This window comes from Marmota marmota, unplaced genomic scaffold, assembly GCF_001458135.2.
Source record: "Marmota marmota marmota unplaced genomic scaffold, marMar, whole genome shotgun sequence".
In the NCBI taxonomy this organism is placed as follows: Eukaryota; Metazoa; Chordata; class Mammalia; order Rodentia; family Sciuridae; genus Marmota; species Marmota marmota.
In genome coordinates, this window is record NW_026000196.1 from 13,516,138 (window position 1) to 13,588,226 (window position 72,089).

The following is a 72,089-nucleotide window of genomic DNA, read 5'->3' on the forward strand; positions in this document are numbered from 1 at the left end:
TCATTCTCTCCTCCTCTCCATAGGGCTTCTGCTGTCCATCCCTATAACCGCACAGGATTCTGTAGGTCCCCCCAAGAGGACCAAGGAAGAATGTGGAAACCCACTGGATGTGTCACAGCTAACAGTTCATCTGAAGCCAACTGGGCTTTCCATAGAAATTATAGCTCTCAATTCCTGATCTGTGTTTTTAAAAACAATGTAGAAAGTTATCTGATCTGAAGACTAATGGGAAAACTCAGGCTGATGGAATCTTTGGCTGGTATCATTTAAGTCCCAGCAAGTTGACCGATCTATAAAATTCAGCCACATATTCTCTTTCTCCATGGTATGCATTTTATCAGGTTGAAATATATGCCCCTTATGGGAGTGGCACTATGTATACAAAGGATACACAGTGTACCTGACAGAATAAAGGCTTTACAGCATGTAAAGCCTGAGCTACTGTCTACCACTTCATGTTATGTGCCTTTGGATATGTTCTTTCACCTCATTGCATCTTAGCATCATTTCTATAAAGTTATTCATTTAATTTCAGCATGTTGTAAGGAAGACATTAGTACATATAACACATCTACAAAATGTTAGCACCTTTATTCTGTTTCAGACATTTTTGCTATGGATGCTTGGGGAGTTGATTCTTTAGCTTTGGCATTCCAGATGTAGCCCTGTCCTATGACCAAGTTAATTATGCTGTGATTTGCAAGAGTAGAAGGGTGCAAACTTGGATGATTCTGTGAAACAAGTTTCCCAAGAGATCTGACCACCCAAGGATGGGTGGTGGGAAGGGTGTAATGGAGAGGGCCAGAGGTATATATGTGGAGCAAGCTCTACAAAACTCTTTAAATACACTATTTCATTTAATACTCTACAACCTGGAGTGGAGAATTAAGCAATTATATAATTACACAGCAAATAGATCAACTTAGATAGCCAAACTGAGTAATTAGGACTGAAAACATTATTAACTGAGTTTGTAAATGAATCCTTCAGGTATTTATCTTAACTCTCTCTGTCTCTTTGTTTGCTGCAAATTATCAGCCCTAGGATAATTTATTCAGTTAACTTAATTGGCACTAAGGCCCAACCAGATAATTCAGGTCTGAATTATTCACATTGTCTTTCAAATTATCCCAACATTAAAAGAAGATTCCCACTTTTTTTTTCCTTTTTGCAGGAGAGTTCCTTTATTGCAGAACAATCTATGACAGGATACCAGAAAATCATGAGTAAGGCCTCTGCGTGGCATGTCCCATCTTGGAGTTGGAAATGAAGTGAAACACAGGTTCTAGTTTCTCCTGGATCAGTGGTTTTGTGAGAATGATACACATTATCAGATACAAACAGTATTCCTCATCCAAAATTCTTGGGACGAGAATTGGGGATGTTTTAGATTTGGGGAATATTTGCCTATACATAAAGAGATATCCTGGGCTTGAGACCCATATCTAAATATGAAATTCATTAAGTTTTCACATAAATCTTATACACATGCCCAAAGATAATTTTAAATGATTTTTTTTAACTGGGCCTGCATTTTGACAATAACCTGTCACATGAAATCATGTGTGGGAATATCCACACGTGACATTATGTCAGTACTGAAAAAGTTTCAAATTTTGGAGCATTTCAGATTTTCAAATATCAGATGCCCAACTGGTTAACCTCTTCAGATAACAGGGTCCTATTCTGCAGGACTAAACTCTGTAGGTTTAGAGTACTATTTTTAGGATAAATTTAGACAGCACATATAATATGTCCACAAAATGTTAGCACCCTTTGTTCTAGTCTGTTTCAGACAGTTTCTCTCACTGCATCTTGGGAAGTTCATTCTTTAGCCTTAACTTTCTAGATGTAGCCTCCACCAAATTCTATTCTCCCCCAACAATTCCTTTCATTACTTGTTTTGATAAAGTTTTTATGCTTGATATATGCTAGATTTAAGACAAAAGTAATGCAAACATGGCTACTAGTACTTCCGTGAACTCTGGAGACAATGTGGTAAAAGATGGAGATACATTGGTAAATACGATGAGGATTTCAGGTGTGCATATATGCGTGTGTATATGGTATCCTTCAAGAAATGAGTAGAAATGTTATCAGAATTGTTTGGCATAAAAACCTATGTTTTATGCCAAACAAAACTTCATACAATCTTAGAAAACATTACTTAATTTTTGAGTTATAGGTACTTAAGACTTGAGTCAATGCTTTGCCATTTCAAGGTTCTGGTTGTATTTCCACTTCCCACTTCCTGTATCGACTCAACTTGCCATATGGCTTAAGTGTTCATTTAATCTGATGTTTGTTTTAGAAGCAGGCAAATATATGAGGAATCCGAAAACTTGTGAGGTACGTGCCACAAGGTGGTAGAAAGTGGGTCTAAAATTCAAAAATGGAATGCCCACATTTTCTTTTCTTCCTCTAATTACATTTTTCTTACACACCAAACCACCAAATGTGAGGGTGAAGGGATCTAAATCTACCCATTTTAATTTGTTGCAATGGATCGGTAGAGCCAAATTTTCTTACAAGAACATATGGTATTGTATTTGACCATAAAATGACTTTTCCTTTACTTAATGTTAAAAAAGAAAAGAAAAAAAAAGAAAGAAAAATCCAGCCTAAACGGTAGTATATTTTTCACAGACCTGTGGCCTGTTGCAATCAGCTTCCTGGTCTAATTTGTGGTGGAGTATGGCATCTTTTGTGTCTGTGTCTGAAGATGGACAAGACGAAAAAGATCTATTACAAACAGAATTTTTTTTTCCTTCTATTTACACAATATATGAGGGTTTAAGAAGAAGGAAAAATAGTTTACCCACATTTGTAAGCAAAGTTCCAATTGTTCTGGTAATGGACTCCCTACTTTAAACGTCGGCAATTCTCCTTTCACTTCAAAATTAATTATGGAACATACTTAAATGTGTACACTCTGCCTGTGTGTGTACACAGAGTGAGCATTTGAAGAAATCACTTGACTATTTCAGGCAGAAAAAATACTTTATTTAAAACATACAATTGATTAAGGGAAAGTAGAGAATTTTGTTTGAATTATTAAGAGAATTGTGGGCTGTTAATTTCATTTTTGTGTGAGTAGAGCCAAATGTTAAATAATTCATGTCTCCTTGTGATCAAGTTTTCTTCCTTTGCTCATATGTACTTTGGAGATGATAATAGAATCTAAACCTGCAACACGTTACCAGGAAGATTTAAGACTTGTTCAATGAATTTCAGAATATCCCAATATTTTTATGCTTCCTTCTCTCAGTAAGTTATGTTTCTCCCTCAGCCTATACAAAATTCTAACCATCAGACTGAAAGAGTTCAAAGAAATTCAGATTTGGAGGCTGTGTGTGTGAGTGTATTTCTTGTTCCCCTTCAGAGAGATGGAGAATGTAGTTTCTGTTTCTGTTCAAATCTCATTTACCTTGGAAGGGACTGGAAGCTGTTACCATCTGAAAGTTTCAACTCCAAATGGTAAAGTGAAGTCGAATGGAGATATTCATTTAGCACGAATCCCTTTACAACTTGTGCTAATTGGCAATTGTAGGTGGTCTTGGTAGACAGACTAATAATTGAACAGGAAAGAAGTCACAATTCCCCAAGTGAACCTGCTGGTCCCCACACAGTGTCACAGTAACAAGGATGTACTAGGTTGTTCGGCTAATTTTCTCCAAAGACCTGCTGCTAAGGTAAAGAGGGAATTTGAGCCTTGCTTTATTGGGGTGCTGTCACCAGCTCTGAATTCAGTCACAAGAAACCGAAAGGAAACTATGTCAGGCCCATCTTCAAGCATCTTTCTGATTCACAGCCAATTCACAATGTCCCATGAAGGGTTTGCAATAAAAAGTAATATGTTGGGGAAATTAAATCATGAATTGGAGCTGTTAATTACACACACATTGGTTTAAAGCTGAAGCAAATACTTCTATCTGCCCTTTGTTGCACATTTTGCATGCCTGCCTGTTCTTCTACTGCTGTTGCGCGGTCTGTTTCTCTCTAATCTACCGCCCCTAACACTTCCACTACCCAATTCCAGGAGCTCACACAAATGTAAAATGTAAATTGTGGCCTAGATTGCTGCTACTGGAGTGTGGAGAGAGATGCCAGATTCCGTAATAGCCTAGATGTATCAGGGATCAACTTCCATGTCCTCGCATCTTGACAGGCACTTCTTGTATCCATCGCTTTGCCCTTGGGTTTCCTATTCGCTTTTGTTCTTTAGCCAATCGTGTGCATTTCCCATGCTAATTTACATGGTTTTTTCTTGGCATCAAAGAGAACTCCTCTATGCTTGAGACCTCCAAACCAACTTACTTTGCATTGAAATTTCCTTCTTTGTCACTTCCCCATTACAAAGCCTGAAGGGTAGTTCTGCCAACATTTTCTCCCAGCAATGATCATCTATGTTACTGCCTTGTGTCATCCCTGAAGTATTAAGTGATAGTTTACAAGCTAACTTCCATTCGTGTCCTCCAACAGCAGGAGTGGGCTGTTTTTTTTTTTTCAAAACTATAAGACAACAGTCTAGTCCAAGAGAAAAGAAGAACACAGATGGACAGGTCCAGTGTGCTTGCAGGAGGGGGATGATGAAAAAGTCATCTTGGTCAATGATGGTGAAGGATAGGAATGGCCAGATATATGGACTGATAATAAAGATTATGTTTCAATCATGATGAGTCTTAGGCAGTAAGAACCTGAATCCAGCAGGAAAGAATCAATGAATATTTTTGTCCAGAGACATTATCCACTTTTTTTGGGGGGGTGGGGTGGGGAGCTGGGAGTAAAAAGTTAATAAGATTAACATAGAAAGAAAAATGAGTGAGAAATAAGCTGTTGCAACCACAGAGCAAGAGATGATGTGACTTACCAAGTCTAGGGCAGGGGAAAGCATGTGAATGAAAAGAGAAGCCTTCCTTTGATAAGAGTTCTGAGGCAATACCCATGATGGCCATTGTTCTACTGCTGTGATGAGAGAGAGAGAGGAGGGGACAAAGGAAGAGGCAAAAAGAGGGCAGGGAACAGAAGTGATGTTGCCAAATAGTATCAAAATGCCAAATAGTATCCATTTTAGTTGCCATGAATCTGAGACACCTGAGTATCTTCCAAGACAAGATGCTCCCAAATGAAAACACAAGCCTGGTTTGCAGTGGAGTCAGAAAAGGTAGGTGATGATCAAAGCCAGGAGAGATACTGGAATCTCCTAGGAAGAGAATGTAAAGTGAACAGAACTGGAAACAGAATCATTGAAACTAGCAACATGCAAGGAACAGACAGTGGGGTGAGCCAATGGTTGAATCTGAGAAGAAACTAACTGAATAGAAAATCAATGAATGATTCTTATTCTCATACCCTAAGATCACTCTTAAGTGCAGGTGAGTTTCAAGTTGAATTTTGGCTACATTTTATGCCTGAGGAATCAAGACTGTTAAAGAATAGAAGGGATATAACAAACACCAGTGGGCAAGGACGATTCTGAAAAGCACAACAGTCATCAGTAAGCACCCTCTGACCTCCGCTGCTTTGGGACCCTTGCTAATCCTAGACTTCGCATGAGTGTGTTGACCCCCTGCTAAATGACAAACTGGGCATTGTCCCTCTTGGCAGTTTTTCCTCTCTGAAAGCTTGTAACCCAAAGCATGCTTTATCCATGCTTTATCTTAGAGCCAGTATCTAAGAGTTCCCATTTTAATTTTAAGAGACAGTTGATGCTTTGAATTAAACAAAGTAAAATAAAGATTTTTCCAGACTCTTCATTTTATTCAGACCATGAAAATGCACTCAGCAATGAATCAAAGCAAAAGTTTTCTTCGCTTAAATAATAAATAGAATTGTATTGGTTTTGTGTTTCATTTAATAAAAATCAACCTGACCTAAGTTGTCGTTGTTATTTTCCTTACTGATGTATATTTCTAATTTATTTATTTTTATTAGCTTGGGAATCCTGAGACTATTTGCTGTGGCTGATGAACATCAAGTCACAAAATCATTACTTAGGGCTGTTCTGAAAAGTACCATGTTATATCTATAGTGGCTACTTCTGTTCTCAAACTAATGCTTTATTTATTTAGCTGTTCATTTTAGGAACATGAAAAGCATGTTTTAAAAACCCCAAAATTAGCCTTGGGAACAGATGAATAAATATGAAAACAATTTATCCCTTTAACAGCCTCATAAAATATGTTTTCATTATGCTAACTGACCCTGATAAATTCAATAGCCATCAGTTAAATATATCCATCATCCTTGAGAAGTATATCCAAATGTTTGCTCATTTTCTGATCCTCACTGTGCCTTGGTTACATGATGATCATTAATCGTGACATCTATAACATAATGCATTTTGGCTTTTATTCTTTTTAATGGTAAGATGTCTTTTTACTTTAAAAAGAAAGCTTAAAATCACATTTCAAGTCGTTTGAGAAGGCAAAGTTTTGATTTAAGCTCATTTGAAGTTCTACTTTGGTTCTTTGAGATTTTTTTCAATAGCCACTTGCCACTTTAATTACCTCTTTCTGTTACAGAGTTAATAGTATCAGTTTTTTGTTTGTTTTGTTTTGTTTTTCCTAAGCAGTAGACACCAGGTATTGATTTGACTCTTATGTGGTAGGGACTGCAGTTGTGAGTCTAGCCTCTGGTTGGTAGTGTGGCAAACACAGTTTTCTAAGGATGAACAATGGAAGGTGTACAGTGTAGAATGTCAGTCGATGCCCCCCATTCTGCACTTCAAGAAGAGTGACTAATACTTGGGGTAAATGAGGGAAAGAGGAACCTCTCAAGTTGCCTGATGACGCAGTGAGTTAGGTTGCCTCTAAAAGTGAGCACACCAATCAGGACCCTGACAAGTGGCTAATCTAAGGTAGAAGGAGCCTTCTGATAGCTAGACCAGAGCTGTTGTACCAATAAGCCAATCTGGGAGACTTGGAGGGACATGGCATTGAATATCTTCACAGGTAACAATCCACAGTAAACAGATAGGAATACCTGGACCTGTGTGATATCCCAGACAACCCAAGAGAAACTTTCTAGCCATTTCTTGTTCTTTATTTGATGGCCTGTCACATAGTTTTATCTTCCTCCCCTCCCCCATGGGGCACTGCTCTTCCAATCCCTAAAACCAAGAACACGTGCTCTTGTTTGCACATCTGGCCAGGGCAAGCCTGGCTCCAATTTAAAAACCTACATGTTGGTCCAATTCCATTATTGGACAAGGAAATTCTGTTAACTGGTGGGCTCATTTGCATGTCATTACCCAGAATGCCTCCCCAGCTCACAGATGTTTCCCAGACGTGGCCTGGAGGAGGGCGGGGAAAGGTGACACTTTGGAAACAAATAGAGAGATTTGTGTATACGTTACTTGAAATTCTTTTCCCTCTGTTTTTTATCAAGAAATAAAATGCAATACAAAATTATGATTTTTTGCTAAACTTTGAGAGATATTCTCCAACTTATTTTCATAAAATTTAAACAAGTGAAAAGCAGAAAAATTCATATTCTATTCATTCATGAGGATAAAATAAATCATCACAGATTTCCATTCTATGCTTTCAACTCCTGTCACATAATTTCTTTTCCTCAAGGATCAAAACATTTTTTTAGTGATGTTAAATTAATAAAAGTATGGAGGGTCTCAGTGGGACTAAATTTTGATAAAAGCCACAGTCTGGAAGATTTTCAGTTGGATAAGTGACAGTCACACCACTCAGCCTTCAAACCAGAATTCATTTAACCACAACATAAACTTCTCTGAGGAGATTCTTGCTATTGTTTTCCAAAATATATCTAAAGGGTCTGGGTAACAGCTGTACAACTGGGCTCTGGGCATAAAAAACAAGACAACATAGAATGCCTTCAGTTAAAATTTTCAGGATTGATTTCATTTACTTACACTTTACAAAAGAAAGAAATGTTTCATTCACAACAGACAGACCTAGAAAATAAATGGAATAGAATAGAATGGAATAGAATAGAACAGAATAGAATAAATACAATAAAATAAAATCTATAATTGCTTCGGGGACTGAAGTTAAAACGCAGGTGTTTTGAGGGGAACATAAACATTTTTTTCCTAAATGAGGCGTTGAGGGCTGGGAGAAGGGCAGTAAAATTAGTGGAATTACTGCCTGATTTTAACCAGATGATTGCTCCAGTTGGACACCAGCGAGTTTTCATTAGGGACTCTAATTTACAAGTCATTCAACACATTCCAGTGGAACACAACAACTCCCCCAGGTCCTAAAGAATGCCAGCTCTCCCACTTTATGGCAGAGAGGCTGAGCTGCAGGACTTTTAAAGGCCAGCATGACTATAGAATGGAGCTCAATCTCCGTGAACTAGAGATGGTTGCATTGTCTCCCCAATGAGATGGTCCTGGGGAACCCACTTCTGACACGCACGTCTCCTTCAGTTTACGTACATGTGGTCACTCCACGCTGAACTTGCCGAAATGTTATGTCAGGAGATGTTTATGTGATGATGTTCAAGGAATGTTATTTGCTTGCACATACCAGTGACAGAGTTGCTTCTGATTGGCATCTGTAAAATAATGTCTGACTTTGTTTCCTTTACCACTTCCGATTGTTGGTAGGCAAACATGTTTGATTAAAAAAAAAAAAAAATCCCCATGTTCCAAAGCATTTACATTCCTGTTTGGAGTTAGGATTTCTGTGGCCTATACCGCATGTGTTACGACTTAGCCAGAATGTGTCTAAAAAAAAAAAAAAAATTAGAAAAAGAAAAAGAAGTGAAGATGTAGCTCAGTGATAATAATCCAGTGTATTTCTATTGTAACGTGGGTACATGGGACAGAAACACAATATCAATAGGTCAGGAGTTCAAGTTGCATTCAGAGTCTCAGACCTGCTCTAACTCAAGGTCAGCAAGGTGAGAAATTGTATGAAATTGTCCCCCAAACTCCTGATAATGAAAAGAGAGTTCTTGATTTTTAAGAACATCATTATGCAACTCCAAAACCAGATAAGGCAGGCCTACAGCAGCGTAGATCCAGAAGTCTTTAGGATGCAAGCCTGCTCTTTTAAAGCATTAGAATACCTTGGGCCAAATTAGCTCAACACCAACTGAAGAATGACTAAAATCAAACCTTTTAAAAATCTAGAGTCACAAATTCTCTACAACTCTAAGAACTACACTAAATTTTAATCTACTGCTGAATACTGGTTAGAACATTGAGAAAAGTTGACACAATCCATTGACCAAATCACATTTTACGTGTTATACCTAAAAAATAACAATTTGGGGATGTCTTGCAGATATTATTTAAATGTATCATGATCACCTGGACTTTAACCATTCTAATTTTTTGTGATTGCTGGTGGTAGTGACAAAGAGTCTGATCCAGCAAGTATTTCCGCTTGTGTGTGTATCTTTTCTGCATGGGATTCTACACAGTGTATGAAATTTAAAGGCTGTTCTTCGTACCCAACAACATCATAATAAACAACCAAAAAAGAAAACTCTGGCCTGATAACACCTCAGAACCTAATTTTTATATTCTATATCTAAATACCAATTTCTAAAAGAAATTAAAATGTAGCCAATATCTAGAAAGGCTATGTGACTAAACCACTTCCTATGATCAGTGGCTAAAGTGATTTCATTTTTATCATGTGATATTGGAGTGAGAGAGGTTGAAAGTTTTCCATTTCTTGGTTTCTCTAATTCTGTACTGAAACCCAATAATTTCCAATCATTGCTTTTCTAATCAATTAATATCAAATGAAGTGAACATCTCATGATTTTCTCAAGTTAATGGTATTTGTTATCTAGAGTGAGTGAATGATACTCCTTCATTTTCTGGAATTTTTTTTGGCAAAATTAATGAAGAATTTTATCAACCAATATCAAAATCACAATAGCGTGGATTTTTTTTACCAGATTTAGAAAAATTTATGAAAGATAATGATTCATTACTTGCAAATGTATTTAACTATTCACATCACTGGAAATATTTTTTAATATACTAAGAGTTTATCATTATTGAGTGAGGCCTCTTTTTGATGTTTTACCTAGCTGAAATTTAAATCCAAGATGATTATTACAAAAAAATAGAGCTTTATAACAATTACTATTTTGTCATTTTTGAGCTGAGCACCATGGCACATACCTGCAATCCCAGTAACTCAGGAGACTAAGGCAGCAGAAAGCAAGTTCAAGGCCAGCCTCAACAATTTATCAGGGCCCTAAGCAACTTATCCAGACCTTGTCTCAAAAACATAAAATATAAAAGAACTGGGGATGTAGCTCAATGAAAACAAATCCCTGAGTTCAATTCCCAGTATCAAACAATACAAAACAATTATACTTTTGAATTAGGTAACCAGACTGTGGGACATCTGAATTTTTACATATTTTTAGATTTTAGCATATTAAAAACTGTCCAGTCAGTGACTTCCATCATTTTGGTTTGTCTACATGGTGTGGAAAATACCTTTGGGTTGCTTTTTGTTAAAGTTTGTGTGTGTGTGTGTGTGTCTAAAATATATATATTTCAGGATTTTCAAACGTTGTTCTCATTGAGTATGTGCTGCTCTCTTACCATTTTTGTTCCTTAACAGTATATTAAAATGCTTTATCATGAAAGATACCTCTGAGCAAAGATTGCAAATAGCTATAAAGCTATTAAATCCCATCATATCATGTTGGGCTTTGTTTTTTTGAATTTTCACTGTTACAAATAATACTTAAACATAGCAGGAAATTATATTATAATTAATATTTAACATTTACTCTTGGTTTATGTTTCTGATTATTCCCTCAGGGTAGAAATTCAAATTTGAATTTTTAGGGAAAGTATATGCATTTGCTCAGAGCTTTTTGATTTGTATTGACAAACTTCCCTCTAGAAATGTGCTACACTAGGGTCTACAGATATCAGCAATGTCTAGGAGAACACTCTGGTCTACACAGGTATTTTTAAAAATCTTAATTATTCAATAAGAAACCTATAAACCCTTCAGAAATACATTGTCAGCAGGATGGGCAATCAATTCTGCTTGATTCAGTTACTTGTATACTTTGAATACTTACTCTTTGCTAAACTTTGTTTTATCCACTTAGCTCACATATGCCCTTGTATGTGATGTTTATGAGAACCCCATGAGATATGCCCTGACCCACCCCATGGTATGAGATGTGAGAAGAACAACAACCTACCCAACGTTGCACATCAGACATGCTTCAGTGCCAGATGGTGAATCATGGTCAGTTTTACTTTAAACCTCAGGCCTTTAACTACTAAACCACCTGATTGTTTCTTGTACTAGTAACTATCAGTTAACCAAATCCCAAACATTTTCTTTCACCCCGGTCTTTGAATTCTCCAGGCACAGCTAATCACCCAGATAGAGAAGGAGATGCTCTTCCTGAAAGGAATGTCAAAGGCTAATCTCCCCAATCTCTAGACTCATGTTTTCACACCTTTAAAATTTTTGCTCCAGCCAGGGTACAGCCTGGGTCTGCGTTCTGTTCACACTTAGAAGGGCGTGCTGAGCACATTTAACCACAGGAGAAACAAACACATCCAAGAGGCTTCTGCCAACAGCACTCTCTGGCCTGCTGAAAGAAAAACACACCACCAAAGTCAAAGGAATGTTCAGCCCTGACTCAGAAATGGAACTTTCCTTTCCTCTCCTGCTTTGGAAGTTGTTAGCCCAGAGTCGTGGTTGATATTTAAACTTTACCCAAATGTATGTGCAGCCAGATGGACTATGAGATTATTGGGATTTGGTTTTCACATAGACCACAAACCTGGATGAGCTTATTTTATTCCAGATGCATTATCTACTAATCTTCAGGAAGAGGCTCCTTCAGTGAGAAGGAGCATGGAAGAATCTTCCCTGAAAGAAAAGAAATAGCAACGTCTAATCCCTGCTGTACGTGGGAAGGAAAAAAGCTCACCAACCTCCCATGTCAGGGCAAGAATCAGAATTCCTCTTAAATTCTTAAAACCCTGAAAAGTAAAGACAGATAGTAACCCTAAATATGATTCATTGTTGAGTTACTAAAAAATGGATTCCATTGCACCAGAAGAAAATTATGAGCAATTTTAAATTCCAAAGGGGAGGGAATGTTTTTGGTTTAATAACCAAAAGAGAGTATGGCTTCTGACGAGAGCTTAGAGAATATGTCTACCATAATGGAATCTAATTAATATAATCATCTGAGTAACCAAGTAGTTAATGAAATAAACTACATAATCAATCCCAAAAGCAATTGGTCAGTTAGCAGAAAGAGGTTGTAATATATGTGCAAATATTTTTTCAAACTGCAAAAGTTCAGTGGTTTAATGTATAAACAATCCTTATCATTGTTTCATTTAAGACTTTTCATCTATAAAGTAAAAAAACAAAAACAAAAACATAACATTCATTCATTCAGCAAAAACTTACTGCAAATAGCATAGTGCTTACCAGGGTACACATCAGTTCTTTCCTGATATTAAGAACAAAATAAGATGGAACCATAAAGTGCTAAAAGTCTCTTGGCAATTGTTAAAAGATTCCTCAAGTAGATGACTCCTGGTCATTCTTAGAGCAGTAAAAACCCCCTAAGTCTCATGGAAAAGTCAAGTTGTATTCTTATAAATACAACTTTCCCAATTTTGATGATTTGGGCAATCTCATAAAATCTTTCTGCTATTATTTTACTCTTTTCCATTTGTGGACAATTTCTCAGTGTGTACAATCATTATATTTTTCTGATAACTCGCCTTTCTGTTATTTTTGTTGTTGTTATTTTAAAAGCTACCTTTGAGATGAAATGAGGATATGTACTTGAAGCATTGCTGAGTTCACAATGATTGAATTTGGTTGTGGTCCACATGGCTCATTCATTTATTCAACAGGGGGGTTCTGAACATTTACCATCTTGTCAGCTCAGCCCATACGTTAGACAGCCAAGTAGAGGAACTACAGTTTTCAGGGCATAAAATAGATACTTATTAGTTAAGTTAGTGACTCCTAGTTGAACTACTTTGATCCAATTCAAGTTCTTACAGCCAGATGTGGTGGTACACACCTGTAATTCCAGTGGCTAGGGAGGCTGAGGCAGGAGGATTGAGAGTTCAAAGCCAGCCTTAACAAAAGCAAGGCCCTAAGCAACTCAGTGAGACCCTGTCTCAAAATCAAAACAAAATAGGTCTGGGGATGTGGCTCAGTGGTCCAGTGCCCCTGAGTTAAATCTCCAGTAAAACAAAACAAAACAAATTTAGATTTCTGTCACTATGAAAAACACTTGACATAATCAACTTATAAAAAGAAAACACTTATTTTGGCTCATCAATTTGGAGGTTTTGTTCCATAGCTGATTGGCACTGTTGCCTTTGAGCCCCTGGCAGGGGAGCAAATTGTGGTGAGAGTGTGCTGCAGAACAAAATCACCCCCATTACGGCTTGAAAGCCAAAGAGAACAAAAGAAGAAGGTGCCAAAGTTGCACAGTCACATTTGAAGGCACAGCCCCATGACCCAAGAGCCTCCTAGGAGACCCCAACTCTTCAAGTTTCCATCACCTCCCAAATAATTCCACACTGGGGAACAAGCTGTTTTTACACATGGACTTTGGAAAACTTAAGTTACAACCCAAAACTCCATTGTCACTTCTTATGCATCTCTCATTGCTCTCTTGTTTAATTTCTTTTGCATTCACTCTTTCTTCCTTCTGTTTTCAATTTCTGCCTTTCAATGATGTTTTCTTAAGCTCAGCTGTCATATATGAGTAATAATACACAGTATGGATCATATTATTCTGATACTCAGAATTCCCAGACCACTTTATCCCAAGATGAAAATACCTAGAGATAGACCAAAAAGTTCAAGACCCTTTGTGATCTAAGACTACTCAAGAGTCCAACCATACTTGAAAATACTTTCCTCCAGCTGTGTTGTCCAAGTCTCCTTGCTTTCTCCTGAATATGTTACATAAAGTTCCACCTCCATAATTTCATCCACTACGGCCCTTCACCAAACATACCACCTTCCTTCCCTGTATGGTCTTCTAAACTTGGTAGACCTCTAATCCAAAATATCAGAGCTGATCTCTGTCAGTCCATCAGTGATTAATTCATCTTCTGTATTTGCAGGATATTTCATTTTTATTTTTTATGGGATATTAACTCATATAATTTCTTGTATCATGGCCTTTTTATGTCTACTTATTTTAACCAACCAAGTGTATTTTTCCCAATCATCCATCTAGTAATTGGCAAAGTCGAGATTCAAATACTCATGAGACTGATTGAAAAGCCTAAGATTTTTTTTCCATGTTTTATTAAGAGAAAATACAAAAGAAGACTCACGAGAATTTAAAAGCTAATTTTAAATGGTCAGAAATGGAGAAAATAAGGACCATTAATAAAAAGTCAGAAAGACTTTTCATTAGTGTAAGGGTTGAGATCATTCTTAGAACAGTTGTGTTTACAGCTGACCCCCCAAGCAGACAAATGTATTGAAAATGTGTGATCAGAGAGCAGGGAAACAGAATGTATAGATATGGAAGTCCTAAAAATAGTCATGAGTTTTTAATTTTGAAAGCGGCCTTCAAAAGTAACCATTCAACTGCTTTGTTTTCTAGATGATATAACTATAGAGGTCAAATATGAGAAAAGAGTCATTGCAATAAAAAGGGGTCGCAAAGAATTTGACTTTTTAAGAAAATCCATAATTTGAGAGCAGAAGGAGAAAAAAAACAGGGGGAAAAATAGGTAATTAAGATAGCTTGAGGTAAACTAACAGCAACAGTTACTGATTTTAATATGGATTCTGTCACCTTGACCCCTAATTCTAAACCCCAAGGATCTTGTGTCAACAGGTCAAGATAATTACCACTAGATGGCACTATAGGTTTCAGAGGCCCCATAAAAGTTATATTTAGAAACTGATGAGAATTCCTCTGACAATCATTTAAAAGCCAACAGTACTTCTGTAGATACAGGTAATTTATTGCAATATTAGCATAAATATTGATAAACTTTTATAGATGATAAAAAGACAAATGGTTTTAGAGTTTTTATTTAATATAAGAATAAATGAAATGAAAATCTATTCCAAATTGGACTTTAGGGATGCTATTTTCATTATTTAAATGCCTTTTAAGAAACATCCTAAATTGTTTTCAGCCATGATGGTATTATTGTTTTTTTTCCCCTTGAATCAAATGTGACTGAGAATTTACACATTTCTACATATTTTCCCACCAATATTATCTTTCCCAACAGTTGAGGCCAAAACATTTTTGGTGCCTGCAAATCCAGAAATAGATTTCTGTGATCCTTGACAATCTCAACTAAAGATCAGTGGTTCTGGTTGCTTCTTACGGACGTGAAGTTTTAACTGAGTGCTTATCCAAATTCTCTCATCTGAGACAGCCTTCTGCACTGCCCATGGCAAATTAAAGGGCATACTCTAGTAATGACTCTTAGTTATCTACTCAATTACCCATTCTCCCCTTCTTCCTTAAAAGAGACCCAGATTTGTGTCTATTAAAGAAACTACACTCCTCAGGCTTCCTTACAGAGGTTGCCAGGGGATCAAGTCCTTGCCAACAAAATAGCAGCATAAATTTTAAGGCTTTGTGATGGAATCCAACTCAACAGCCAAGCTCCTTCTTTACCATTTCTTCCTTTTCCTTCTTCCTGCCTGTGATGCAGATGTGATACCTGCTACGTGATAAGTCATTTTGCAACCATGAGGTGATCCTGTGCAAAAGATTCAGAGCGGACAGATAGAGTCATGTTCTTTCTGATTTTATGAAAACACTATTTTATGAGGGAAAAAATATATATAAAATCATTTAAGTCACTTTGTTTTTGATATCTTTGTTATTTAAGCCAAGTACAAATCCTCAGTGGTACAACCAGTTTGTGTGTGTGTGTGTGAGAGAGAGAGAGAGAAGGGGGGGAGAGAGAGAGAGAGAGAGAGAGAGAGAGAGAGAGAGAGAAACATGACATTTGAATATATATCTGAAAGCATGTATTCATCTATATGGAGGTAGCTAGAGATAGCATCTTCAAGGTCTTTTTTATCTAATGTCATACACACTCACACACACACACACACACACACAAACACATGCGCAGCATTGTGAGGTCTTCTTGAAATTTATTTACCTGAATAATCAATCATTTAAAAAAAAAAAACACATAACTCTAAGGAATCTAAGTTTTATTTTCCTGATACCTTTAATGAAATACCATCCCTTGATTACTAGTCTTGCTATAGTTTCTTCAAAATATAAATGGACACTTCAGGATTTAAGGCTCATGGTGTCCATTAAAGTCTTAGAAAAAAACATGTTTAGCTTTGTCTTTTCCTCACTTATCAGGTTAAAAAACACTGAAAAAAAAAATGAATCCCCAAACATCCCTCAAAGCAAGCGAGCAGCAAAACATTATTTGGGGAGGTGTTTGGATCTCTTAGAATGTCTAACAGAAAAGCACCAGTGAGTGGTCACTAAGTAATTGTATTCTGGAATTTTCCACAGAAACCAAAGGAGGGGACACATTGGAGGAAGACAGGGTCCTGGTGGTGAGAACAGTGTCAAAACCCACTTCAGGCTGAGAAAAGCCCAAGGGTACAGCTGATTGCTTGCTTGTAGCATAGTGGACTCTCCCCTGAGTGTAAGCTGATTTAAGCCTCAAATAGCCTTTAGCTAGTCTCTCCAAAAATCATTCCTAATGTCTCCTTTGGAAAAAGGAATTTTAATAATTAGCCTCTTGGATCCTGTCATTTGCAACTTTCCCATACATATGAGTCACTGGAAAATGGCCGAGCAGTTGCTCTGTCTTTCAGATGCCCCAGTTTGTACTTGGAGTGCTAGTTAACCTCAGCAAAAAATTATTGTCAGCAATAAATATTTACTTTTCAAAAATATCCTGAGGAGACTGGAAACAATACGGGCAAATCTCTCTGGTACTGTTTTTTCATTTAAAGATGACAAAAAGTCTAGGGAAAAAGTGACAGTTTTAAGGGCTTTAAAAATATCTAATGCTTTAGGTTTGAAATTGGCAGTGAGCCAGGCCCTGTCTTAAAGGGACAGGCACTTTATTATACTTTCTAATTCTTCCAAAGTCTGTCTTTAGGATATATGAGCTGCCTCTAATATGACTACTCTATTCTCATCCTCTAGTGGTATACTCTGGTCTCAGCTCATAAATTGAAAATTGAGGATCTGTAAATCAGGGCAGACTATTTCAGAGAGCCATTGTGAATTTCCAGTCAAATCTTCCAGTTTATCTTAAATATTTCATCTTAATGTCACCTTAAGAAAAGTCTTTCATTCAAGTAAGTTACAACATCGAGTTCCAAACTGATTACACTTCTCCACTGACCTTCTGCTAGGAGACTGCTTTGTGGCATTAATGTCATTTCTACTGGCTATTATTGGACTAAAGGCAGATTTCCACCTCTCCCCAAAAAAAAGTATTTGACTATAAACATAAAAAAAGAGTGAACCAAATTTTAAAAGTCTATTAGCTGTTTTTTGGGGAAAAAAAAGCAATTGAAACAGGCACTTTCTGCTTATTATTTGCTATTTATATTTTTATTACCATTTTGTTTTAAACATCCAGAGTAATATTAAGAGTATGCTAAGGTCTGAGGTGACTGACTTGGGTTACACACTAAGGCATCTATTCCTAATTAGTTGCCAAACATCTGTTGTAAAAATTAAATTTATACCTTCTCAGTATATTCATAAGTACATGAACTTCTGCCAACTCTGATTGCCCTTGGATGGCTTTTAAAAAATTGCTTCACTTGTTTTTCCTTCCCTGAAACTCCTGTTCAACAGGTTAAATGGAGTTGAAGATATTTCCATGTCTATTTGTTTATACAGGAATCAACATATTCCACCCTTAACTCACTCACTAACAAGTCTGATATTGAATTTTCTTGTCAAATGATCTAGCATTTAATAACCTGTCAGTTGAAAGGACGTTAAATAAACATTTTCATACAATATTTAATACAATTCCAGGGTATGGGCCCCGAGGCCAAAGATGAGTAGACATAAGTAACAGACTTCCTCCTTAGCAAGACATATATATATTTTTCTACACATCCTAATCCTTTAGTCCTTGAGACTTAGAGGCAACAGTCTTGAATCCACAAGAATCCAAGAATAAATAAAGTAGTAATATACTTTTGATTTAACTTCCTGTACAAGAGCCTCTTAATTGCTGTCCTCAATTCTCTCTGGTTGCTTCCCATCTACAGTCAACAGAGAAGCAAGGAGCAAGGATAGTCTATTTTTTACCAAACTTTTTTGAGATTAACTTGACATTGAACTTTAATAGTTGTCAGCCATCTACTTTTCCCTGAAATAAGAATCCCAACTGGGTCAAGGTTGGAATTGGGGGGTTTGCTAATTAGTCCACTCTCAGACCAGCTTGACAATATGCATCAAGGCATGAAATCTCAAGGGAGTAATGTTGGGTGCCACCATCACAGGGAACCAGTCCAGGTATAAGATAATAAAGAAGGCAGATTGGAATGTTCATACTAATATCTCTTAAAACACATTCTTCAAACTAAAATAACTGTGCCAACCAAATTAAAGACAACAGAAGACAGAATTTGTGTGCCAATCCGAGGCCCTCATCTTACTGAGGAATGTGAACTAGACTAAGAATTAGAAAATGTCACCTTCCTGGCCTAATAACAGATGTTAATAGTAAAAACAACAGATACTAAAAGTGAGTTATTCAGAGAACATCATGAGCCATAATTTCAGACAGTTGATTCACTGTTTTTCTGTGATCATAACATATCTTAGATATACAATTAAAAAAAAAGGAGCCCAGTCCAGATTTAGACTTTAGTCTAATTCTAAAGCTGAGCTGCCTGATCATTGCTTTTCTGTTAGAGTCTGTAAACAAGTCTGGATGGCGCCTGGCATTTTGCCAGCGGGAATGGTTTGTGAAGTAACACCAGCAAGCCATTAAGTGTGGAGATTCCTTATTGGTTGACTGCTGTATCTAGTTTATGCTAATTAAGATAAGCTGTGTGAATGTATATATACCCCTCCTGTCCTACAAAAAATGGCTCCCACTCCTGCTGTATCAATGTATACAAGTTGCTCATCATCCCCCGGTTATTTTGCTGCAGCCGGACTGCGGCAGATGGTGGCCCGTTACGGGGAGCCCCAGGACACTCGGGGGTAAGTGACGAAAAAAAAAGCTGCCCGTCCAAAGATAGGACTGGAGCAAATCTGCTCATCCCTAGATAAGGCGAGAGGAAAAATGGCCATTTCAAGAAAATGGAGAAGATTGATACAGTATGTTTGTGTCTTGTTTTGTCTAAGTATATTGTATTTGTGATGAAAATATGGAAGGGGTGTTAAGTAAATTGATAAGGGAAAGAGGCACCCCAGTGGAACCAAGAATAGTTAGGGCATGTGTTGACGGAAGCCCAGGAACTCTAGTCAGAAAGAAGAAAGTTCAGAGGAGGAAGGATTATCAGGAAAAAAGTTGCAGCAAAAGGCTATTACTGAATACTTTTCGTTACCGGAGGGTGTGTGAATTGGCGTTGTGGCTGCCACGTGCGCGAGCTGGTCATGGCGCAGCAGCGGCAGCCAGCTCTTCCCCGCCCCCTGCCCAGGGAGCAGGATGTCACTGCGAGAGCCCAAATCCAAACCTGTGCCCGGAAGCAGTTTGAGTCCGGAACTCTCCCTGGGGCCATCTGGGGCTGCCCGGGACACTGCAGGCGGAAGACAGCCCTGTGTCCCTGAAGTTTGATCATTTCCAAGGCCAGTAACTACAATGGTTCTCCCACACCTGGAAGCTAATAAGTAATGATCACTATTAAGGCTTATTTCAAATGTAAAAAACCTTGAGATAATGTACTAAATTGTTCAAAAGGTTGTTTTCTTAGTGCCTGCTGGAATACTACAGTATTTTCTTTAGCCATCCGGAGTTCCTGCCTTCGTCCCAGTGCTGGTGAAGACGAAGGTGGAAGAATTTCCAGTGTTGCTGAGAATCGGACGAGACTTTAGATCAAGCTAGCTGCCTGCAGAACTTACCTGGACTGTGAGTTAATCTATTGAGACACTGCTTTACCTGGACTGAGACAACAAACTATAATCTACAACAAATTGTAACTTGGTATCTTTGCTAACGGTGTCATTGCTGGTATAATTTTTCCAAGGGCTTCTTGCATGGAGCCATCAATTGGCTTGGTATTATGGCATTTTGTATCCTCCCCTTCTGCTTGTAGCAGATTATTTATGGTATTTGTGTAAAAACCACTATGGTTGTTATTTAAATTAAACAAAAGGGGGAAATGTTAGAGTCTGTAAACAAGTCAAGATGGCGCCTGGCATTTTGCCAGAGGGAGTGGTTTGTGAAGTAACACCAGCAAGCCATTAAGTGTGGAGATTCCTTATTGGTTGACTGCTGTATCTAGTTTATGCTAATTAAGATAAGCTGTGTGGAATGTATATATAGCCCTCCTGTCCTACAATAAACGGCTCCCACTCCTACTGTATCAATGTACACAAGTTGCTCGTCACCCCCGTTATTTTGCTGCAGCAGGACTGTGGCACTTTTCCATTGACAAAGCAGCCTACTGACATTATTGGAGGACACCGAGTGCACTTTTTCAAAAAATGAAAACATATAAATCAGAAAATATGGCAATGGAATATCACTTTTTATCATTCATTTTCAGAAAATCTCTGTAGGTTTCATCCCACCTTGCTCGCTCATTATTGGTATTTCAATTTGACAGCATTGCAATCTGTTTTCATTCCTCTGCAGAACTTTGCCAAATGTTTGTCCTTGAATTGGGCCAATTGAAAAAAAAAACCCACCTCTTCTTTCTTTGAAAGTAAATATGTGACTGCTCCAGATCATTATACTTTAGCTACCATGGTGGAAAAGTGCTCAATCCATCAATTACCTGGGTTCCATAATGATCTTTGCAGTTCTCTGTGTTTGGGAGGAAGTGGAGTGGCTTTCAGAATTTATCTCAAATATTGGATCAGATTTCATTTTGGTAGTCACATGAAATATTTTTGTAAACTTGCATTCAGAAGAATAAAAGTATTGTTGTCCAAATTCAGGAAACCGTAAGTTCCAGGAAATCTATCAAAGCTAACTCTTAAAAGTATTTAAACAAACATTGAGAAGAGCACCATTATCTTACAAGCTCATTTCCTATTTCACAGGTAATTCTCAAAATTCAAAAATTTGATAGGATCTTGACCTGTCCAACTAAATCAGTTCTTCACTGTACCATGTGGCCAAATGTTTTTTCTCCCAAAGAAGAGTTGGGTATGGTTCTCATACTGTTCACAGCTGGCAAAGGCAAAGACAAAGAATAACTAACTATCCTATAGTGGCTGCTTCTAGGATAGCTACTAAAGAACATTGTTCTGTGTCCAGCATAATGTTCAAAAGCTCCTAGTATCTCCCCAACAGGGAAGATAGAGAGCACTGAGTCACAAGCCACAACAAAAGCCCTGAAGGAAATTTAAAAGCCCTGAATCCCACCTCCAACTCAGTGAGTTTGATAAGCTATGTTTGTTTAATTAGCTACATTACAGATTAAGTCTGTCAAAGTTTTCATTTTGTAAGAACAGCAAAATCACTACAAATTAACTCTGGAGATTAATAATGATCCTGAGAACTCCCACATTACTCATTCAACAGAAGTACTCATTCAGCAGCTAAATGTGCAATTGCCCCTCCTCAGTGGAACATAGTCACACCGCATTCCAAGTTTGAATTCGAGGCAGTATTTGAGATTTGCCTTCTCTTTTCTTCTCCCTCAATCTCTGCATTCCTTTTAATAAGTTTCATACCAAAAAATAGACAAGGGTGCCATACTTGAAATACAAAATATGTAGTCTTCCTTTGTTTTCTTCTTCATAGCTGCTAGTTCCTTTACCTACATTGGGTTGAGTCAAGTGCCATTCCCTTTTCCCACTTTGCTGATTCATTAGTTATTTCAGAGCTAACATCTTCCTGGAGGACATCTCAGTCTCCATCATCTAGAAATGGTCTTGATACAATCTTGACCTTGAAAATGGAAAAGCACTTTATGTTGGTTCTACCCAACACCCTATATTCCTTTATAAAAACAAGCATTATTAATTCAATGTACCATACCCTCAACCCACGAACTATAACATGGAGCTGCTGGCAGAGAATCATTTTTATTAGGTTTTACCTCAGCAGGAAAGAGGAAAGTGACCCCCAGATACAAAACTAATGGCCAGCGAACAAAGAGGGTAAGACCGGGTTTTTCTTACAAATCAACAGGCCCTTGTTCCCTGGAATTGCTATCTGCCTCACATCCAACTAGCCAAAGTGTTATACCTGGCTGGGTTTAATTTGTTATTTATGTCAGCTTTGCATATTTGTAAGGTTCAAGGGTTTATTGCCCTGGCCTGACCTTGCCAAGTCAGAGTTAACATGTGGTTCTCTAGTAGCCGTTTCTTTCTAATAAACTTTACTTGAAAGAACATGTGTGATAGATTTTGCTCATGATTAAAAAGAACAGTTCTATGTTCATTGTTCTCCAATTTGGTTTTGAAGTTCTGTTGAAAGTTACCTCTGAACTTAAAAAAAAAATCCCAAATATTATTCTCTTTTAAATTTCATTGAAGACCTTTATGGTACTTTGGGTCATAGAACATTGCTTTATTTGTGACTGTTATAAAAGATTCGTGAGTCCCTGTAACACCAAGCCAAATAATATGTTCTTCAATGGTTAATGATGTTTGTTAAATAGTTTAATTTTGGTTGTAAGGATTATTGGAGTCAGTTTTACAACTCCTACTTTAGAATATGTTAAAAAAACAACAACTTTCAATTAACATGTTTTTTTCAACAACAGGATACAAGACAACAGCAAGTGAAAATCATTTTTAATGTGCTGTGTCTCCTATCATCATTAATATTTGGAGGGAGCTATTTGAAGATAGAATAAATTCCATCTCTGGCAATTATTACACACTTTTTAAGGGTAAGATTCCAAGCTCCATGGCACTAGACCTTGGATGCTGGAGAGGCACAGCTACACTTAGGGTGTCCTGGTTTGTACTAGTTTGTCAGGAACACCCTCAGTTTGAAACTGATAATTCCATGTCCCAGGAACCCAGTCAAGCAGACAAAGGTAATCAGTTAACCTATACTTCCCCTAACTAGAGAAGTTCCTGGCTTCCTTTTCATTAGGTTGATCCAGGTACCTTAAAAATATAAACATTATTTTGGAGAACTAATGGACAGGCACATTAATCAAAATCTAAATAAATTCACTGACCTGATCATTGGAGTGAATATAATTGAAGCTTCAAATTTAACCTGTTGAAGCAAATATTGACATTAACTTGTTCATTTTAGTTCATTTCAGAGTTATAAAATAAGTTAACCTAGATAAAAGCCATCTTAAGTACATTAGGTTCACTGGTTTTCTTTCTAATTTTGCCTTCTTTTTTAAAGTTTTTCTGCTCTGTTTTTGATTTTGAAACCTTGGCTCCTCCATGAGGACCTGGAATCACGGTGGAGGATCACTGTGTTCCCACTAAAATCTAGGCAGTGGAGAGCAATGGCCAGCCTTGTCTGCATTTATGAGTAAATACAGATCCTAAATGTGTGCACTGTTGGTAAATCATTTATGTTTTCCAGAATGAAAATGGGCACATAGCTTCACAGATGGCTGTCCTCATATTCGTTTCCTCAGATAACTCTGTCTCTTTCGTTATATGTAGATAAACTATTCCAAATTATATCTTATTATATTAAAAATAAAAGTCTGATCAGAACAATTATAGCTTCTGTAGTACAGACATAATAGTCCAAAATTATGTGATCTAGGAATCAAGACGGGACTATTTTGTAATGTTTAGGAGGTGTACATTTGATATAATATATATCTATAACTTAGTGATATTTATAAGATATATATTTTATATATCATACATATAACTCATATACATATTTAGAAATGTGTGTATGTGCAGGTATATATATGCACATTATATATATATTTTCCCACATCTATTTGCAAAAACTGAAAACAGAAAAGTGGAAGATCAAGTTGAGAGAGAAGATAATTATTAAAATAGATTTTATCTCAAAACCTTTAGAAAGTGTTGCAAGTATACCTAGGAAATATTTCTTCTTATTTTCTCTAGATGAAAAGAAGGCAGCTGTATCTTAGCAGTGGAGCTGGGTGAGGTAATCTCACTATACCTCACCAACCCTATAACTTAGGTGGCTAAAGCCTCTTCTCTCTTCCCCTGTGTTGTCTACTGCTCCCATGCAAGTGCAGTGCAAATGCATTTCCTCAACAGTACCCTGTGCTCCTGTGTGTGTGTGTATGTGTGTGTGCTTGTGCATGCCCGCATGTGTGGAGGAGGTGGGGTGAACACAGTGGGGAGATGAAGAGATGATGTGAATTGGACCATAAGTGCATTATTGAGGGTTTATATCTTCCTTTGAAGTATACAGCATTAGCCACTGTCAGGGAGAAGATACCAAGCCAGACAGTAATTGCAATAATGGAACAGACAAATGGTCTGTGTCCCCATTAAAGTCATCAACACCTCTAATTTTTGAAAGGGGCTTGTTTGAAATACAGTAATTGTGATTATGTTGTCCATAAAGGCTATGGGCGAACAGCAATTGTCAGCATGCCCAGTGCCTTTCCAACATCCTTCTGGACAGAGCTTAACTAAATCTGAATGCTAAAGCACAATTTATTTCTGAATAACCTTAGAGAAAGGGTGTTTTATAATATTTAAAAGTTTAATATAGCATCTGTGTAACATCTTTCTTGTAACACCTTCTTTCTTTCATTTTTTTTCTGAAAAATAATTTTAACTCTCTGTTATCAGGCCCTTTTGCAACACAGCTTTTACTACAAAACTAAGCAGATCGGCTCCTCCTTCTTCATCCCAACACAAACCTGACCCTTTGCTTAATTACGCCTCACCTGTTTCCTTGATAATTTCCCCTGGCACTTCTGTTTTTCCCATAAAGGGCTCCTCTTCCTCCATGATCTGTCGTTCTCCTTCCAAGCCTCATAATTGTGTTTCAATAGGGTCACAATCAGAAAATAATTGACAATATAAAATCCACACCCTTTTGTACCGCAAACTCCTCAAAGTTCAGTGCCAAGAGGCAAGGCAAGTTCTCTTTTTGAAATGAAATCTTCAATTCTTTCTCAAAACCCTAAGGACCTAATTCTGGCGGTAAATATGCTTATTCTTATGAAAATAAAAATGCCAAGAAATCTAGTTTCATTTCAGAGATCACTGGACACTTCGAACAGATCATTTAGAGTGGACTGTGAGCCATGAAGTTCATAGTTCATGCTGAAGAATATAATCATTCCATCCAGGAGAAGTTTCATCATGCAAGTAACATAAATTCATGAAATAAAAATAATTTGAAGTGAGGTGTCATCAGCTTATTCTCTGTTACCTTTCTTCTAAGTACCTAGCACTTCATCTAAGAATAACTACTTAAACCACACACCATCTTACCAGAATACCTCATTAATAATGAGATTCTTTCATCTTGATTCTCGTGACCTATCAAAAGCCAAAACTCAACACTTTGCCATTTAATCTTTAACAAGGTCCCAGGCCATTGAAAGCAGTACAAAGTGAAATTTATGAGCTAACATTTAACTGTTAAATAATTCTCCATATCTTCCCAGCTTACTCTCCATTCCAGCAAGCCATCTTTTATTAGCAAGAGTAAATATATAAAAGCCTACTGTTAAAACACTTAACAGGCCTTTTCTGTCAAGGCTGCGAACCACAGTGTCCACTCCATTTGGAGGCCTCTGCTTCTCTTTTTCTTCCTTTGTTTAAAATATGCTGACCACACAGTGACCTCTCCTAACCCATCGGTCGAAAATTACAACCAGCCACACAAACAAGCAACTTGGGGTCAGAAGGAGCAGGGTCTGCTAAAAGTTAGTAATCATACATTAATTCCCTGACATAATTAATCAAAATGAACCACCGTTATCTAGCAAGAAACCTTTAACCTATTACAAAGGGGTCAATTTGCGAACCACTTGAGCCTGGGAGTTTGGTACAAATAGCATACGTCCTTCATCCGGGATGCCCTAAGTAGGGAAAAATGCCTTTGAAGTCCCAAATCTACTAGATTTAGATGTAATTTCATCAATCAAGTTAAAAGCCTGCCTCCTTCCAGAAGGATTTTGTGGAGTTCTGTCAACCAGCTTCGTTGGATGGTGACTGAAAATCCATTTGTAAGTTCTTTTTCTTTTTTTTAGGCGTAAGTTGACTAGTGTTGGTCCGAACTGACAAAAAAGCCAAGAGTTTATCAAGCTGAAGAGGAAGAAGAAAGATTTGTGGAGGAACTCATTCACCCCTTGCAAGAGAAATAGTAAATTGGATGATTGTTATGCACGTGAACGGTGTATGCTTTCAAGATTAAGCCTGCCAGGTGTCTAAGGTCGATATTTACGTGGTGCAGGCAGAGAAAAGGGGAAAAAATAGAATTAAATCTGTCAAGCTGTAATGTAGAGGATTTATTTGCAGTTTTAGATATTACAAGCATTCTCAAAAGGTATGCATAGGTGTCCAACTGCAGAAGACAGGTAAGCATGATTTCAATGTAGGAAATGTCTCACTAATTACTTCTTGAATCTCCAGAGAATAGGGAGGTTCCCAAAGCCCCCTCAGAAACCTTCAATTGCAACTGTGATATCATTAATGTGCTTAGAAACTCATTTTAACCACATTATCGTTTCAGAGCTTGGAGACGTTAAACACCAAGGAAAGACACAGGGAGGCACCATCTGTATTTGGAAAGGATCAAACATGTCACGTACTTCCGAGGAAATTGATGGTGAGCATCGAATTCGGAGTTAAAGTCTGGCAGAGCATTGGCACTAATCTAAGCCTGGTTACCTGAGAAATGGATCCTGAGAGCCTATATAGTTATCTACCTCAGCCAATCCTGGACCAAAAGTTCTCTCAATTTCAGTTATTCAGTCAATTGCTCTGTTTGTTTGATTTTCCCATTCTTTGAACAATTAGACACACATTCCAATGAATTTGTTCATCCTAGTGGGCCCAAGACACTTGCTGAGAGATTCCTCAGGGTGAGTGCGACCACATAGACCTATGGATAGGGCAACTTAAATGGTGCATTTAATTTGTCTCAACCAATAGATACATGCAAGCACTATAATCTCACCTTGCTTTTTTGGTCTCAGATCTGTTTAAGGAAGTGGAGGCCTAGAGCAATTAAATACCTTACCCAAGAATACACAGCTACTGATCACTTATGGCTGTCCCCATCCCCCTGTCCACAATGACCTATGCAGCTACTAACAGACTTTCTGTTTCTAAGGATTTTTCTATTCTGGATATTTTATATAAATAGAATCATTCAATATGTGAGTTTTGGTATCTGTCTTTTTTCACTTAACATAATGTTTTTAAGTCTCACCCTGGTTGTGGCATGTATCCATCACTTTCTATTTAGTTATTTGCTCAGCTGGGACCAGCATTTCTTAAAATCTGTTTAATTCTCCACCCTCAAACTATGTTGACTCTTTCTGTTCCTTAAAATTGTCATGCTTGTCTCCTTATCAGGGGCCTTCCCTTCCCTGTCCCTTAGACGTGAAATGCTCTTCCCCTCACAGCGTAGCTCTGCTGGACCTTTTACATCCTTTAGGTCTCAGCTTTACATCCTCCCCTCTGAAATGCCCTCTCTAGTCTCCTCAGCTGAAGCCATTCTTTTCTCTCTCTCCCCCAACTACAGCATAATCACCTCCATAGATTTTGCTCACAGCCGTCATCAGAATCCAAAGTGCACTGTCTATTTCATTAGTTAAACATCTCATTCCTTGCCATCTTTCTCCCCAGTAGGAGGAACCTTGCCTCTCTGGCTAACCACCATAATCCCACTACCTAGCACTGTGCCTAAATACATGAGTGGATGAAATAATTACTTCAGGAAACCTCATCCTCTGAAATGAAGTTCTGCAAGCTATTTTTTTTATTCAGTTGCTCATGGGGGTGCTGTGGAAGGAGCAGCTATAGCTCTAGTAGTTTCTGAGGCTTGCTGTGATGGTTTAGATTTGGAATATTTTCCAAAGATTCATATTTTGAATGGTTTGTTCCTAATGCACCAATGTTCAGAGTTAGGGCTTTTAGGAATTGGTTAGATCATGAAGGCTCTGACCTCATCAGTGAATTAATAATTTGATAGCATTATTGGGAGGTGGGACCTATTGAAGATATGGATCCTTGGGGGCATACCTTTGGGAAGTCTATCTTTTCCCTGGCCCCTTCCCCTCCTCTCTGCCTCTCTACTTCTCAGCTACGATTATAAACTGGGCTGTTTTACTCTTCCATATGCTTCCTCCATAATGTTTCTACCATGGAGTCAGATAATCATGGACTGAAACTGTGTGATCCAAAATAAATCTTTCCTCCTTTGAGTTGTTTTTTTTTTTTTTTCCAGGTATTTAGTCTCAATGACAAAAAGCTCACTAACATGTTTGGTAACAGGCAGCAAGGGGACTAAATTACCTCCTTTGGCAAAGCTGTAAAGGTTTTCACTTCATAGACTCTGCTCAGCAGAAGTCTTGGGGAGTTTTATCTGCTCTTCTCCAGATGGATCTCTGAGGGTGTTGTGTCCATGTTCATACTTCATTTTACCTTAGGACCCTGCGAGGCATGGTCTGTGAGTCCAGATCTGGTTTAAGAATACTCTTGGCAAAAAGCATGCAGGCTAACTTCCCATGAAACTCCCATATGCCAGGACTGTGACAGACACTTTGCAGGTCCTCTTAAGAACCCTTAAGAAATCACTCATCCCTACTCTGTAGATGAGGAAACAGAGGCTCCAGGAAGGCCAGCATCTCGTGGGAAGGACCTAACTCCAAATTCCACACCCTCCTCCATCCTTTGCCAACAGTAAATAATGTATAAATGCAGGACATAAATAAAAGGCTTTGTGGCACATGTTCATCAGTTTCATCATCTGAAAATAAGCAAATGAAAATCACTACTGTCTCATTTTGGATAACATTCTGCTATCATTCACCAAACTAAAGAATATGAAATCAGACTTCATCTTTCAAAAGAGCTGACAGATAGCCAAAAGTCATGTCATTCCTGTCCCTTGGTGGCCGGTCCTGTGCTGCTAATGGGTTTGCAGACAGAGTGCTTCTCCTTATACATCCCAGAGGCCCCTTTGCTCTCTGCTTGTGGATGTGAACCAAGGGAGAATAGCAGAGTGCCTCGAAGTCACCTCCAGGGAGGTAGCATGCATGTTTCAGAACTTTGACTCACAGAAGCCATTGGAAGCTCTTCATCTGAAATTGCCCTGAGTTCCAAGGTAGGGAAAACTCATGGCCATTTTCCCCCCCTGACTTTGGAGGATCACACATGTTTTGTGACTCCCACCTTCATGGGCCCTCCCTTTCTACCAGTTCTGCCAAGTGCAGTTTTCAATCAGTGCTGGGTTTCCATCCTCAGTAGACAAGGGTGACCAGTCTCAAAACCCCACCCTTCCTCCAAATGTGTTGCTGGTCCCAACACCTGTCACGCCCAGCCCACCTGGGGGAGTTGGGGAAATAAGAGACCCAGCCAACCAGCTGCCTTTCAAACTGCAAAGCAACCTTGTTGAGAAAATGCATGGATGAAATACAATGCTCCGTGGCTGGTGCCGCAGCAGGGCTGTCCAAACACTGATGTGATGCGAAAATGACCTGTGCATACACAGCCAGGTGACAAGAGGGACATCTGGGATCTTGTGAACTGTCTGCAGATTTGATCATGCTCATATCAGGAACTTTCCAAGGATACAAGGGAGACAACACGATTTTATAAATTTGCAAGGGCTTCACACCTTGAGACATGATCCCAATTGTACAGTGGATTTGTAAGAAAGAAAAAGATCTGGAAAGAAACTCAAAAATTACTACTATTCTCAAGGAACATACAAATCTAGGCCAAAAAGGCTACTTATTACAACCAGCTCATCAGAGCCCTTCTAAAAATTTCTTGTCACATGTTCACCCTTAACAAGGAGTAAGGGAGTTATATTAGCTTAAAATTTATATCTTCTATATTCTCCCACAGAAACACTTTATTTTATTTTTTAGTAACAATCTTGGGTATTTATTTTTTAAAGTCATTAAAACTAAATGAAAAAGGCTTGCTGTTAAATTGTGAGAACCTTTATGTGGACCATAGAATAATTCTTAGCCAAAAGAAAAAATGTTTAGCACTTCATTGTAGGTCATGGTTTTAAAAATTAACACAAGTTTGCTGATATAATATCTAACACAAAGAACAAATTCCTACTGGGGACAGAGAACCAGGGCACAAAGTGAGGGACTTCTGAGTGGTTTCCACACTGGGTCTCCTAGCACTGGGTCTCCCAGGTGAGAAGATGAGATAACTGGGAAGAACTTTGGCTGGGATCAGAAGAACTTAGATTTAAATTCCAGCTCTCACCCTACTGCCTATTGGACCTTGAGATAGTTACTAAGCTTCATTTTCCATCTGTAAAATGGGGCATTTCCCCCTACTTTATTGGATTGCAAAGACCAGAAGGTGTGTGTTGCAGCTAACCAACCGATGGAGACTTATTACTTTATCCCTTGAAGATTTAGCCAGTGAAAATCCAGTACAATTTTCATTTCCCTGAGTTGTACATTTCTCTGAATTGAATTCAATTCTTACTCTCCTGGGTTACATCATATTGTTCTAACTGTTTCACAGATGAGAAATTTGGATTTAAAGCTAAGCCACAGAACCCAAAGGGAATTCTTCCTAAGAGGAATAGGCTTTGGTTATTAAAAATCTTTTCTTTTTCTTTTTTTCCTAAGGCAGCTTTACCCAGGTGAGATTATATGACACCCCGGGGTGTCTCAAGTGATCTCCGGAGATATTGGGAAATTCTCAAACTATTCTCAAGGAAAAAAAATGATATTTAAATGAATTCACTTGGGTTTTAGAATTTGTATATACCCTATAGGGACATGACCCTTGGGTTGGGTGACAGTGCTATGGAATGTAGAAAAATGAGGTGTCAAAATCCCGAAAGACTGGGAATCCCAGGACTCTGTATGGCTTTCTTCCTTTTCCCTCATTCTTCAACGTGATAAGAATGAGGTATGCATAAAGCTGAAAACATCAGAAGCAGCCAGGGATTTGTGCAATATGTGTGCATATAATTTAAAATACAAATATCAATTTTTCATTTAAATAGTGGATGATCATCAGGGTGGGTCCTAACCTGCCCTTTCACCAAACCAGTGTATGGGGTGGACAAAACCTATATAGTGTGCACAACTCATTCCCTCTTCCTTCTTCCCCAAGGTCCTTTGCTCAGGGTGTTCTTTGCCTTGGTGTCTGGCAAGACATACAGAGGAGTCCTCAGCCTTGCTTAATGGCAGCTGCCCAATGTCTGGTGGGATGACTGGTCAGGCAGCTAGTTTACTTCCCCCTCAGGAATGGTTAGCCCCTCTTTCTACCCCCTGCTACTTACTGACCCCCAATATTACAAACATCGATTTTCCGAATTAAATCCAATTAGGAAAATCATGCAAATGCCTCCTAGAAATCAGAATGAGTTATCTTCCTCACTCCAAAAAAATGTAGATTTTAAACAGTGATGATCTAACTAAAATTAAAATCAGTGCAAAACATGGAGATGTTGACTCCATTCATTTTTCACAATCAATAGATACAGGGGAAAAGGAGAGAAAAATAAGGAAAAGAAAAACAGAGAACTACTTTCTTCTCTTTTTAATGGCATAAGCAAACCAACAGTATTCATCACTTCAAATAATTTACAAAATAAAAACACTATTTAGTTAAAAAAAATCCCCAAGGTTGGGTACAGGGATGCATAACTGTTGTCCCAGCAACTTGGGAGGCTGATGCAGGAGGATCACAAGGTCAAGGCCAGCCTCAGCAATTTAGTGAGGGCTTAAGCAAATTAGTGGTACTCTGCCTTAAAATAAAAAATAAAAAGGATTGGGGATGTATCTCAGTGGTATAGTGTCTCTGGGTTCAATCTCCAGTATCCAAAAAAAAAAAAAAAATCCAATAAGGATCGTCCTTTTTCAGTCTCCTGAGAGCTATGCAAATTTTCCATTTGAAAATGCTGTGAGAATATTTCTTTGTCAGTCATAGAAACTATTTTAATATACACTCAGGCCATCTAGTTTTAAAGGTAGTGGGCAAAGCGATTATTACTTTACATTCAAATAACCAGGTTATTGGCACAAATTAGAGCATTTATTTTACAGATGATGGACTGTGGATTCACACAGAAGCATTTGCTTTTGAGACAGGACAAGACAATAGACATAGAAATGTGATAAATATATATATATATATATATATATATATATATATATATTTTTTTTTTTTTGTCTTTATGAAGGACTCTGGGTTGAGGCTCCTATGAAGTACTCATGAAACTCCTCTGCAGGGTGGCTATCGATCTTCTGGAAGTTCCCTCATTTTATCTCCAAAAACCTCTTATATTTTTCCCTTCACCATCAAGTCTCCTGACTCGTCCTGGTTTGTGTCACAAGTTCAATTAGATTATTTAGACACTTTGGACATTTAAATTCTTTGTTTGTGTATGTTTAAAATCAAGGGGAAAAATGTCATGGATGGCTACCAAAATCCATGTAATTTACCCAAGAAATGAGTCTACTGGGTAAATACACATTGAGGCAATTTTTAAAGTCATATTTATTTACTCTACACACCTCAGTCTGTGGAATAAATAAATGTTTGAGCCCTGCACTCAGTATGTTAAAGCACCTCATGAAAATGTATATTGACACTAGGTATGTAGGAAGAATCTCCCTGCTAAGTTTTCTATCTGAGCCATTTGACTTGGGGGTATAGAGAAAAAGAGCAAATGGAACCACTTTATGGGGGTAATTACCTGCACATTCTTTACCCAAGCCACCTCCCACCTACCCCCATCAAAGCACACTTAAGATCAGCAAGTGAAACTTCCCACGATTTCTCCCTTTTCTTTTTACAGCACATCCACTGCACCACAAAAGTGTGCTTTATAATTAATTCCTTTCTGTCATCCTCATACCTCTTTCTCCAGGAGGGATCAAATTATTTCAGTCGAGTTCGGCGTCAGACTTAGATATGTTCACATGGAAGAATCTGGCAATCTGTGGCTTGCTTTCTTTGTTCTCGTCTGGAGACCTGGAGTAGTACCCTTCAGACTTTTTATTGATCTTTCTCCCCCTCTAGCTCATACATGCTAATTGTACCTCTGTAGCAAAACAATCTTATTATCATGTTAATTAGTGGGAGGGCTGTTGAGGTTTTCCACTTCATTACCTACTAATTTCAAGATAAATGAATCCACAGGTTACTAAGTAAATAAGGTCACCTATCAAGCACTTGTAAACGTGTTTGTAAACGGGGGGGGGCAGAAGGAAACATGTTTGGTTTTCAAATGAGTGGGTTTTGGTTGGACTTGGTTTTGGGATGGAGGTGGGAGTCCCATGGGGTGGCCCCTTCCCTGAACTCATTTGTAATGGAAAGGGAACGTTTGCTGTCCACCTGGTTTCCCAGTGGGGCATTTCCTCTAGCACTCTCAAAGGGCTCTTTGTGGCCTGATTCATTCCTTGCATTGGGCTCTCATCGCTGCTTTTGTAGAGAAAGGCACAAGTGACGTTTATACGGGGGGCTCAAACTTTGAAAGGAGAGTTCAGTGGGGGGTGCAGTGGCAAATCACACTGTTCTCCCTTTGAGGGCTTTTGTTGTTCCCAGTTTCTCTGGATTAAGTGGAAGAATTTGGTTATGAGGGAAAATGAGAAAATTAAGCCTGCCAAAAGCAAAGATTTGTAGCAGATTTCATTAAGGCAGAAGGAGAAAAAAGAATACTAGGAAACTTTTACCTATGTTAATCAAAGACTCCAAACAAAAGGATGGATGAGAATTACTTTCTTTACCCTTTCATCCATGCACTCTTTAAAAGGTCACAATGTACAACACAAAGTATTGTTTTGCCTTTTAATCTGCTATTGATGCTAGTGCTGAAGAAAAAAAAAGAAAGTAAAGAAAAAGAAAGTTTTCTATTTTTATCCACCAGGAGATTCCAGTCTGGAATCTTGCAAGTGTTCTATTTTGTACGTGGAACCTCCAGGGGCGTCACCGTTCAACAATCTAACCGGCATCTGAAACACTGAATTCTCCCTTCTTCTTCTTTTTTTTTAATTAAGATAATAAATTGGTCTTAAATTATCCCTGAAATCAGACCAGTGTTGATTACAATGGAGCTCATGCTGTGACAGCTCAAGATGATGTTATTTTTATTCCTTTTCAACGAGATCTTAATCTCTCCCTGCGTGTAAACAAATTGTCACTGTAACCTTGTTCTCTAATCTCCCAGTCGAAGACCTTTAAAGCATTGGGAGATAACAGATCAGGCCAAGATTTCATCAGCTCTTCAGCTGGGATGGGCCAAGTTCAGCTCCCACAGGCTGGGTCTCTACACATTGAAGGAGAATTAATAAGTACACCTTACATGAAAAAACTCCATGGAAACCTTTGAAAGCAGTGTGCGTTGGATGGTCAGAGTTTTGCAAGTGCAAGTCTGTGGTCTGGGGGAGAAATGTATCTTTTCTAGGAGAAGGCCCTGAGCCAGAGGCAAAGAAAGGTAGTTTTAAGGATAGGGGACAGGTGGGAAACACACTACAGACCTTGAGAGACACAAGAGACAGGCAGAACCAGCTAAGAAAGAGAAAGAAAAGAGGTAAAGTGGAAATAGAAAAGGAGCAAAAGAAAGAATGGAGCCCAAGAAAATGGACAGCCCAACAGCTAAAAAGGGCAACTGGGGTGACTTGCCACTTCACCCTCCTTGCTCATGGGAGAAGACATTCCAGAGAGAGAGAGAGAAAGAGGATCAGATTACCTTCCCAGCCAATTCCAAACATCACTGTGTGACTTTCCATTTGAGAATGTCTTTTCATGCCATGAAAGGGAAATTCTGACATTACCTAACACTGATGAGTAAGAAGTGATTACTAATGAGCTCCTGAGTGAAGCCCAGCTTAGAGCCCCACGTGAGCTGCTTTCCTTGTTTGCTTTGAAATAAGCTGGGATGTGTCTGTGGTGTCACAGATTGTCTGGAATAGTTCCAAGGGATGGACCAAGTACTGGCCTGGGACTTTGGTGGGGTCCAATCAGCAGACATTTTCAGACTCCCCCTATCTGTAGGTCCTTCCCACATGACTTCCCACCCGTCTGTGACTCCACAACTCTTTCATGGCTAATTTGATTAAAAACAGGACAATGAGGTTGAATAGATGCTTTTCTTTTCAATTGCTTGGAGGGTTCCATCACCAAAGGAGTGATTCCCAGTATGAAAACTCAAACTCTGAGTTTGACCTCTAAGGAAGTGTTTTGCAAAGTACATGAATTTCCTTAGGCCAGCATTTTTTTTTGAGTGGAAAGGTCATGGACAGTGGGTCAACTGGTTGACCTTCAACAACTTCTAAAATGGGAAAAGCAGTATCATCTTTTCCTTGGACGATTGTGAAGTTAGATGTGTTCATGTAGATAAAAAAAAATTAAAATAAATAAAATAGTGCTTTTTAAGAAATGCTAATTATCACCCACTACAGAACACACCAGAACTTGAATTTAAGAGCCCTTTGTCACAGAGCAAAATCATCTGCTTGGGGGTTTGAGTACTCTCACTTGCCATGGTGGACAGATGAAGAGAACCTGGAAAGAACTTGCGTGGCGGTTTCCAGGTGCACTGAGCAAAATCATCCTGCACTTTGGAAATTTTTTCCTGGGTCAGGGCTTCTTCTTCCTCTAGTTTCTCCAGAGACTTTTTTTTCCTTTCTAAGAAACACTGGCTTTTATAATATTAGGTGATGTTTAAGTACCTGCTGGGTATTAGTCTGCTTAATTTTATTTTTCATTAAGTCAAAGGATTTGCACATAATTGGTTTCCCTCCGGGCTTCGGTACCCACCTGTGGTTAGCAGCCACAATTGGGACATAACTCCAGACAAAGGTGGCTTTACTTCTTTTTCTTTCTTATTTAAAAAAAAAAAAAATGGAGGTTTACATCAAGTCGTCAGTTGACTTCATTTTTCGACAATAATATTTATTGAAATATTTTGAATATAAGAGTAATACATTCATTAAAGAAAGTTTGGCAAAAAAATACACATATATTTCCTACTATTATTAAACACTTATTATTTGCAAGAACCTTGTAAAGCTTATGCCTTGCAGGCACATATGCCACTTAATCTTCATAACAGTTCTGTGATGTAAGTAATTTACCCAAGACCACAGAGTGAAAAGTGACAGAGCCAAGACTTGAAGGTGGATCTGTCTTTCTCTAAAGTTTTTAATCCCTAAATATCACATGATCTATGATAGCTGGATAGACAGAAGAAAATTAAAACCAACACATCTATTATTTATCAACTGGGTAGGGAGTATTTCCTTTTGAAGTATAATATATATACTTTAGCATCCTAGTGGATAGCTTAAGTTTTATGTTCAACAAACATGTATATATTAAAATCCTGGTCTCAATCTCATAAGGTGATCCAATCTTCATCATGATGAGAACTTGAGTAAGTTACTTATCTTCCTCATTCTATTTATCTCTAATAAAACATTTGACTCACAAACTGTATAGAATCATTTGGCACAATTATATAATGATTAAAACATGAATACGTACAATGTATACATACATCACAAATGAGACTCCATATAGCACATATTCTATAACATCAGGTCTTTTAAAAATATGTTAATAATAGCAATCAAATTTGGATAACTGTGGTTAGTGTGATGATTTAATACACCCATGTAGCATGTGATGATTAAATCAGAGGGTAACATTTCCATATCTTTGAACATCATTAAAGTTTTTGATTAATGTGTGATAATTGTACATACTATTGCACACTAGTTTAAATTCATCCTTCCATCCTAAATATTTTTTCTTTCACTTGATTCTTTTAATGACAATTTATTTTACTCTCTTAGAGTTTACCAATAATTCATTTAACTTAACCATTCTTTATTTTTGTATTTTCAAATAGTTTCAAAGTTATGCCGTTTTGAATTAAATTGCCATGTAACCCACATGAATCATTGAACATCTGCATTTTTTTCAAAATTGTTCTAAAAATCACTGAGTAATTTCTATATACTGATTTTCAATGCCTTCTGTAAATTCACTCAAATGCTCTTCTGAAAAAAATCAAATTTATACTTTAATAAGAACTTTCATAAGAACAAAAGTTTTTCTTTCTCTCTCCCTTGTTTCACCTTGGCCCATACAAATCTGACAATTTAGTATGTTAAAAAAAAAAAAAAAAAACTCTTGTTAATTTAATATATTTTCCAAAGGAAAATAATTTTTATTTCTTAGAGTGCCAGTATAAAAATCTTTTATATTTCTATTAACTAACTACAAAAAATTCTGAATTATCCTTTTATGTATTTCTCACTTTGTATTGGTTTATCTACTTCATCTACTTGATTATTATTATTTTCTTTTTTAGTGCTGGGGATTGAACCTAGGTTTCCAGCATACTAGGTAAGCACTGTACCACTGAGTTACACTCCAGTCCCATAATTGATATTTTTAAAATTCATTATTGATTATGATTTTGAAGTTCAATTGCCTTTAATTACTTATTTACATATCATACAAAATATGATGCTAATATAAATATATCTTTTATACTCTTTTACTTTGCATTTATACTCAGAAAAGAGGTAGAATGTGTTCATCTACATTTTGAATTTGATTTTCCTCTTAAGGAAAATACAGACTTAGGACTTCATATGGTGCTCCTGGGGATGTATATATTTATTATCTCATTTAATTCTCTTCACCCTCCCACTCCATAAAAAGAAATTAAGGCAGCTGTTAACAAATATTTTTCACAAATGAAGACCTACACTTGCTCAGAGTTCATGAAACACCAAGTGACTGAGTTAAGTTTCAAATTCAGGTGTGTTTATTTAAATTAAAATAAGAGGAGGCTGGGTCTTGGAAACCTAAATTGTCCAGTGTCTTTTTAAAAAATTTTATTAGTTGTTGATGGACCTTTATTTATTTATATGTGGTGCTGAGGATTGAACCCAGTGCCTCACACATGCTAGGCAAGCTCTCTACCACTGAGCCACAAACCCATCTCGTATCTAGTGCCTTTATCACTAGGGAAGTGATAGACACAAGTCAGGAGAGACATGTAGGTCAAAAAACATGGAAGAATGGATGAGTGATGGATGAGTGGACTAATGGATGGACGGACGGATGAACAAATAGTCTAAAAAGGCAGTTTGTCAGCCTGACAAAACGTGCCTCTCTGCTTGGTAGACCATTTGTCTGATTTCCCCTACAGTCATTTCACAATCCTCAAGCCTCCAGATGAGCTATAGCGTTGTGGTGAGACTTGGGAGGTTCACAGGGTCAAAGCAACTGGCATGGATGAGAGATTTCTGAGAACAATTCATCTTTTTTATTTCCTCTTTCCACATCTTTTTATTGGTATATTATAGTTGTACCTAATGATGGTATTTGTTGTTACATATTCATACACACACAATATAACAATATAGTTTGGCCACCATCACTCCAGTTCATCCTTTTATTTCAAAGACAGTCCACTAGCAGCACTTTGATTTGATGTCTCAGAGAGGTTCAAAACCAGTGCTTATGAGGGCAATTATCAGATTTTGAATCTCAGCTTCCTAGCTCTATGACACTGGGAAGTTAATCAACCTGTCTGTGCCTCAGTTCCATCATTTGCAAAATGAGAATACTAACAGTTAAAGTCCCAGAGAAATTGGATTAGGTGACACATGCCTGTAGTTAGTCCGTGCTGCTTGGGAGGCTGAGGAAGGAGCATCTCTTGAGCCTAGGAGTTCAGCATCAGACTGGGAAACATTGGGAGGACTTGTCTCTCAAAGACCCAGAGAGCTTTCTGTTTATTTGTTGCAAATGAGTGAATTAATTAACTAATGCAAACATCTCTGAAGAGGGTCTTGCCCACAATAAGTACTTAACAAGTATTAACTCTTACCATTCTTAATTTCTTCAGTGATAAAGATATATATAGTTTGTAAGGATGTCTGTTTCAGAAGTAGTAGGAATATTGCCAAGGATTTGTTTGTTTTAATAACATGTCCCTATATACTTCTAGGAAATGTATAAGAACATGGAAATGCCCAAATGAACTATAATGAATCTTATAAGTTCTACCTTCACAACACAAGATTATTCTGACCTTGTATAGATGATGTTTACATTGTCTAAAATCACTAGCATGGCACAGTACATATACAAAAGTCTTGATTTTTGTACTTGTCAAGATTGCATAATAAGAATTACCTCATGCTGAATCTGAAACAATTTTACAGTGAATACATCTGACTAGGCTTTGGCAGTGTCTCTATCTTGTCGAAAAGTAAAAACTTAAGAAAGCAGGTACTCAACATCACTATAAGCCTCTGAACCCAAGAGTCTGACAGGGGTCAGCCAGCCTGTGAACATGTATGTGTGTACACACGAAGCCTAGACACAATCTTAAATGACCTAATGTTGGAAAAGCAGGGACAGCACTGAAAATGTGATAAATAGCCACATGTTTAAGCCCAAAGAGACTTTATTTAGAGAATCACTGAGATCCTACACACAGAAATGTTCCCCTTTATCTCATTCCAGAGAACCTCCACTGTCCACAGCAAAGAACGCAGCCAGGTCAGAGGACAAGAGACACCCATACAAGGAAAAATGGCCCAAGATAACTGCTGTCTGAAGTTTACAACACAGTACCGCCCTATCTCTGGATAAGCAGGGTCTGTGGGTGACCCCTATTTTTCTTGTTGGATTTCTGAGGTCTCCTCCCAGCAAGTGTAATCGACAACTGGGCTCCTTCCACCCACCTCACCATTACTGCTATTCCAAACAAACGCCCAGGCACTTCGATAGGAGGAGAATGATTACATTGGCCAGACGCTGGTCAGGGAAGTTGATTTAGGTTAGGCTGAAAATAAAACCAGGAAAGTCACAATGACCCTTGTTAGTGATTTTAACTTATAAAAGCAAAAAGCTTAATCATTGAATAGCTTTGTTAGGACAAACACTAGAAGATGTTATAAAAACAATCATCCACGTCTTCGAACAAAATTGATTTCTGTCTGCTACTTCATACATGCCAAACTGAAAATAGGTACTAAAAAACTTACAACCACTCAGTGGACAGCCGAAGGGAAAGTAAGTTGTTGTACGTGTAATTTAGTTACAAATACACCTAGGTTTATAGGAACTGGGAAAAAAAAAAAAAGCTGTCAGGCAAAAAGACAATTTTAACAAAAGAATCTAGTAAAGTATAGCACTATGAAAATCGAATCATATATTTTATAACTGTGTCACTGAAACAAACACAGATATTTGCAGTATGATGTGATATGTATCAATGGAACTGAGAATAAAAACATTCTAGGCAAATGTACACCATTGTACGATAAGGGGGAGTTTTACTTACTTAGGGAAAATTTCAGGGGATTAGATATACGAACAGGTTGCATTGGGATAATGGAAAATATGAGCTCATTAGCACCAGGTTTGTTATTTGTTCTATAACAAAAAAGTAAATTACAATGTATTAATGCAGTTAGTGTTGTTTTTAATGTGCATAGGGATACAATAAAACTTTTATTAGGGAAGTATGATGGTATGTTTGTACTACAGTATCAACATCCTGCTCTGATACAATAGCCAATCATGTGGCCCAGTGGAACATTCTTATAATGATGTAATAAAATTTGACTCTGATACTGTAAAATATGTTTATGGCAAGGCTGTTGGGATATTTTTATGCAATGTTATTAGAGCAGGTGCCTAAACCTATTATATTTTGTAGTCCAATTTCAGTGGAATTTTTAAAATGTCAAATTCCTAATCTGGAGTTTGAATACTGAAATGATCATGTTATAATGTATAATATGATATTCAGCCCTCCTCTCCAGGCCTCATTCATATGAGCTGGCGTGCAATTGCCATTTGAAAGCAGAAATCTCAACAGGAGTTTTATCAGTTAATACAATGTTATTGGTCATGGTTTCTTTTTTTTTCTTTTTTCTTTTTTTCCTCATAGGCCACTGGGCATTTTACAAAAAATAAATAAATAAATAAATAAAATACCTATGAGTGCATTACACACTAGTTTTTTTCAAGGTCTTTATTATCAAATACATTGCATTCTTAATTATCTTTTTCTCCACTTTTCTTCTGTGGCTCATCAGTTTGCAGTCCCACCATTATGTTCTAGACATATAGGACCACTGGAGGACAGTTGACCACAGAAATCTAATGGCAATGTTTGGAAAGGAACAAAAGCCTTCTATTCTTATGATTTAGTGTAGGATCTGGGAATATAAAACTGCTCACTCAAAGTAGCATGAGTTGCTCAAAAGTGGATATTGTTAATTTATATTAATTAGTGTTTTCTTTATTGTAAATCATTGTGCTTTAGTGTATAAAGCACAATGAGTATGTACATGGTACAGGCCAACAGGAAGTAAGATGGTAAGAAAGGTTCAAAAGTTGTAATTTTTCTACAAAGATGAACATAGAGCAGAGTGTTTTTCTGAAGTGTTTTTCACAGAATGCTAGGCCTGAGAGATGTGCTTCATAAAACATATATCAGAGCCAAATCAATTTAGAAAAGTTTGCATATAATACTAATTATTTGCAATACACATTTGCATATTAAAGCCTGAAATATTCTGCATTAATGAAGCTTAATTTTAAATTATTTGCTCATGCAATCCACAATTTCCTAGTACCCTGGAAAAGTGCTCTAATACAAAAAAGGTCTAGTTTATCTGTGGAATTACAATAACTATTTAGAAAAAAATGTTTCTGAGAGTATTATATAATTAATTAATTAACAGTATAAATTTAAATCTTAGAAAGACTGTCCCTTACTTTGGTGTCACTTCAGGGCACACATTTATTTTTATATAAAATTTTGTAACTTCTTTCAATAAAACATTTTGTTAAATAAATTTTATTAATTTTATTTCTAAAAGGCAAAATGCTTGGAAAATTTCTACAATCAAACCTAAATTAATTGAGATTCTCAGGGGATTGAAATTTCAGTTGATTAAAGGTTTAAACAGAAAATTAAACTGAAATTCCTTTTGGTTTCAACTCATTATTGAAATTTTTTCTTTAATATATGGGTGTATTTTTGTATTTCACTACAAACTGCTCTTGATCACAACCCATTTTCTTCCATCATTTAGAATGGTATGTGGTATCTCTGATTATCATTCTACATATCAACATTCTCAATATTTAGATGATCTCAGTTATAGGTATTGGCAGCGTAGAGGACTGAAGTGAATTGCTGAGAAACGTCTTTCATTGGCCTGATCCAGGTTACAAGTCCATCGATGTAATATCCGCATATTGAACGGAGGTGTGTGTGCTTTGGCTATCCTGCCATATCCACATAGAATTGGAATTGGGAAATATTGATTCACCAAAGAAGAGAAAATAAGCATTATGTATGTGTGTGCACATATAGATGATTAATAAGGCTGCTTTAATTGGTTACAATAAATTTAATTTGTTGGATTTTATTATTTGCTTCTATTTTTCTATAAAATTTAGATATAGAATTTTTTGTTATGTCAGTCATATAGCACATCAATAATTTTAAGGGAAGGGTTTGAATTCTGTCAATAAATGGGTTGCAAATATTTCAAAATAGTAGAATTTTGTATAATCCCAGATTGATTTCCTTATGTAGCAGGTATATGTAAGTAATTAACCATATGCAGCACTCTACCTTTGCCCAATCACTTCATTGTATCTGATTTTTGGTTACTGGGTGTGAAAAAAGATGTGTACAAGATGTTCTAGACACCCTTACAATTATGAAACGAAGTCACTTCTGACGGGAATGGACAGAGAGTCTCCACCAACCAGAGCAGAAATGTTTTCCCCTGTTGCCCTCACAAACACACTTTGTTAACCACCCCAGTACATCTAGATCAATGGATGGTTATGCAGAGTAAATTCTGCCAGACCTGCAACATTAATACAATGGAAAGTTCTGTGGCCTTGAAATAAGAAAGCTTCACTTTAAAAACTTACTTTGGCAAGTCCTCTCACTTTAACCTCAGTTTTTTATAAGATGAGGCCTTAAACTATAATCAGAGATTGAAATGTGCACTACCCTACAATAATTTATATATCTTATCACATTTTTCTTCAAGCATTAGTTTCTGTGAATATCCAAACTGAATTTCATGTTGATTCAACAAATGATACAGGAGTACAGACTAGTATCCAAACACTACGCTCAACAGTGGGGATTGAACAAGGAACAAAGTCCTTGTCCTCATGGAACAACTTGTGTTCTAGTCAATTCATAGAAATAGACCTACTCAGGGGATGCAGCTCAGGAAAGCACTTGCCTAGCATACACAAGCCTTGGGTCCAATACCTAGCACCACAAAATGCATACATACAAACATACAGAAAGAAAGAGAGAAAGAGAAAATAAAAGAAAGAAAATATAAGAAAGGAAGGAAATATGTCTATCTACCTTTCAGGAATAAAATTAATATTCATCTCTCACATTGTTTGGGGCCTCTTTTTCTGTGCACTTTCATCTACTTCATCATTTAATTATCTTTGCTATAAACAACTTGAGATCCTTTTCAAGAATGCAAAAAGGATTGTTTATTAAAACAAATAATATCTTTGGACACTACAGAGAGCAATATGCCTCTCTGAAAGCCCAAGACCTAAGTATAAATCACTAAGAGAATGCTGGAGAAGAATTGCATTGTTGGCAACGACATCATCAAAAAAAAAAATACACATTTCTTTAATTAAAGTCTTTAATGGAAGAGAACCAGAAAGTCAGGATGGAATAGTTATTTTGACTCACACTACTGAAGAAGGTCATCAGAAAGAAGCATCAATAAGGCTTTTAAAACCTTTCCTACTTGTAATGCACAAAGCCTACCTTCCAGGAAAACTGAGCTACAAAAATTACAAATGGTAATGCTATTATTTGGCACATAGTTGCCAAAGGCATTCAATATAAAGATTTTACAGAGGTGTCAACTGATATATAGCAAACACACAAACAGTCTCAAACACAGTAAAATATGCAAGGAAAGCTGGGGCGAAATATTAGGCATATGAATTATATATATTTTTTGCAATGAAGGCTTGGAAAGTGCTTGCTAGGCACTGTAGTTAAAATGAGCAATAAATACCAGGGTTAATGCTGCCAATGGCTTGTTGCAAATAGTGGGGGTGAGGGGATTCCATCCACCATAATTCTGGTTTTCTAATCCGAGTTTCCAATCCATATTTTGGATAATGAAGTGATTAGAGTACTTCTTTCTGGTCTTTTACATACTTCAAACAGGCTCCAGTTCGTGTTCTCTCTCTCTCTCTCTCTCTCTCTCTCTCTCTCTCTCTTCATTTGGAGAGTCAGATGCACAAAAGAAGAACATCTATAGATTTTTAGGATCCACCTACACCAAATACCTGTCTTTCTTCTCCCCAGGACATTTCTGGATGAATAGGAAGGAGAAGCACATATTCACTGTTTTAGAAAGTATTGCAGCAGAAAGAAGTTGTTCACCCTCTTTGTATCACCATCTCACAAGGGGAAACACAAGCTGGAACTGGAGTAGAGCAGCTATCTTCTGTTAAAGTAGCAGATTCTCTGAGCCCATGTACAGCCAAATCAGTGAAATGGTACCTATTTTCCATTTAATTTCTAAGTTTTTTATTTAACTTTATAAATCTGATCAGAAGACATCAAACTTCATTTAAATTTAAGTAAAAGAGATTTTTGCACATTAAAACTGCAAATATTGATTGGGAAAGAGGGATTCAAAAGACAGAGCCCTACTAGCAAAGAATGAAATTAAGGCTATCCACCCTCGGCTATTCCAGGTGCAAGAAGAAAACAATTTGCATAATTCAAAACAGAAAGTAACAGCATCTTTATTTAACTCTGGAATAAACATAATCTTCATATTTGTCTGTCAATGTGTCTGTGTTTTCTTTGGGCTAAGGTTAACATAAATCAGTGCACTCTTAGAATTCATCTAATTTCAAATCCCCATGTGACAAATGGAGAAATCAGCCAAGTCAGGGCAAAAGTTCAGACTGAACTCTAACCCTTAGAGTGGCCTCCAGGCCGAGCTCTTTCCATGAAAGTTGTCACCCAGGGATGGGCTGGTGGGAGCAGGCAATATGGATAAGGGCTGTCTGGGTTGGACTGGGGGGTCCTTTAAGGTCAACATTTCAGCTTGGATCTTAAACAAAACTTGAATTTTCAGAGGTGACCAGTGATATGAACAGCACCCCTTTAAATCCACACACACACCCTGGACAGTAGTTCTAATCTCTTTGAGTCCTTCAGAAATGAGGCCTTCTTTTGAGTGTGTCCTCAACTTGACAGTCTGTCACTCCAGGCTGCAACAGAAGTTTAAGTTGATAATCCATCCCTGGGTGCTTTTTGCAGTTCTCCAATTTGTGCATGAATGTTTCCTACCTATCTGGGTATCCAGGCTGTACACCCTTGCACCTCACACAGAACAGCAGCTACTGCTTATATTTGTATAGCTCTTTGGATTTCACAAAGCAGTTCCAAAACCATGGCTTTCTTTTAAAATTCATCAGAGCATCTTTGACAGATGAGGAAACTGAGTCCAATATTTGGAATTCTAGACTCAAAACTCCCTTTCCAAGCTCTGTCCCTCAGCCCACTAATTTGAATAGTGTTTTAAATAGCATGAATTCAACAAAGTGCAAAAAAGACAAAGTTATCTCTTCTACTAATGCTTATTCTAGAAAATGTTTTCTAGAAAGACAAGTGCCTTCAGGGTTAATACTTTATATAAAGCTGTAGATTTACAGAACAGATGTATTTGAGAGCAGATACACTGGATTACAAAGGGAACCCCTAGCTAACCCACTTCCATATTTTCTACCTACCTCTAATTTTGTCTAAGAGAAAAAAATATATAGTTTACTCATAATTTTATGAGTATATGTTATAATAATCAAAATGCATCTGCTATGGCTTAAGTAAATAAAACATATTTTTATAAACATTACTGAGAACCTTTTATCTAGTGGCCACTGCTAGATGCTCTGCATGCGGAGAAAATAAAAGAAAGACCCCTCTGAAGAACTTATTATTCATGAACTGTCTTTATTGCACTGTGTTGAGATTGCTATTGCATAGATATCACAGGCTGCTGATACTTATGAAAAGAGAAGTCTCCATTATTTGAAAATTTTGGAAATGTCTGAAACTGAAGATGACATTGATGTTTAAATGTTCATTTGTAATTACCAAAGTTAATCTTCACATATGATATACTTCCTTACTGATAAGAGAGAAAATATTTTTCAAAAACATATCAGAAGCTGGACATAGTAGTGCACCCCTGTAATCCCAGTGGCTCTGGAGGCTGAGAATCAGCCTCAATAGGAGAATCACAAATTCAAGGCCAGCCTCAACAATTTAGCAAGACCCTAAGCAACTTAGACTCTGTCTCAAAATTTAAAAATAATAAAAATGTCTGGGGATTTGGCTCAGTGGTTTAAATCCCCTGTACCAAGAAAAAAATCAAAAAGTAGGTATGAATGCTGTTATTACACAGAAAGGTAATCTAATTAAAAACCTCAGTAAGGTACACACAAACTATAGCACTTGTTTTATTAGTAACAAATGACATGGGGCACTACTCATGACCAAGAATGGTAACAGTTGCTCAGGAATTAGAAGAGCCAAGGTATATGACTGTGTTTTCACATGTTCACCTCAGTACCTGGATAGCCAATCTAAGTTGTTTAAAAATTATAAAACAGGCTAAGCACGGTGGCTCATAATTGTAATCCCAGCAGCTCAGGAGGCTGAGGCAAGAGAACTGCAAATTCAAAGTCAGTCTCAGCAAATTAGTAAAGCCCTGTCTCAAAATTTAAAAAAATAAAATACGAAGGGCTGGGATATGTCTCAGTGGGTGAGTGCTCCTGGGTTTAATCCCTGGTATTAATAAATAAATAATAAAACAGACAAACTGATAGACACACACACACACACACACACACGAATGCAGAATGATCTCTTCCCACTACATCCTACAGAAATCTGGGAAATACAATAATAGGGAAGTCACCTTGATTTTGTCAGTTTACCTTCTATGCTAATGAGAGTCCCCAGGGTCCCTGATAAAGAGTCTAAAGTCCCAGTCTTGTAGACCATGAGTTACTGAAACTTACCCTGGCCCCAGCAAGGAGCAAACAGAGGGGCTAGGAGAAGCACCTGGCTCCCCGTGAGAAGGGCTGAATTCCCAGTCCAGCTTCCAGGAAAAGAGAAGGAGGGATGCTGAGACAGAACAGCACCTCCACCTTTAGCTTCTGCTTGCTTCTATTACCGATTATTAGACTTAGAGCCAGTGTGAATGATAAGAAAAATAAAATCTCTTTAAGGCTTTTCTCATTTCTAAGATGAACACCAACCCGAGAACTAAGAAAGAACATTTTAAGGTTGTGTGTGTGTGTGTGTTTTAAAGCTTTGTCATATTTTATTATACAGGAAGTTCACAAAACATTTTTTTAATAATTTTAAACATCATTGCTCCCAAAGATGTTTATATTAACAATCCTTTGAAAATCTAAAGTTGAAATTTGATCCTTTCCAATTTCCTTGGTCCTCCCCCCACCCCCTATTTATACCCTTGTGGGAATTTACCGGATGTGTCCTGGGCGTCAATGACCTCACTCTGGGATCTAAAGGATAGTGAGGTGGACTGAAAACTTTTTTTTATCTTAAAATCAGTGCACAAAGATGGGAATACATAGAAATTAATTTTCAAGGGCATGAGAACATTAACGCTTTTGATGAGTAAATAAGTTCAGCACTCCAAAAAGTATGGCTACGTTTCCAGTTCATTTTCCTGCCGTCTGAGGGATGACTGGCTATGTCTGTGTCAAACACACTGCACTGAAAATAATCAACACAGGAAATAGGGAAATGTTTTATTATGAGAAATTGAGTTTGGAATGATTTCTTTATTTACATGTCACTTAATGGATCAGCTTTTAAAAAAGGTTATGATTCAGACACTGAATCACTGGTCTATGATTATTTCAATTAAAAATAGAACAAAACACTATTTTGAGATACCCAAAACTAAGAGGCAATCATTCGATTATCATTGAACTCTTTCAAGCAGCCACCATTCCAATAGATAGCTTATTTTGCTTTGTGGCTTTGTTTTTATCTCAACACATTTGTTCCTAGGTTTCTTTTAGTTGGGTTATCTAGAGAAAGCTTGGTGTAAAAGCTCTCCTTTTATTATGCCTTTATTTGATAAACAGATGCACCCAATCACTTAACTGGCTCTCATAAGACCCTACCTCTTGAAGCTTCCAGAGACATCTCCTTTTGTCTCTGCCAGTTTTTCCTTCTCTACAGCCTTCAACTTAGTAGGTGAGTCCTTCAGATTCCAACCACCTTCCTCTCTTTCCTACTCTGAGAATATGTGAAGATGCAATGTCTTACCGTAGTGACTTGTGTCAATTTTCCAGGACACCAGCTCTGTCACAAATTAAAAGAGTGCTGGAAGAATAGTCAGTTGAGGTGCCTAAGGAACCAACATATGAGTCATTTGCTTCACAATAGGGCAATTCTTTTCTTCCAGTTGAGTAAAAAGTTTGCTGTGTACACACATGTTTTGTGCAGGTGGATTTGGGGGAGGGGGAGTCATAGAAAGGGATGGTACATGACTCTCTCAATGTAGAACAGAGAAAATCATCACAGGAGGTGAGGCGTTAGTGAGAGTTCAAGAAAAGTTGAAGCCGACCAGATTAGAGGACGTCAGAAAAACACTCTAAGGAGGCTCTGAGATTTGCAGGGAGGTCCTGTGTTCCTCAACATACATAGGATAGAGGTTTGAGCCTGATTTATCCTAAATGTTTAAGAATATACCTTTTAATTCACACATACATTAAAAGATATGGTATATGCAAGACACTTAGAATGGAGCCTGGCCTGTGGTAATCCTTTAATAAATGGTCATGATGATAATGATGGTGTTATATTTAAAACAACAAAGGGTTTTCTATCTTTATCACTAAAATTTTAGAAATTGTACACAACTGTCACCAAAAAAATAGTATTGTTGGACACCAGTTGAAAGCTAACATACCCATAAGCCTTATCATTAGTTTAGACAGCTTTTCTAAATAGACTTAACTCTACTACTGCTTAGTGCCCAGGAAGAACTTGTTCTCAAGCTGCAAAAGACAGGAGTGGAAAAATGAGTGGGAATCATTAATAAAACGCAAGTGTTGTTTGGTGAGTGGTTGGCTTCTCAGATTTTGTAGTGGATGGAAAATACATGATGGTAATTTGGCTTGTAGTTTAGTAGTGTCTACCTCATGGCTGAGGTGCCCAGCTCTCATACTTGTTAGTCAGCATTTCATTACTGTAACAAAATACCTCAGACAATCAACTTCTAAAGAGAAAAGGGTTATTTTGGCTCACAGTTTTAGAGCTTTCAATTCATGACCAATTGGCCCCATTGTTTTGCACCTGTGGTGAGGTAGCATATTATGCCTGGAACACCTGATGTAGATGGCTATTTATCTCATGATTGTTGGGAAGCAAGAGAAAGAGAGGGGAAGGGGCTGGGGTCCCACTATCTCCTTCCCACTAGTTTCCTTCCTCTAGGTGCAACATTCCACTACCTCCCAGTAGTGACACATTCTAGGGACCATGCCTTTAAAGCATGGAACACCAGGTCAAGATATGGAGTTCATTCCAAAAAGAATGAACTCCTCCCCAACTCTTATTACAAATGTTAAAGCTTTTTGTGAGGAAACCATTTTTTTTTAAATTCTGAATGTGAGAGTCTATTGCAGAACTCACTTCTAGCTAAAGGAAAAGCCAAGAGCCAATGGAAAAAAACAAAAGCCCTTCCCCAATATATCCAAGTCAGGTAGGGATAATGACTGCTCAGAGTTCTACTGGACAAGACATCTCTACTTTGAATTCACTTAGGCTAAACTCAGTTCCTGGTCATCCCAGCATATCCCAGGGAATATGTTTTTCTTTGGCAATGTAGTGCTAACATTCCCACAAACCCTGTGCCCATTGCCACAAACCATGTGCACATGCATGCATCCAAGTCAACACTATGGACTACTGAAAAGCCCAGGAAAGATTTGGGAGGTGGGCATGTGTGTGTGAATGTGCACCCATGTGAGTAACCTAATATGATAGGGACCCTGAACTTACACAACTTCAAATCATGCTTGTTACATAGCATCCTGGAAACACCATTAAAAACCAACTACTGAAAATAAGTTATGAGATTCCAAACCAGGCAAAAATATAAGAATTCTTAACTAAATTGGAAACCCTGAGAATGAGCAGCCAGAGGTTATAGAGGAAAATATTAAAACTAGAATGATGCTGCATTATTGAAACATATTTCAATTCCCTGAATTGTAAACATGAAGAGTTTAGAGGACTGTGACTTATTGCTCGAGCTAAAAATCCGATAATACATCACTGAATACCTTCCAATGTGAATGTGGTCATCAATTTTGAGGCAAAATTTGGATACATGTCCAGGATGTCTAACAGGTCCCTCTGTTGAGTTCTTTTGCTGTGTAGCAGAATAGAACTTTCCTCTGCATTCTTTTCCTCTGGAAAGAGGTAAAGAACATTTTCTCTAAGGAGTATCCACTGTGGACTTCACACCATATAAGGTGCATCTTTACACACCACACAAGGTACATCTTTAGTCTTTACCTAGCTTTGCAATGTAGATAGTGGCTCCATTTTACAGGAAAAGAATCCAAAAATTAGAAAAGTTAAGTAACATGCATGGAGTCATACAGCTAGCAGGGGAAAACTAGAATTCAGAGTCATCCGCTCTAATTTTCCATAGTTTTAATCATCCCAATCCATTCTTAAATTTATAGAACTCAGCATCAATTTGATTATTTTCTAATTCTCAGCCTTGGTCAAATTCTAACTATGGAGATTCTCAGCCAATTTTGTATATAATAGTTTTATTGTCCTTGAATAGCTTTTGAATTCCTTTTGCATTAAGGGGGGAAAAAAAAGAATAAGAGCTCAAAAATTTTCCCTGTTTCCTCAAAGAACCACAGTTACCTAACCTCTGAAAGTGTGAAGAGCTACTAACATCATAAGACTGTTCAATCAGGGGAGTCCGCCTGTTTCAACTGTTTTGGTCAAACTTGCTTGTTCTAATCATACTGGGAAAAGTCCACGTGGTCTTCAAGCATCTTCAGAATACGCAAGTCATATGCTTCTTAATCGAGATCTTGGCTTAATATCTAAATTTGCTGTGGAGAAGCGCTGCCCACTTTCTCTGCAACTGTGTGCAATTCTTATCAGGCAAAGTCCAGCTGCTCATGGCTGACTAACTGGCTGAAAGTGACTCCCTCAGGCCCCTGTTAGGAGAAGCTAAAATAAATGCAAAATCCACCACCCTTCCCCCTCACAGATAAAAGGCTGTGGAGTATATAGGCCTAGTTTTAATAGGGCCTCAGCAAGGTCTCTGGTTTTTGCACCCACAGCTAATTGAAGGGGCAACTAGAGCAGACACAATTGAACACGTAGTTAAGGAGCCCCTCACCACCTGGCTTGCACACACAATTAAATATTTGCACCTGCAATGGTTGTATGTGTGAAAGCTATCCCTGTAATTAGTTGCCGGGGTAGAAATAGAGGTAATTTTTAAAACCCTCTTTTATTTCAATAGTTATTTTTAAATAGATATTTTTGTTGAAATAAAAGCACTCCAAACTAATTAGGAAGTATCTTTAAAAAAACTTACTTTATATTTATTTCTTTATAGGTAACCCCCACAAATATAGCTTTCTACCATTTCTATATATAATTCAATTATAGGAATATTATTTATGTGTATTTTTAATGAATTTGGCATATTATCAAGTCTGATCATCATTCATTTATTTGTTCAATAATCACACTGAATACATACTGTGCCCTGGTCTAGGGAATACTAATTTGTATATGATAGCACATTTCTCAGCAGCTCATGGGTAGAATTAGGGTGGATGTTTTTATCAGCTGATTATAGTTCAGTATGGCCAGTGTATATCACTTTTCAGAGGTGATGGGGCAGAGAAACTTTGTAAACACAAAATCTGGAGTTGTTCCTGATGTGTGGAAGAATGGTGTGTGTGTGTGATGATTTGTACAACTATGCAGTTCCCTCATTTGAGAAGATCCTGCTGTTGCATGTGCTTTAGATGCTGTTTAACAACATGAACGAGGTGCTTATTTTTGCCATGTTGTGTAAAGTATAACAATAAAGGACTTTAGTAAATAAGCATATCAACATACTACAGAGCATGAAATACCTCTTAGCACTGATAGGAGATGAAGCTCCCTGCCTCTGCTCCTGAGAGAGAGAACATGCCAACGTTTTAGCCGACACTTTCAGTACAGATGCATTTTATGTCTCTGTATCCATGATGAACATTTGTACTCCAATTTCCATCCTCATGTCCCTTATATCATTTAAACACTGAAACACAATGTCTGCAGCTTTCAGAGTAGATCCACAACATTTAGATTTCACATGGATTGTTCTTCTTTTTTTCACTTTGTATTTGAATGGATGATTTCTCATGTCTAAGCTTATACTGCTTTGGCTACAATGTATCTCATCATCTCCTGATAAGCTAGCCCATTTTGGATTGACCTGCAGATATTTTTCAGTCCTAATCTCACGATTATCACGCACTGCGGAATTCTGACCCACATATTTTGAGAGTCCAGAAAATCGAAAAGTCACCAAGAAGACCCACTCCCTCCAATGTGATGACCTGCAAGGGGGGCTTGATAGGAAAGCCAAGCCCAGCTCTCCAAGAGGAATCGGGGGTGAGGGGGCAGGCTGGGAGTTGGGATCACCCTCCAGACCTTGAAGTGCAACAGCTGTGCGTTGTCTTTGAGGCTGAGGATCAAGCAGAGAATATGAGATAGGCAAACGTTGGCTTAAACTTTCTTCTCCCTTTGATTGTCCTTGGACATCTGCCTCATCTCCTGTCAAGAATGTTTGGCAGCTGTTAGCTCAGAATAACACAGCTCTGCTGCGCCAGCCGCTGCCCCAATCTTCTAATACTTTAAGCCAACTAGTCTCCGCTATACGCCTGGCCTGATACACAACTATGCTAATGCCTTGAGCTAACTAGCTTTCTATCAGCCATGGAAAACACCAGGGGAGAGTCTTTGGTTTATTTTCCTCACGTGCTAATTGGCTTTAATTGTTGGCCAATTGGATTTCAAGTTCTGAAAAAAGTGGGTTACACAAAGACAAGTGTTAACTTAAGACCGTGGGAGAGGCTGGCCAGACTTTTTGGTCTCTAATGTAGTAGATTTTATGCAGATGCACATACCTCCTGGTCTTGTGGTCCAAGGGAGGATTCATCTGAGGATCCTGATAGTTTTTTAAAAATTTGTACTTTCCCCATGTGCCAAATATCAAGCACTAGGACAAGTTACCAGAAATTGGGGGTACGGACATAGAATATTTAGCACCCGTTAAGTCGCGACTTTTTATTCTAATAGCTTTCTTTCTGCTACTAAGAAATTGCCATATGGGAAGAGAAAGTGCTGAGTTGAAAATATTTAAAATGGACATTCTCCTACCTAATGCAGGTGACTGATATGCCATGAGAATAAAATGTAGGTGTATTCCACCCATACTCCTTAATGCCACCCTCTTAAAAATTCATTTGGGGTCAAAGAGAAGCATCAAAACTGTTACCCTGTCTGAATAACTTTACAAAGAAAATGCAAACTAAGTTCCAAAAATCCGCTGTACAAGGGGGATCAAGACAGACTATCAATAGCATTGATTATCTTCACTAGCAGTTACGGACTGTTAGTACTTAAATTTGCCACTGATATGAAATTATATTACAAAATGAAGACTTATAACCCATTCTCTGAATCAAGATGTCCCTCAAGGAGATTCCTCTATGCTAATTCCTGAAATTCTCTTTTTCTATATTGGTTCTGAAATGTGTCGACCAGCACAAATGTTTCTACAGCTTTGATGGAACTGACCAGTCGGTCAGTCTAACACCTGTCAATTCACTCACAGAATTTTTGACATTTTTGACTGCATTAACCAGGTGTCAGACTAAACCCCACCAGTTGATTTTATTAAAAATTGTCAAACTAGTTTTGTGATTGGACAAAGTCAAAACGTACAACCTTAATGGTATTCCTCTGTGTACCTCGTAAACACAATGATTTTCTTTTCCTTTTCATTTCTCTGGATCTAGATGCTGCAACGCTATGATTATGCATATGTTAATTTTGCATGTATATGTGAGGATCTCTGTCAATAAACTTTTTTTTTGCATTTGTAACTCAGAAATGTTTTGGCATAGATCATCCATTCACATAGCTATAGTTACAAATATGATTAATTAATCAGCTATCAATTTATTCTACTCATACTTTGTATTCTAGCTGATTGCCATGGGTTAGGTCAGGGAAGCCCAAACTGGGACTTGTTTCTCTCAACGTATCAGCACTTTTTACCCACCTAACTTGAATTATGTAGTCTACTCTGCATTATGTTTATGACTTTGCTTTGTCCTTTTTTCCTAAACTCTGACTTTCTAGAATGTGAATCATGCCCTAACATAGTTCATATCATGGCAACCATAGGATCTTCAAAACAATAGATGACTCGTATATGGAATTAAGAACATACTCGCTTATGAATGAAGTAGCAGTATTCACTACTAATGATCCATGCAGAATACAGAATTTATATCAGAACTTCACAAAGTTTAATAAATAACTAAGGCAATTCCATTTGGATAGGGGGAGGGGTGATGAGAAAGGGGAACCCCCGCCACTCAAGGATTAGATATATTGTATTCACTGATGGTCTTGATTAGCATCTCAGAGTTAGCATTTTTGAGTAGCCATAAGCAAAATGTTCATAAAAACATATCAGTGTAATCACACACTCCTCAGATGAAATCCAGGTTGTTTAAAAATATACAGTGTTTCCAACAAATGTCATTGCCGAGCTTACCATATTTTTAAAACTAGACTGTTCTGACCAACATCATTTGATGAATAAGATACATCCAACTCTTGTAGGGGGTAATTGTTTTTCCTCTTCTCCCTCTCTCCAAACTGTGTGACTGCAGAGTCCACAAGTCAACGGGCCAGGCATTGAGAGATGAACACACACACACTGTCACTCTGACACTTCCCATGAGCTTGAGGTCCATCATTGGTAGATTCTCCCTGAGACCAGCTATATCTGTTGGTCACACTCATTTTCCTTGAAGAGTGAAATCTTTCTGAAGAGCTAAATTATATTATGAATGACACTTGGTCTGACATCAATTCATACCCCACAAAACCATCTTCTACAGGGTGAAGTGTGATCCTCACCTCAGCCCTGAGGATGTCTCCTCTTGTATTTCCTCATTCTTTGTAACTACCTCAAGCCAAAGTCACCATTCTTTCTGTCATTTTTTTTTCCATAAGCCATCTAAGATGGTTTGACTCATGAGTACTCGGATTTGGAAATCTTGATTCTTTAGTATCTAAAAGTCTTAACTTGTTAATAATTAATAATAACAATGACTGTGGAGTGACATCACCTATTAGACACTGTACTGAGGGTGTTACATGGGTTACCTTAATTCAGTTCTTCCAAAAATTCCATTGAAAGTTGCTACTGCCTGAATATTTGTCAATTCCAAAATTCATATGTTGAAATCCTGATTCCCAAAGTGATGGTTTAGAAGGTGAGGCCTCTTGATGATGAACACACCATGAAAGTAAAGCTCTCATGAATGAGATAAGTGCTCTTATAAATAGAACTGGGGTGGCTCATTTGCCCCTTTCACCATTTGAAGACACAGGTGAAGGTGTCATGTATGAGAAGCAATCCTCACCAGATACCAACACTGCCAGTATCTTAAACTTGGACTTACCAGGCTCCAGAATGTTAAAAGTGAATATTTCTTGTTTATAAGTCAACCAACCTCAGGTATTTTGCTATAGCCCAAAAGGACTTCACACAAAGGTATTCTTCGCTTCATTCCTCATGGTCAATCCCTCATGTCCAACACCATCAGCCCAATGGCTGCCAACAACAACTGTATCCAGGATCACATTGGTATATAGCCTTACAATACAGGCTATGGTTACTGATGAATGCCAGGAAGCCAAGAAACATTGGTGCTATTTCCTCTAAGATCGAGCTATTTTTTCCAAAGTTGGATAAATCTTAGTGTAAATTCAAAAAGTATGGAAATCAGGCTCAGAATTGTGAACGTGGACTTACAAATGGGAATCTTCTCTCTGCCAAGGAGAAGGCTCCAACAAGTCACTGACCTGCTCTCATATGGATTTCTTTGAAACAAAGGGAGTCTGTGTGGTGGCACATACCATGGATTTACAAATGAGGACCAAAGTGATAGAAAAAAAAGCTATTGTCTCATGCTTTTGCTCCTCTTTCTTCCTGTAACCAAACATTTTTACAAAGTTGTGAAAATTCAGTGCAAGATAATTGCAGACTGTGGAACCAGGTGCCCACTATGCCCAGTGCTCAGCAATCATGAATGACTGCTGGAAGGAAACAGGCCACGGTATGAGAATGATACCCTACAAGGTGCTAAGAGGCCCCACCTGCTCTATAGTTCTTGTCCCTAACCCCTAAAGATGCTATTCATTCTTTGTAGTTCAAAAGTGATTATGTAAATCCATCAATGAGACAGGTTGATGATTTGAGCTCAAAGGTCATAATTGCTTTATTGTAAGAAGTTTGTTGCTCTGTATTCGAAATGCTAAAGATTTGAAACCTTTTTCTATACCAAACAGTTCACAAAATTAGCATATTACCTCTCATACTGCGCCATTAGTACTTTAAAATGGGGAAAAAATGCTGGATGTGGTGGTGCATGCCTGTAATCTCAGTGGCTCAGGAGGCTGAAGCAGGAAGATTACACGTTCAAAGCCAGCCTCTGCTATTTAGCAAGGCCCTAAGCAACTTAGCAAGACCCTGTGGCAAAAATAAAAAAACTGAAAAAAAAAAAGCTGGGGATGTGGCTTGGTGATTATGTACCTCTGGTACCCCCCAAAAAAAGAAAGAAAGAAAAAAAAGAAATCCTTAAAAGTTATCAATGGTTCAGAGATTCCAAAAGTTTGCATTTTAGACACAATATTTTTTTCTTTTGCTCTGTTGATATATATCATGTGAAAATAATGCTGAGGAATTAAAATACAAATTTATCTTTCCAGTCCAAAATGGAAACCAACTGAGTTGTGCAGCTGTTACGAGGCACGGCCTCCTTCTGGGCTTGCCTGACCTGGGGCGTCTGCCTCCTCCCCATCTATTGGAAAGGCTGTATCCTCACAGGTGGTTCACGTTCCTTTGAAGACTGATGCTCAGAGGAGCAATCTGCAAAGCCTCTTGCTATCTGCTTTTCTCTCTGCACAAGGCAAGACCACCCAGGAGGGTGCTAGGAGACATATACCAACAATTGGGCCTATAGCTCAGAATCCAGTCCAGGGAGAGCAGAGAAGCCAACAACATGCCCAGACGAGGATAAAGAGGATCAGCCCAGTCAGACTAAACCAGAGACAGACCTCACACCCTTCCAGACCCACCCCTCTCTTATCTTCCCCAATATGAAGCTCCCCAACTGAGTGGGTTTTTAATAACTAAAGTTAATAAATTATTTCCCTTGTAAATGTTCCTTATCAACCTGTTTTAGTCAGCTTTCTACTACTAAAACAAAATAGCTGAGATAATTCACTTAAATAGAGGAAAGGTTTATTTGGGCTCACATATTTGGAGGTTTTAGTCCATGGTTGGTTGGCCCAATTGCCTTTGGGTCTGTAGTGAGGCAGCAAATCATGACAAGAGGGTGTGATAGAGGAAACTGCGCATCTCATGGAGGCAGGGAAGCAAGGAGAAGGGGTTAGACTCCCACTGTCCCCTTCAGGGACATGTCCCCAGTGAGTAGTGCACCTCTTAAAGCCCCACCTCTTAAGGGTTCCACCATCTCTCAATAGCACCAAGCTGGGGACCAAACCTTTAACACACAGTCCTTTGGGGGCATTCCAGCCAAACTATAGTAGAACATTCTCGTTATAAAGGTTTTCATGCAAACTACAACTTAGGTTCCTACCAGCCTTTTATCATATAATGAACTACCAGTTTCTCCATTTCCCCAAAGGATATCCCTTCAAGACAATGGATGCTCACCTTCCTAAGCAGAAGCTTCACGGGCCAGGGTCTGCACCAGGCAACATGAGCTTTCTGCACCTTGGTTCACCTTATTTCAGCCCTTCCACCACATCGGATTTCTTATTTCCCTTCACTTAATTCTTAACTAACCAAGTAAAGACATCCCCAGCTAACTGATAATCCAGGTCTTCCTTGGTAGCAGGATTCTCTCTCTCTCTGCAGTTTCCTTGCTGGTGGTAGCTTTTCCTCATCACCTAGGGTGCATGAAGTTTGCTACAAGTTTATATTGAAGTTGTTTCTTTGAGATCCCCAAGGCTGAAAGAATGATGCCATGGTCTTTCAGTGTCTGAATCCTACCTAGCTATAATAACACAGCCCAGGGAGAGCTCATAGCATCTAGCAGCACTCTTAGTCATGTGCCGTCATGAGCGTTCTTTGCAAAAAAAAAAAAAAGAGAGAGAGAGAGAGAGAGAGAGAAAGGTGTGTTCTTTAAAAGAAAAAGGAGGCAGAGGTGAGTATGAATCATTTACTCCATAGGGAAAGACCTGAATGCAAAAATCAACAGTCTGTGTAAAAACTTTTTAAATCACTCAGTCAATAAATATTTATTGAGCAACTTCTATACATGTGGGTATTATGCTAGTGACTATGGATTGTACAATGCGCAGATAATAGCTGATCATTGCCATTCTACTGCTTACAGCTGAAGTGGGGCAGGGGTACATAATTAACATTGCCCATATAAATTTAATATAAATTTCAGACCATAAGTGACCATGATAAAAAGTAATGCATAGAACCAAGATAGAGGTGATATGGAGGCCTCTTTAAGAAAGTGACTTTGCACTGAGTCTTAATAGATAAAAATTCCTCTTTATTAAGAGTTGAACTAAAAACACTGTGAGTAGAGGAAATATTAGTGAGAAGTCCATGCAGTGGAAAATGTTTCAGCTTGATTAAAAAAAGGGGGGGGCAATGTGCTACAATGTGCGAATGATAGAAAATAAAGTAGGGTATAAGGCAAGATATAAATATTTTTGAATAATAGTAGAAGAGAAATGGGTTAGGAGCCCAGGAAACACACACACACACATGCACAGGCACACGCATACGCACACGTACACACATGCATCTATAAAATGAAAATCACAATCCTTAGGCCTGTGGAAATAATATTATAAGTGTGGTGTTCTGGCTTTACAATCTACTTTATTGAATCCCCAGATAACACTAATACATGGAGGTTATTATTTCCTTTCTTTTTCAAGTATGAGATGAACTTGAATATAAAAGTTAAGTAAAATTCTTAAAATCACACCACTAATGAGTGAAAGGGTCACGTTTTCCTCTGCCCTGTAGATCTGAAAAAATTACTAGGACAAAAAAAAAAAAAACAAACAACTGGCTTCTTCCTTTCCAGGATATAGCTATTTTCTTCATATGTTAGTCAATCTAATAACTATGCTTAAAAATAAGACAGCATAACTGACTATGGATCGCTCAGAAGATTCACAGGCAAACCAAGTGATCTTGCACAGGCGATAACTCCAACATGCTTCTGAGAACAGGTGTTATAATGCAAACGTGTGTGGTCCCTTTCAATGCCACTTTCTTCTCCTGGAGGGTGGAAGGTGGATTCTTCATATCCCATGCAAGTGGCTCTGGATGTGGGAACACCCCTAGACTCACATAAGACATGAGGGACTCACATAAGACATGAGGGACCCACTAGGCCCTTTGGAAACCTCTAGAACAACAACAAAAACAATGGAAGAAAAAGGAAAATCTCATTCTGGAAAAGCATCCAGAAGCGAAGGAAAAGAAGCCACATGTGATATTCTGCGAAAATTGAAAACAAACCCTGTTACCTCGCTGAGGAGTGTCTGCTGAAGAGATTCAATCCAAAACGCCCAGTTCAAGTGGGAGAAGGGCTGTGTTTGTTTGGATATATTCATATTCCTAAATTGAGCTGAAATATATTCAGGTTTGTGATAACAGCCATAAGATCTACTTAGACCCCCAAAACCAACTGCTTGCTGGGATGCTCCCTCTGTTCCTCCTTTTAGAACAAATGGAGGCGTTTGTAAATATCAGCCCCATCCTAGGTCCTGGACTGCTTGAGCCTCAGCGGGCTGGCGGGGGCCGCTGGCCTTCCTTCTGTGTGGTGGTCTCTTCAGGAGGGCGTTGGATTACATTGCCCAGCGGCCACCAGCTCTTCTTTTGGCCTCAGCAAACCTTGCGGTGGTGCCTTTCTTTACGACACAGCAGGCCACTCTAGCGCCTCTTTGGCGCTGGGGCTGAATCCCAGGAGTCAGAGGGTGTGGGGCCCAAATTGATAACTGTGTCCATTGACTTTCCGTTCGCAATCCCACCTCTTTCATTATGTTGGGGAGCTTTGTCCCACAGAAGGAGATTATGCAGTGGACTGTGGAGGAGATGGGACTTCAGTAAGATAGAGCACACAAAAAAGTGTGACAAATTGCAATGACAGGGCCGCGATGGTCGCTTGTGATGGAGTGAAATTAAATCCCCCACCAGACAATACTGCTTTATTCTATGTCTATGGGGACCCTTGTTGGGCCTAGATTGAGAGAGAAAGTCAGAAGAAGAGAGTAAGAAAGATGCACTCACACAGTCAAAAGGATATTTTTTTTTCATCAGATTTACTTTTCTCAACAAAATAGCGAAATAGCTAGATATGCAGCAAACATATTGGCATCCCCAGTGTTTACGTAAGAGTAGAGGACGCTTCGTGAATATGTCACTGGTACTCTTTATAGTGAGCTCAAGCATAAAGATGCAAACCAAAGCCTTTCTCACATTCTTGGTCCTTCTAAGTTGTCTGAAGCTTCTGATTATGATGAAAACCCCACATACCTTGTTTTTAACCCCACACTTTGGGCCCTTGTTTTTCGAGATATACCATGGGCCCTTTTCAACCAGTACCTTCTTTCTGCTTTGTGATTCATTCCAGAACACTAAAGAAAATTTCTATTTCATGTTTCCACCAGTCACGAATGCTTGGTATTATGGATTCAGATTTCTAGGTCTCCCTGAACTCAGAGGAGAGAGAAATCAGTGGGGGCTTTGTCATTAATTCTACCTCTTGGAATCCCCAGAGTGATGGTTATAGCTCTTCACAAAATCAATAGAGCCACCCTTGGGTGTCCAGGCAGGAAGACTGCCTCCCCTGTGAGAAACCCCGTGAGAAGTGTGGGTGTTGATAAGGGGTGCAGTGAAGCTGAGTGTCAGATTGGCTCGCATTGGTAACGCATTCGGTTGTGGTAAAATTCCTATAACACACAAACTCACCATTTTAACCCTTTTAAAGTGTACAATTCAATGACTGTTCGTCCACAACATGGTGCAACCATCACCATTTGATAATTCCCGGACATTTATCACCCCCCAAAGAAGACCTGTGCTTGTTAATCAGTCATTCTTCATTTTAACCCTTCCTCTACTCCCAGGCAGTCACTAGATTATTAGCTCTATATCTCTTTGGAGATATCTATTCTGGACATTTCATAAGAAAGAATCCTTCGACATGTTTTCATTTGTGCCTGGCTTCTTTCACTTGGCATCATGTTTTCAAGATTCATCTATATTGTAGTGTACCTTAGTACTCCACTCCTTTTTATGGCTCAATAATATTCCATAATTTAGATATGCAGTATTTGTTTATCCATTCATCAATGGATCAACATTTGGGATGTTATGAATAATGATGCTATAAGCTTTGTGTACAAGTTTTTATTTGAATCTACACTTTTAATTTGAAGGGATTTATACACTTAATAATACAATTTATAGGTCACGTGGTAATTCTACATTTGACTTTTTGAGCAACCACCAAACTTCTTTCTACAATGGCTGCATAATTATACTTTCCTGCTAGCAAAGTATGAGGCTTCCAATTTCTCCAAACTATTGTGAGGCTTCATGATTTCCCATTTCTTCTTAGCCTTGCTAGTGGATATGAAGTGGCATCTCATTGTGGTTATAATTAACATTTCCCTAATGAATAATAATGTTTATCTTTTCATGAATTTACTGGCCATTTGTATGAGACAGGTGGGTAGAGATATTTATTCAAGCCCCTTATCAATTTTCTCAAAATTGCATTTCATTCTTTTTGTTGTAGATTTTTTTTTTTTTCTGTGCTGGGGATTGAACTCAGGGCCCTGTGCATGCAAAGCAAGCACTCTACCAACTGAGCTATATCCCAGCCTCTAGATTTAATACAGAAATAAGATTGTTTTCATTGTGAGGCATGGCATTTGCAAACCTAGATTGAATTCTTGCTCTGTCACTCAGGAGTTACATGAGCTTAGGCAAGTTCTTAACATCACCAGGTCTCAGTGCTGTTGTCTGCACAAAGACTCATATGAGATCATATCAGGGTTCATATAAAGATTAAATGAGATAATGCACATAATGCTACCAGTGCAGTGCCTGGCATACAGCAGTGAATTGCAAGTAGACATTTGATGGAATATACAGTTTGCCTTTAGGACTGATAACAATAAAAGAGAGGGAACCTGAAGATTCAGTCCTAAGTGTATAGCAACCAAGGGCGAAGCCCATTCCAGATGGAATGACTTACTATTCCTGGTAGAAGGAGCATGGAGTATCAACCCAGTGGCCCATGTCTCCATGTAGAAGCAGTAAGAGCAGATTCAAGTAAAGCTAAACTTGGAGTGGAATTTTGGGGTGCCATTTCAATAAAAAGTTTTAGGCTTCTGCTGCTAACAAATTCATGCAGTCAGTTGGTAAATATGTACTGAGCATCTCCACTATGCCAGGGGCATAAAGATCAAGACAGTATAGTGCCTGCCCTCAAGGAAAAATGGAGAGGAGAAGAAAAATAGAAAGTCAGGCCCTCATAGCACCTCCCTGGAGCTCAGGCCCTGTGTTTCAATGGTGGTTAACAGAGAACTCCTCAAATGGAGAAATGCAAGCCTGACCACATCAGCCCATTCAGGTAAATATGGTAAACAAAGGGTTGCAGAAAGCGACCATTTCATCATTTTTTAAAACAAAGAATTACCAATTTTGCTTTGGATCTGTGTGGTTGAGAAAACATATTTTTTAACTCTATTAATATATCAAGTATGAAGACACTATCATTGCTTTTTCTGTTTAATTTCTTCTCTTTTTCTTAGTTAAGAAATATAAAGTAAATGATAAAGAAAGAAATGTAAACTCTCAACTAAAAAATCAAATCAACCACCCTTTAATTTATTTAGAGGGAGAGATTGCTTTGAGGAGCCGAGAAAATTCTGGGAAGAGTTGATTTGCTTGCTAGCACGTGAATCATGTTCAGCAAAGTTTTAAAGTATTTCTCGTGTGGTTTGAGAATTACAGTTTAAGACTGGGAAAAGATGGCCCACAATTGCAATAAGTGATTACAACAGAGACTCCCATGCCGAAAATGGGCTGTTGTGATTTTTTTTTTTTTTTTTTTGTATTTTTACTCTATTCAATGTCTGTCATTAGGGAATCTAGAAAACACCTGGGCCCCTGTTCCTATCACCCCTTCCTCAACATCTACACAGAGAGAAAGCTGAAAGTAAATTCCAGTTGTTCGTTTAAACAGCTGAGGGTCCAGGTAGAGCATCATGTCATTGTATCATAAGTAAAATATTTCTTCTATTGAGGTTTCCCCTCCCCGTTGTAATGGATATCATCACTATTATTATATCATTTCTGGTTTATCTGAATGCAACAGTGATTGAAGGTGAGACCTTTTTTTAGATATGAATTCTCCTACCCTTTTCCCTCTCCGCTCTCCCCCTCCCTCCCGATGCACACCCAGCTTCAGTTGCCATGGCCAGACTTTAAAAACATTTCAGACTTAAAAGGTTAAGATCTAAGGGCTGCTGATTTTATCTGGGCTTTTAACTAACACAGGCAGGTGGATTAGAGATATGTGTACAATCCTCACTCTAGACACTTGGGTAAATATGCACAAGTGCTCCGGCCGCCGAGGAAGCAATCTGATGTTATTGTCTATTAATTCCAAAGTGGAGATTAAAGAAATCAGTAGTGTAAATATCAAAAAGGATTTCCACTTACATATAAGAACATTACTCAAGCAGACTGGCTGTTCCAAATTATAGGAAGGCTTTTTGCTTGAAGAAAAGTGTGAATTTGTTTTACTTGAAATTTGCATATTTTTTTGGTGTCTCTTTGTCTGCAAGCAGGGTGCTAACTCAACCAAGAATTCTGTTCACATGGTAGTAATTTGGGCTGCTTAGACTTTCCATGAAGTTTTACCCCAGTAACAGATAAATTTACCAGGGCTGTAATGTAGAGCTAAAATTTAGTTTTTAGTTTTTCTTTATGTAACATTTCCTAGAAATGCCAAAATACGGGTGAGGGAAGCTGTGTATCAAGTTCAGAGCATTTCTAACTTTAGACAGTATAAAAGCCCCATGTAGTGCAGCAGACTTTCCCTCCAAGTCCCAGAATCCAAGCTGAAGTTACGCCACCCTTGTGCCACCGTAAATGAATACCATCTGATGGCTGCAGACGTTAAAGCACGAATCCAGCGATTTTTCCACCCTGCTGCAAGAGGACTGGAAAAGACGTTCCAAAGTGTGCTTCGGGGGGGAAATGTCAATTAAAATGCAGGTGCCCCGATTTCAACAAAAGTCATCAAGAATTACCATTAGCTTTTATTATGCTATACCTGCACTTCACACACACACACACACACACACACACACATACACACACACACAGCTTTTTAATCAGCCCAGCAGTAGAGCAAACAGTGTTGGTAAAGAGTTTCAGAATTTTCAGGAATTGTGATAAGAAGTCACTTTTCCCAGACAGCAGTCACAGAGCTCAGGCCATCTTTGAAAGACATACCCACACACTCAGAATAGAGTCTAAATGGAACCCACATCCTCTCAGAGCTGTCTGCTGAGAGATTATGCCAAAGAGAAAAAAAGTCAAAAGAACTATATGACATTCTCAAAAAAGGTTGAGGGTACAATATCTAACTTCACTATATAGGACCCCGACAGCCAGCCAGTTCTAACCTGGTACCTGGTCCCCCAGTAAAAAATACACATTAAAACTATTTTGGCATGAGGCAGAACAGAGGTCAGTGGTCATTCAAAAGAGGAACATGGAGTACCTGATCTATATTCTTCCAAAGCACTAGAATTGAGAAGAGAAAAGGGAGGGAGAAGTTGACTCCCCCCCATCCCAGGAAGAGCAAGAGGCTTCGGAATTCTTTCCTTGTCAAAAACTATTACAACTTACATTCCCCCAGTTGGACTGATTGCTGGTTCCCATTTTAATAAATTTTAAAAAATGGCTTCCCTCCTTGCACTAAGTCTAGCTAATCATTTCTTCACATTTTGATATGAACAAATTTCATGTTTATAATTAGCATGTATTTTTCAACACAACAGTCAATGGGATTAACTGCCCTGGAGAAAAGTAAGTCTTGATAGTAGTCAGTGGGGGCCAAGAAATATTACTTCAAGACAAGAACACTTTAGGAAAGAGGAGGCTGGGGTGAAGTGTAGAATGGGGGACTCTGCACTCCTCAGATGACTGAGGAGGCAAAAAAGGGCCAACAGTGGAGGAGAAATGAGTGGGCAAAAAGGGACCCCGGGTTAATTACTGAATTTGAAATAAATACAGAGTAAGTATCCCTGATCCAACAAGTTTGGGAACAGAAGTGTTTAAGGAGTTTTTTGGGGGAATATTTGTACCTACATAAAATATCCTGGGGAATGAATCCGAGCCTAAACTTGAAATTCATTTGTTTCATGTACACTACAACATAGCCTGAAAGTAATTTTACACAGTATTTTTAGTATGCTTGCATTTTGACTGTGACCCCTCATAAAAAAAGTCTTGGGGGGACATTTCCATTTGTGGCATCACGTCAACATCCAAAAGAATTAGATTTTGAAGCATTTCAGTTTTCAGATTTTCAAGTTAGGGATGCTTGATCTGTATTAAAGACTTAACCAATTTATTGTGTTTTAATTATCAACTACTGACATGGAATTTATAGTACACATAGTCATAATTTCAATCTCCATTAGATTTCACAAATACCCAGCTTCAGTATATAAAGGCATTCATCTCTGATTTCCTTAGCTTCAAAGATATGGCAGGGTGCATATAACTAGGCAAAGAGCTGATTCTGGAAAAGAGGAAGGAAAGTAAGTTTTGGTAGGACTCTAAGTGTAAGTTTCCTCAAAAAGATTCCTCTGAAAAATGAGGCCATGGGTCACCCTTGGCAAGCTTACCATAAATGTGACAAGTCAGTGTTGAATCCTGGGGAAACTGTAAAGAAATCAAGTTCCCAGCTCTACCATGTAACCTTAACCTTTTCACCTGGAAAGGTAAGAAATTCAATTTTCAGCTTTCCAAAGTTAATAGGAAAAAAATAGCCATAGAAGAAACACAGGTGAAAAAATTTCAATATATATATATATAACACATTATATGTATATGTAAATTATATATAATTATATATAACTGTATAATATACAAATAATATATGTTATATATAAATACTTATGTATTTGTATCTTAAGCAGGTATATGCTTTCAAATATAGTAGTAAATAAATGTAAGGATGTGTCTTTTGTGCCAACATTAAAAAAAATATTGAGTGACTGCCTTATTTTTGTTGTTATTATTTTACTGAAAGCTGGGTTTGGGAGCCCAGCTGAACTCTACCTATATTTTAACAGTCAACTAACTGCAAGGTGCCCTCAAAATCTGAAATTATAAATGACCTAATTCCAGTAATTGAAACATTTCTGTTAGTGACTTCCCCTACTCTTCAGATAACAGGAAGAAACATCAAACAATGCAAACAACATGGTAGAACCCGCAAGGTGCTTTTTTGGGTGAGCATCTATGGGAGGTGAAAAAAAAAGTCAAGGAAAAATCAGTTGTTGTGACAAATGATTAATAGTTCAAAGTTCTGATAGCTTTTCTATGCAGAACAGACCCAAGATGAAGGGTATGAAATAGAACAGATATCTTCAATTACCTCGTCCACACCCTCTTTGGGATCCCAAAGCAAACCTTTGCAAAGTGAAAGGGCATTGCCAGCCCCAGGCTCTCACTGAACCCCTGAACATTTGGATGTTTCGGGTGTTTAAAATAGAAGCACCTGGATTCTGTTTGATAATTATGCCCCTCTCTTAGCTGTAAGCAAAGGCCTTGGGATAAAAAGGAAGGCATATGCCATGGGGTGTAGCTGAACCATCAACCCTGACTAGTCATGTGACCCCTGGGCAGTCCTAGCCTCAGTGCTCATGTCTACACAATGGAGACTCCATCTTGTTCTGGAGTGAGATTGGTCTGGGAAATAATGGTGCAGCCTGTGAGATATTACCTCCATGGAAGGACCTGCTATCAGTCCTGCTTTCTTCCTGTGCTGTTTAGTTCCTTCATACCCACACCTAAACAACACAAAACAAAAAAAACTTAGGTGTTTTGTGTATCACCAAGGCATACTCCTAGATTTAATTTCTTCCATGTGAAACTCTTCACCTCATCTGCTTTTCCACTGTATCTTTCACATCAGACCCATTTTAAAGAATCGAGCAAACTAAAAGAAGACAACTTATAAAATCAATAAAGAAGTACGTAGATCAACATAAATCAAAAAAAGAAAGAAAGAAAACCTAGAAACTGACCCGCTTTCCCCCCACTAGGAAACCTCTCTGAAACTCAACTCAGTGAAAAGACAGAGCATTTCTGCCAAGCAGAGGCCAAACACAAATCACACCCTTTATGCAAAACCAAATCTATTTCAGTGTCCAAATCAGCTTTAAGTAAAAAACAATAAGTGGATAGGGAAACTATTCCAAAACCAAGGTGCCACAAAAAACAAACCAACAAAATACCTTCCCGGTGCACCTGCTGGAGATGCCGCTTTACAGACTCCACATTTCAACCCCAACCTATATTTGATATGGTGTTGTTGCAGCTGTGGGACCAGGGTGGTTTATTTAAGTGGCTCCAAATGCCTGTCAGTGTGGCAACCAGCTGAATACATAAAACAGGCTCTCCAAACCTTTTATGGCCCAGGGTCAGAGTAAATGGAATAATAAAATCCAAATGCTTTTGTCTCATTTTCCATCACCCAGCCCCTCCGCATAAATCTGCAGCTTCGCAGTGACCTTCGCGTTCAGTGCGGGATGAGGCCGCGGTTGGAGATACATTTGGTCTGCATCTTGGGTCTTTAAAAGCTTTTTCCAATTAATTTTAACTGGCTTCCATAAGGATCAAGTACAGCTTCCTCCCCTCCCACAACCCCCCCACTCCCACCTTTTTAACCAGCCAGTGACAGAATGCTCTAGAGTCAGACAACAGGTATCAACTCAATTAGGCTCCAAATCACCAAAGACAAAACACGATTCCAAGTTTCAGAATGTCTGAAATAAGAAACCATTTGCAAACCACGGAGTCAGGTTTGGGTTTTACTTAGTGGCCTTATCTCTTGCTGCTAACGCATCTATACAAAGCAGGAGAAATATTCCCAAGTCGTTCTGAAAACATCCCCAATTCAAACCTGAAATCAAGATATTTGTCCTTGGGGTCAATTGAAGAAACATCTTGTCTTATCATTTGTGTTGGCATTTTGAGGCACAAAAACAAAAGATGCCCAACCTAAAACACTTGCCATTTGAGTGCTTCAGAAGACTAAGAGTGGAAGAAAGAGAATGAATGGGAGGAATTATGACAGCAGAGCAGGAGGGAATGAAGGACCCCAAAACCGTGACCTGGGACCTTTTCCTGCCACTGACCTTCACTGCTCCCTAAAATAAGGAAAGAAACAAGTAGCACCAGAATGAATATGATCACAATTCGTTTTTGTTGCTAAAAAAGTTTAGTTTAATGCTATATATATATTTACATTGCCATTTTTGGGTGAAGGATATAGGCCTACATAAAAATACAATTCCAGGTCCTCTTAAAGTTCACATCTTTCTGTAAGATGATGGCTACAAAATTTGATTAGAAAATTAACATGGCTAATTTTGGAAAGTATTAAGGGAAGTGCTTTAAAGAACTTTGGACCGTTGCTCCCATCAGCAACTTAGATTCCTAACACTCTCAACTTCATCATGTTAGACATTTTCCACTTTTATTTTGTCTCTATACAGCTCCTTTTCTTTCCTGTTTCCAAACTTTTATTTCTCTTTCCTGTATCTGTCTTGGTCTTTTCACCATTTATGTTTCCAGAAAACACAGTGGATTCATAAAAAAGAATATCTCAACACTGAAAATATATTTGTCAAATAATCCATTGTGTTTTATAACCCTATAGAATGTTCTGGAAAACATAGCTTTGTTTTTTTTTTTTTTTTTTTTTGTTGTTTGTTTGTTTTGGTTTGATCTCCTTTGTTTTGTAAGGATAAAGGGAAACTGAGGAAACTGAGATACTAAGTCAGCTCAGGTCCATACAAGCAGCTCATAGAAGATCTGATGACAGCTCGAATAGCTGCCATGGGTTCCACTCTGATTCTTGCCTGGCACTATGTTGAGGACCATCTGAGCTGAGTTCTTTTAATAATCAGGTTTGCTGTTCAAGAATTCTTCCACCCGTGCATGGAGCCCAGGTCATCCCATTTCATCAATTCCACCATTAACTGAACTTAAAAATCAGCTAAATTAAAATGCATGCACCTGAAGTTGACATTCATTGTCACAATGGCTGATGAACTAAATTCAAAAAGGAAATTTTGCTCAAGCCTAAAACAAATATCACCCCCACCAGGACCTAAATTTGACATCGTTCACATCATCTAGGTTTGCCTAGGCTGGTAGAATCGAAAATATGAAGTGTGCGTGTCAGAGTACAGATTGCAACATAAATTTTCACAAGTTGATTAAAAGGCTTAGCCCTATGTAACTTACCCTTAGAATTATTTCATAATTACATCTTTGAAAGTAACAATAATATTCATACTGAAATCAAAAGATGAGGTGCAATACCTACTAGAAAATGATAGACTGAAAAATGGAGCCAACATAATTGCTTCTTTCTTGAGAATTCAACTACATAATGGAATTATGGAACATGATCCTCATCTTCCCCCTGAATCTTCATTCAGGTTCAACATGATCGTGGATAATCTCCTTGGGCAAGTTTTTTGGTAGGCAGGCATTAGATTAACTTGTTTCCATTGTATTTTAAAAACTGAGTTTTACTTTATCTCTGATTTTCACAGCTTATTTTTAGGAAAAGTGTTATATTGTCCAAAACACACCACTGCAGGACACCAAGGCTAGCTATGTGTTACCATGAAAAGAACATGAGACTTCAGTAAACATACTTCTGAGTCCAAAATTCATCTGAGAAACCCTGAACAGATAGAATTACACTCTGATCTTTGGTTTCTTTATCTATAGAATATGGACAATAAAGCAGAATTAAATTTGTCATAAGTATTAAGTGAGATAGCACATTATGGATGGATAGCATGAGTGATGCATGCAGTATAGCAAATATATCCCCTGCATACATGTGAGTGCATGTGTGCATGTACACACACACACACACACACATACACACACACATTCCATTTTAGCATGTGCTTTATTATTGTCCTTGGAATTAAGCATTATTTTCCACTTGATACTCAAATAACTATTGGAAGACCTGGACTATTTTCCCAGATTACACACCTAAATCATTCTGTGACCTTTTCTCATAGTCCTTCAACATTTCAAGTCTCCTCTGAGTATCTTCTATCTCCAACATCCTTTGCAAGGATGCTCATATAATTATTTTTGGTGGGGGTGGGGGTACCAGGTATTGAACTCAGGAGCATTCAACCACTGAGCAATATCCCAAGCCCTATTTTGTATCTTATTCAGACACAGGGTCTCACTGAGTTCCTTAGGGCCTCACTTTTGCTGAGGCTGGCTTGAACTTACAGTCCTCCTGTCTCAGCCTTCCAAGCTGCTGGGATTACAGATGTGCATCACCGCACCCACCTGAGGATGCACATATAATTTTTAAGCCACAGGTTTAAAAATATGGAGAAATGGGACATTTAGTGCTAAGCCTAGGTTACATCAAAGTCTAGTACATATTCCACCAAGGAATTGACAATTTAAGGCAATCAGGAGAGTCAACATAATTCCTTCCTTGGTCATTGCCTGGCTTGGCGGGGGTTGACTCTGCAGTGTTCACATTGTATAAGCAAACTTATGCCATTTCTATATTTGAAACAATTGAACTATTGTGGTTCCATACAATGTGATTTGTCAGATGAGCTTTTAATAAGTGAAGTGAAAGGAATGTGTAACAGATGAGCCAAGATTCTTTTGAATCAATCAAAGATTTTTGAAATCAAGAACTAAGTCTAAAGCATGAAGCATCATTTGACTGGATTTTTATTTTAGAATAATGAGTCCTTCTTCATGGGCTGAGCTGATTATAAATATACCAGTTGATCCAGGCACAGGGTCTAAGAAAGCATTAGAAAACCCTTTCAGTATAACTCCGTGCTTGTTCACTAGCTGCTTCTTCAGTGCACAAAATTGAAGTTAGTTCCTTCCTTTTATGACACTGCATGATCCAATATGAACTCTACATGGTATATCATAACCTATATCAAGCTAAGAGTTTGTTATGGTAGTCATTTTCATCTTCTTTAAGTCTCCAGATTTGGGGCCGCCAAGAGTATCCATTAGGATTTTTGTGTCATCATCAGACCAGAATTGAAACAG